General features: G+C 46.2%; 1 long non-coding RNA gene across 1 annotated transcript; it reads right to left on the reverse strand.

Annotated features, from left to right (window-relative positions):
* Positions 1–1,051: 1,051 nt before the first annotated feature.
* LOC120966163 (uncharacterized) lies at positions 1,052–3,991 on the reverse strand. Its single transcript, XR_005759321.3, has 3 exons — positions 3,705–3,991; positions 1,757–3,550; positions 1,052–1,375 (listed from the first exon to the last, which is right to left on the reverse strand). It is a non-coding gene; the product is annotated as an uncharacterized lncRNA (long non-coding RNA).
* Positions 3,992–72,089: the final 68,098 nt, after the last annotated feature.

Raw genomic sequence — 72,089 nt, forward strand, 5'->3', positions numbered from 1 at the left:
AACTGTCTCCGTTCTACAAAACAAAAGGGACAGACGTAATATTACATTTTGCGTGCTAATAAGTTACATCAGGCATTTGAGAAATCCGTACGGCACAACAAAGTAATAACACTATAAAAAACAAAATGATGTTGCTGTAATTTTAGGATGAGTAGGAGACGTGCCTGACTTCTTTTGTAGGATGTGACTGTGTTCCTATAAATTGTTCTTCAGTGTAGTTCTTGTTTGCAATTTTTTCTCCAATGTTTTGCACGACAGTTGTCAAATGGATCATCTTTTTTCTGGGCGAGGTACTATATTATCTTGTTGACTTAGACCAGAAACACAAAAAGATTGCGGAGCGTTGTTAACTTTACTTTGAGATGTGCAGATCAAACGAAAATTTTCTTATAGTACAAAATAACCTTGAAAATGCCATATCCAGAATCCTAGAACTGCATTCCAAAAGTTTGATTTGTCTCGGGTATTTCCACAGTAATCAGCTAGAAACTTTTTTTGTAATACAGGGACAAGTCCGTAAAAAAATTTGGAGGCGAAAGCTTTGCTTTGCCTCAATCTAAACCATCCCATAAGAGGTATCTCTGCCTACCACATTATATTTCTTCTTGGGAGGTACATCAGCACTACAGTGATGATAACAATCCAAAAGCCCATAAACGATGCTCAGCACTGATTGAGATGACAACATTAATATCTGAAGAACCAAACATAAAAGGGACAGATGTATCATCACGAACACAGTAAAATCACGAGCCCATGGAATGGATGGTAGCCCGATGGCCCTAAAATAATGCTATATAACAAATGGAAGAACGATCAACATGGCCCTAGGAATACCAAAACCGTCTAATAAATAGATTCAGTGTACAAAACTAACTAATGGTTCTGGGAAATGTCTCACGTAATTAAAACTATCCCTATGAGTATAGAAAAAATCATTTGGAGATAATTGAATGCCATTTGGCGACCAGCAGCAGGAAAATTTCTGAAAGCACTATTTCAAAACAGATCTACTACACTGGCATGCCCAACTGCACTGCCCTCACACATATTTGAACTTGGTCTTCAAGCAACTTAACTTGAGGGTGCCCAAAGACTTCCATCAATTTCATATGTTCAACAATCTCTCAAGTAACTGAACAATTCTTATACATGGCCTGGAAGCAACATATAGTGTCCTAAGAATAGTACTGAAGCCTTTAGCTTCACCTCTCTTCTCAACAATCCTAAATTTTGCTACTAATTATTGGTAAAAAGGTCTAAATTTTGAACCAAACAATACATGTACCCACCATACACTAAAATACGAAGACGTGTTCCAGAAAACTCGTTCCTCTCTACCCTCATACAGTTTTCGTCATCCACTTGAATAGACCTGAAAAAACAGAATATTTTTATTTCTAAGGAGCATACCAACAAACAGGTAGAGACCACCGACAAACAAGAACACATCACACTTGAAGATAGACTGAGGCTTTACTATCTTAAACTGGAAAAAACACAAGGGAAGTTTGGATGTACCAGATTTATGAGAATCACATGAACACACTAGCTACAGGTATGAATCGAAAGTAAACAGAGAAACAAGACAGAGAGGCCAAGTTCTGTAACTACAATTGCAATGCAACCTAAATCATGTCTTGTACCAAACTGTGCGAGATACAGTTGGATAAGATGAAACAGAAGAGATAAAGATTACAAGTTATCCACGCACAATCTCATGAATATGAATTACGTAGCATCAAAACTTAAATACCTTTAAAAGCAGGCTAGCACATAATGTGAACATGCTGACGGAGTACCTAACATTAATTCATGGAAATAGTGAATTGGAGCACAACCAGGATGACAACAGAAAGTATTGCTACAGCAGAAAAATTGATCGACTAAAATAAATGCACGTCTCTATTCTAGTGGTACAGTAAATACAGGGTAGAAGATATTAACCATATTTGAATGGATGGCTCTGCAAGATAGGAAAATAGGTCAAATGTGAACGAAATCAAAGTCTTACAGTATATAGAATTTCAAACAAAAATAATGGTGCTGATTTTCTTTACGTATCCATGGCTACGGAAAAAAAATTGATGGAGCACAGTTAGAATCGCATTTACTCATCAAAAATAGCACATTCCCATCTGGTGTATGCTACAAAAAACAAACAAGCAATAACCTGAAGGAAAAATCGCATTTCCCTGTTATACATGATTACTCTTGCATTGAGAGCAGGTTAAACCAAAATATTAGTGAAGATTGACAGGCTGGATGAGAATCAGTGTCCACCTCTTGGCAATAGAAATAAATCAAACTTAGCTTCCGTGAATATTGACAGGCTGGGAGAAGGTAAGTGTCCGCCAACATAAGGTGTCCAACCAACCACATATAAAAATCTAGCAGTTCGGAGTTAGCCCACATTCGCCAGCCGATGTAAGAAATTTGAGAGTTACGAGATGTGGGGCCAACATAAAATAGGAGCATGTACAAATAATACATTTCCAAACTTGCATCCAATATAGATTGCATTGCTTCTTTACATAGACATAAAATAGGAGCACGCCCAGCTATATCGTTCTGTTCATTTCACCATGTATCAACAGATCAAAACTAGAAATAAATAGGTGCTTAGCCATCCAGCGTTAGCCTAAGCTCAGTGTGAAAATATGAGAACCAACCCTGAGAAAGTTTACTATACTGCAGGTGTATGCAGTGCTTTCAAAGAGGTGACAAAGACCAACAAATGTACCATGAACTGGAAGAATAAAAGCTGATCCTGCATCTTGCACTTTTCGCTAGTTGATACCATGTCTCACTATTATTCAGGCCTGCGCCTACAATGTCTCACTATTGTTCAATTCTACGCCTAGAGAAATTCAGAAGCCTTCGACATATAGACAGCCACAGGTCAAGTGAAAATCCGTACTTTTACCAGGACGATTCAAGTTTTAGAAAAGGCACATTTGTGTTCTTTAGTAAGATTAGCTAATCGATAGGTGTAAATCTCGATATGTTCAGAATATGATTGCCCCAGATGGCAGTGGCTCAACTAACTCAAAAACTAACTAGACATTACACTCCCTATCAACAAGCCGGTGACATTGTGCATTAAGATTACAGTTACTTGGGCACGAATGTTTTGTGCTTCTTTTTGGGGCATGATTTTTCGCTGCGAGGCTTGTTTTTTCACATTTACTTGTACTTTACCCTTTCCTAGTTCTTTATGTTCCTTCTGCAATAGAGCATATTTACAATGATGGGATGACCATTGTCATACAGTAGCAGCATCCCAACTCCATTCTAAGTAAATGGCTGAACATGGTATTTCTCAATACTATGTGACAGTCTAGTTATTTCAAAACGGTGGAGCTCCAATGAAGAAAAAAAGGGACAGTTTATCTATAACAGAGTAGAAACAGGGCCATCGCCTTTGGCTGGATCTAAGAAGATACTGTATTGTTGTTCCTTCTCCGCAGCCTTCTTCTCCTCCTACAGCATGACATCCACCTCCTCCTTGAATTGATCCCACCTCCGAGCACCAGTCTCCACCATCAACCTACATCAGTACATCACCTCTTCATTATGCAAGATCCTCTCTTCTGTTTCTTTTCCTTTCTTTCTCTTCTTCTTCCTCGCTCCCAAAAACCAAGAACCCTAACCCTATAAATTAAGAAATTTGTGGAGGAGGAGGAAGAGGAGGGAGATCTTACCGGCGAGAAGAAAGCCGACGATGGAGGGCGACGCCGGAGAAGGCCATTGTCGCCGCCCAGCTCGCGTCGGATCGTTGCACTGCCTATGTCGCCTCGGTTCGCTACCGATCAGAGGCGCAAAGTGGACTACTTCACGCGCGAGAGATGGGAGTAGGCCTCGCCTCCGGTTGGTCCCTCCGGTGCCGCCGCTGTCGTCGCCTCCCCATTGCCAGAGAGGGGAGGGTCGGGATAGAGGAACACCTGCCCGAGCCCGTGAAAACCGCTCGCACCTGTTCATGTACGGGGTGAGTGGGCTAGCTCCTAGCGACCAGCCAAAGCCCAACCGTTTCCATCGACATAATTTTACAGTGGGCAAACATAATTTTACAGCCGGACCATCTCTCTCAGTCGATCGACTCGGGTGAGGAATTAGTTATTCCTCACCCAGGGTTATTAATAGACTTTATATATATATATATATATATATATATATATATATATATATATATATATATATATATATATGACAACACTATTCTAATCCTGGGATTAGAATAGTTATTTGGATCACGTCAGGCTCTATAAGGGCCCGACATAGATGTTTCTAGATCCAATCGATTTGGTGCGTTAATGAAACAACCAAAGCCCATCCCCAACCACCTGGACTTCTTATCCCTTCCCCACGCGTCGCCCTACATCCCGTCGCCGCACGTCGCTCCATCCTCCCGCCCCGCAACCCGCCGCCCTGCGCCGCCCCCATCCCCGCCCACGCTCCTGCAACCGCGGCCCGAGGTCGCCATGCTCCGCTGCCGCGCGCTACCCCCCGCGCCCGCTCCTGCCGCCGCCACCTGAGGCCGCCGTGCCCCGCCGCCGAGCGCCACCCCGCTCCTGCCGGTGCCGCCCGAGGCCGCCATGCCCCGCAGCTGGCCTCCGTTCCCCGCCGCCGACCGCCCTCCACCCACCCACCCACTAAAGCTCGCCTTCATCCCATGCTCCAGCCCGCCCCCGTGCGCCTGCACGTCTCACCCGCCGGAGAGGCCAGCTGAGATCCGCCGGACTCCCCTCTCCCCACACGTCGGCGCCACCAGAAGCCACCACGCGGCACACCTCGCGCCGCTGGCCCCCCCATCCCCGCGTGTCCTTGTCGCCGAAGGCAACCGCGCGCCTCTGCCAGGCCTCTTCAGCTCCGCCACCTCCCTGCTATCTCGGAGGAGCTCACCTGCCAACACGCCTCCTCCTCCCAATGAGGATCTGCCGCCACAGCGTCCAGTCCATTCTTGGCGAAGTTCAGGATCTCTAGTAAGAGACGTCCGACCTTCAATTACATGTAAAAAACAGGCAAAAAACGACGTTCTTTTTGCCATTTTTAAAACTACTCTCAAACGACAAAAAATTGTAACGTCTGTCCACGTGAAAAAGATGCTCCTATTCATAAGCTTTCCAACGGTATATTATATGATATATTTCGATGAATGGCTTAAAAGTTTTATGTATACTGTTAAAAACACATTTTTTCGCATTTCAAAAAATTCTTGTGAAATGTTGTGAGCATAAAAAAACTAATCAACACAGGAATGTTGCTTGTTTTCAACATCTTTCCATCGTTATTCCATTTGCTCAATTCCGATAAGTGGTATGGGAGCTACGGGCAAATAACAACAAGTCAAAAATCGAGTGAAGTTCAAACAGACATGCTCGAGAAGTTCAACCGGAGTGCATTTCCATTCGCAATGAAGGCAGAAATAATGATCTCGTCAAAAACAAAGTGAAGTTCAAACAGACATGCCCCAGAAGTTCAACTACTTCACGTAGTGCAAAAAATATCACGTCAAGAAACAACACGTCAAAAACATAGTGAAGTTCAAACAGACATGCCCGAGAAGTTCAACTACTTCACGCAGTGCATTCCATTCGCGATGAAGTCAAAAATCATGGTCTCGTCATTTCCTAATTTATTTCAAAACGGTAGGAATATAATTTGTGTAAGTTCAAGTCCTCGGTCGGAGAAAATTTAAAAAAATTGTAAGAGAGGTTTGTACAAAGGAATATCATTCGTGTAACACGTTACGAATGGATAAGAAAATAACAAACGAAAAATACGTCACAGAAGTTCAATGTGAAAAATGCAGAAGTTCAACTACTGCACTGAATGAATTTCGGATGAAAAACTTTTAAAACCGTCATGAGTATTAAAAAATGATCAACACGGGAAAGTTGCATGTTTACAGCAGCTTTCCATCGGTATATCACTTGCTCAATTCCGGTGAGATGATGGAGAGCTATGACCAAAAAAAGTCCGTGAAAAACAGAGTGAAGTTTAGGTAGATATGCCGAGAAGTTCAAGGTCTTCACGCGGTGCATTTTCGAAGAATCTGTTTCGCGATAAAGGCATAATGAATGATCTCTCCGTTTTCGAAATTACTTGAAAACGGCTAGGAATCAGAGAAACGCCATACCAAAATTGCCCCATTCGGAGAAAGTTTGTAAAAATTAGGGCAAAAATAAGTTTTTAGCCATTTTAAAAATTGACTTTAAACCATAAGGAATTGGGAGAAACAATATATACCAGAAAGTTTCACATTTTCTCAAGCTTTCCAACGCCATATCATTTGCTGCATTCGGACCTACGGTTAAAAAATTAGCTCGAAAATACAAACTCGGTTGAACTTGTACCGTTTTCTAAATTACTCTTAAACCGTTCAAAATTAGAAAAATTTCAACATGAAAAAGTAGCGCATTTTCATAAGCTTTCCCATGCCATATCATTTGCCTCAATTGGATTAGCCGTTTATAAATGACATCAAAAATACTAACTCGGCTGTTCGGTTTACGAAATTTTACGATTTTCCAAATTACTCTTTAACCATAGGGAATTAGAGAAAACTTTCAACATGTGGAAGGAGCGGTTTTGCAGCAGCTTTCCAACGCCATATTATTTTCCTCACTCCTATAAATGGTTTACAAATGCGATCGAAAATACGATTCATGGTTTTTGTATGAAGAAAAAACGGTTTTCAAAACTGCTCTTAAACCGCTTACATTTTGCCAAAAATTTAACTTGGGTCATGATACTCGTGTCCATAGCTTTCCAACGGTATATAGCAAGCCCCATTTGGGCAATGTTGGCGGAAGTTCAACCTAGCACAGGGGGAAGTTCAGGTCGAACAACTCAGGCAGTAAAATTGCAAAAAACGCGAGTTCATCACGACCCGAGTGCAAAATCCGCCTATGAGCGAGATTTCTATTTAAAACAAGCATTAGTTTGCTAAAAACCGTTTCTAGATTACACTTACATCATATAGAACACGACTAACCAGAATAATTCACGCGAGGAGACACGGTTGCGAAGATAGACCGAAGGTCGGGTTCCTACAGAGCAAGTTCAGGCGTGTAACTCAGGAAGTTTTTGTTGTGATCAGAATATTATTCTGATCCCGTGATCAGAATAGTGTTTATATATATATCAGTGGTCGGCATCAACATCTACCCGCTACTTGGTAACATCTGCCCAGATTAGCCGTGGGCCAAGAATATCAAGGGTGGATCCAAAGTCACCTCCTCCTTTGATGCTTGAGTTCCAACGACGAGCAGCAATATGCACTCGTCACTAGTATTTTTGGCCCGTGACTAATCTGGGACCAAATATCGGTGGCGGTCCTATATTGTTGCCCGTTTAGGATTATAGTAGTAATTTATTTCTATATTAAAAGTATATATCGGTGGCGAATCTCCAGCTATGATTGAAACGTGGAGGGCTACAGAGCTTCTTCAGACAGCACTGGTACAGTAGGAGGCTTATTCTTACAGTCGTGAGAGGATTAACTCAACCGCTCGCCCGAGCCGGAGTTATAGCAGGCACATTGACTCTCCGGCGGTTTCGAGTACTGAGCAGCGCCGTAACGAGCCTCGTGGACATGACCCGGTGCGTGATGGTGCTCAGGATTTGGTGGATCAGGGCAGAGCACATCGGGAGGCTAAGGCGGCGGCTCAGCAAGCGGCTCATCAGCACTCTTCGGTTTACCCGACCGCTTCCATGGAGGCAGGCGTGATCTCCAGAACCTTGGGTGTGCCATGTTTAGTGCCGGCTCTGCGTAATGAGCTCTTGCCCAAGGATTTCAAGGGTCCTCGTAAGGTCCCTAACTACACAGCTGACTTGCCCCCTGAAGCGTGGGTTGAGAGTTATGAGATGACCATGGAGCTGCTGGATGTTAGCGACGCTGCGTGTGCTAAATATTTCACTATGATGTTAGATGGGACGGCCCGTACTTGGTTGAAAGGGCTGCCTGCTAACTCCATTGGATCATGGGCCGAGTTAAAAGCCCGATTTATCTGGAATTTTAAAGATACATGCAAGCAGCCTATGTCAATTGTGGATTTGGACGCCTTTGTCCAAGAAAAGGGCGAGTCAACAACCCATTGGGTGCGCCGGGTCTCAGCTATCGTGCACTCATCGGATCGCATCAATGCCGGCTCAGCAGTCTTAATGTTAGAGAAGAATTGTCGTTTTATGCCCCTTAAACAGAAGCTAGGGCGGCTCAAGCGGCACTGCAACGACATGGGGGAGCTGATGGCGGCTCTGGTTAAGTATGCCGACTCTGATAGTACCAAGGACCCCGAGTGTGATGATGAAAAGCCGGGAAAGGGAAAGAAGAGTAGTAACACGAAGGGGCGACATCATAACCCGATGAGTCAGGGGGGCAGTGGTAAGCGCAAGGCTGATAATAATTCAAATTTTGTGGCTAATACCAACACGCAGAATAATGGTCAGCGTCGTAAGGGAAGGCCGCCTCCTCAGACTGGAGGGTTAAGTTTCAATCTTGAGCAGATGCTGAATCAGCCCTACCCGAAGCATGGTACACGGGAAAGGTCGTCCACTCACCTCTGGAAAGATTGTTTCATCATGAAAGAGTACAAAAACTCCAATCTTTTACAGGATCATGGGCCGGGTGGTGGCTCAGGTTCCGGCTCTCATGGTCCGGGTTACGGTGGTGGCGGTTCTAATTCCGGTTTCCAGGGCCAAGGCAATCAAGGCAGTCAAGGTGGTTATAATCAACAGTGTGGTCAGGGGAATCAGCAGCAGCAATCTGGTTATCAAAGTAATCAAAAGCAACTGAATAGTGGGCAGTACCATGTCTTCACCATGAGTTTATGCAAGCGGGATCAGAAGCCCCGTAAAAGGGCGGTGAACGCCGTTGAGCTGGTGGTTCCCCGTTACCTGCGATGGTCTGAGCAACCCATTGTGTGGAGTCGTGAGGATCACCCGCCCCGGGTTGATAATCCGGGTCTGTTGGCTTTGGTGGTGGCGCCTCAGGTTGGAGGATACAAACTCACAAAGGTACTCTTGGATGGAGGTAGCAGCATTAATATCCTCTATTATGATACTTTCCATCGTATGGGGTTAACTGAAGAAAATCTTAAACCGTCGAACACTGTTTTCCACGGTGTGGTGCCTGGTAAGTCGGCGTATCCTGTAGGCAAGATTGCTTTGGAAGTGGCCTTTGGGGATGAGCATGACTCCAGGGCCGAGACGCTAACCTTTGAAGTGGTCAAGATTCAAGGCCCGTATCATGCTCTGTTTGGACGGCCGGCTTATGCCAAGTTCATGGCACAACCTTGTTATGTTTACCTACAACTCAAGATGCCGGGTTACAAGGGGACCATCACAGTGCATGGAAGCCAAAAAGTAGCTTTGGAATGTGAAGAAGGGGACGCTGCTTATGCTAAGTCTGTCTGTGCAACCGAGGAATTGAAATTCTACAAAGATAATGTTGACCCGGCAGATATGACATCTATGAAAAAGCCAACTACGGAGCATCATCCGGCATTGAAGTTTAAGTCCGCAGATGACACTAAGCTAGTTGACTTCGTTCCTGGCAATTCATCCAAGCAGTTCAGCATCAGTGCTAATCTGGATCCAAATAGGAAAGCGCGCTCATCGAGTTCATCCATGAGAACCGGGACATCTTTGCATGGAAACCTTCTGATATGCCAGGTGTATCGAGGGAACTCGCTGAGGACACTCTTAATATTGATCCGAAGTTTAAGTCGGTCAAGCAATTCCTTCGTCGTTTCAATAAAGAGAGGTGTAAGGCCATTTGTGAAGAAGTGGCCCGGCTCTCGGCGGCTGGGTTCATTGTTGAAGTCTTCCATCCTGAGTGGTTGGCTAACCCGGTGCTGGTACTTAAGAAGAACGACACTTGGCGTATGTGTGTGGACTACACGGACTTAAACAAGGCTTGTCCGGCCAATCCTTTTGCTCTCCCTCATATTGATCAAATTATTGATGCTACGGCGGGTTGTGAGTGTTTGAGCTTTTTGGATGCTTATTCTGGTTATCATCAGATCAAGATGGCAGTTAAGGACCAGGATAAGATAGCTTTCATCACTCGTTTTGGAGCCTTCTGCTATGTGTCTATGCCTTTTGGGCTCAAGAGTGCCCAGGCGACTTACCAGCGCTGTGTGCAGAATTGTCTTCATGATCAGATTGGGCGCAATGTTCATGCTTATGTGGATGATATCGTAGTGAAGTCCAGAAAGAAGGAAACATTGATAGATGATTTGAAAGAGACATTTGATAATCTCTGGGTCTACAAGATGATGCTTAACCCTACCAAGTGTGTCTTTGGTGTGCCAGCTGGTAAGCTTTTCGGTTTTCTGGTTTCAGAATGGGGTATTGAGGCTAACCCGGAGAAGATAAAGGCTATCACCTCTCTGGCTAAGCCGACGTGTATCAATGATGTGCAGCGTTTGGCGGGTTGTATTGCGGCCTTAAGCAGGTTCATAAGCCGGTTGGGTGAGAAAGCTATCCCTCTGTACCTGATGATGAAGAAAACAGATCACTTTGTCTGGAGTGATGCTGCTGATCAGGCATTTGAGGCCTTAAAAAAAAGGCTGAGCCGCCCGTTCTTGCTTCTCCCATTGATAAGGAGCCTTTGTTGTTATATGTGGCTGCCAATAGCAGAGCTGTCAGTGTAGCCATTGTGGTGGAAAGGAAGGAGTCAGGGAAGGAGCATCCGGTTCAATGTCCGGTTTAGTACATCAGGGAGGTGCTTACTGAGTCCAAGCAGAGGTATCAACATTGGCAGAAGCTGGTATATGGGGTTTTCATGGCAAGTCGAAAGCTCAAGCAATATTTTTTGGGTCATCCCATCACTGTGTTAGTTCTGCTCCTTTAGGGGATATTATTCAAAACAGAGAAGCCACAGGTCGGGTAGCCAAGTGGGCCATTGAGCTTGGACTTCATGGTTTGAAATATATGCCTCGAACAACCATTATGTCTCAAGCATTTGTGGATTTCATAAACAATTCGACAGAGCTGCAGATACCTAAGGAGAAGCTAGATAACACTTACTGGACTATTCATTTTGATGGATCTAGGAAGTTGGAGGGCTCGGGGGCTGGAGTTGTCTTCACTTCCCCACGAGGTGATAAGTTTTCTTATGTTCTCCGGTTCATGTTCCCTTGTACTAACAATGCAGCTGAGTATGAGGCCTTGCTCCACGGTCTTCGGATGGCTAAGGAGATGAACTTAAGCCGGGTGAGGTGTTTCAGCGACTCAGACTGGGTAGCTCAGCATGTTCTGGCACATGGGACTCTAAGGATCCACTCATGGCGGCTTATCGTCGAGAGGTTGATGCCATCGCAGGTCCCTTCAAGGGTTAAAAGTGGAACATGTTGATTGCAGAAAAAATGAGGCGGCTAATGCTTTAAGCCGGTTAGGGTGTTAGCGTAAGCCGGTGCCACCTAACACTTTCCTAGATATTCTGCATAACCCTTCTTTCAAATTGCCTACAGAAGATGATCTTGCTATTCCTGACCCGGAAGCACAATTGGTAGCGGCTCTTCATGCTATTCCCGACTGGACGGTTCCATATTTGGCTTATATGACCCAGGGCGAGTTTCCTGATGATGAAACTATGGCCAGGCAGATAACCTGGCGGTCTAAGTCAATGACTATTGTCAATGGAGAGTTGCATCATCGCAATGTCACAGGGGCGTTTCAACGTTGTGTTTCTCCTGAAGAAGGATGTGAGATTCTACGAGAGATTCGTGAAGGAGATTGTGGTCATCATGCCGATTCTATGTCTCTCGTAGCCAAGGCTTTCCTTCATGGGTTTTATTGGCTGACGGCTCACGCTGACGCTGAGGATCTGGTCAGTAAATGTTATGGTTGTCAGAAGTTTTCACGACGAGCTCATGTGCCGGCTCAAGAATTGAGGATGATTCCGATTGCTTGGCCGCAGTCTGGGGGCTTGATATGGTTGGGCCTTTCAAGAGGTCCAAAGATACAAAGACTCACCTTTTGGTGGCGGTTGACAAGTTTACAAAATGGGTTGAAGCAGAGCCAGTTAGCAAGTGTGACGCGACAACGGCGGTTCAGTTCATCAAAATGGTGATTTTCCGTTTTGGCTTTCCCCATAGTATTATAACTGATAATGGCACTAATTTATCCAAGCGTGCTATGAAAGAATTTTTTCAACGTGAGCGTATCCGGCTTGATGTATCATCAGTGGCTCACCCCCAGTCTAATGGTCAAGCTGAGAGACCCAATCAAGAGATCCTGAGAGGCATCAAGTCCCGGCTTATGGTTCCTTTGCAGAGGATGCCGAGTTGTTGGGTGGAGGAGTTACCCTCAATGTTATGGAGTATCAATATTACCCCCAACAGATCTACGGGTTACACGCCTTTCTTCATGGTTTACCGAGCAGAGGCGGTTCTCCCTAGTGACATCCGTCATGACTCGCCCCGTGTGGCGGCCTATGTTGAAGCTGACAATGAAAAAGCACGTCAGGATGCAGTTGACCTGTTAGATCAGGAGCGTGACATTGCGGCGGCTGATAACACACAAGTATAGGGGATCAATTGTAGCCTCTTTCGATAAGTAAGAGTGTCGAACCCAACGAGTAGCTAAAGGTAGAACAAATATTCCCTCTAGTTTTATCGACCACCGATAGAACTCTACGCACGCTTGACGTTCGCTTTACCTAGAACAATTATAAAACTAGAAGTACTTTGTAGGTGTTGTTGGATAGGTTTGTAAGAATATAAAGAGCACGTAAATAAAACTAGGGGCTGTTTTCGATAAAGAAGCAATAAAATTATTATAGCGAGTGTGGAAAAGTGGCGGTAGGAGTTGCGAAATTGTCCCCAAGCAATTGACTAATTTACTAGACCAATAGCAAGTTTTATGTGGGAGAGGCCACTGCTAGCATGTCATCCCTGACTTGGAATTATATGCACTTATGATTGGAACTATTAGCAAGCATCCGCAACTACAAACATTCATTAAGGTAAAACCCAACCATCGCATTAAGATATATTGGTCCCCCTTCAATCTCGTATGCATCAATTTCTATGCTAGGTTGAAGCTTCTGTCACTCTTGCCCTCCAATACATAGTCCTATCAACATACAAACAACCCTATGGTGTGATCCACGCGCGCGCTCATATGATGAGCACCAAAGGACAGCAACATAACCTAACCACAAGAAATTGAATCAATCATAGCAATTCACCAATTACCGATAGGACAACGAAAATCTACTCAGACATCATAGGATGGCAACACATCATTGGATAATAATATGAGGCATAAAGCACCATGTTCAAGTAGAGAGTACATCGGGTTGCGGGAGAGTGGACCGCTGTAGATAGATGGGGGAAGGTGATGGAGATGTTGGTGAAGATGGCGAAGGTGTTGGTGTAAATTGCGGTGATGGTGATGGAGATGTTGGTGAAGATGGCGAAGGAACGTAGTAATTTCAAAATTTTCCTACGCACACTCAGGATCATGGTGATGCATAGCAACGAGAGGGGAGAGTGTGTCCACGTACCCACGTAGACCGAAAGCTGAAGCGTTAGCACAACGCGGTTGATGTAGTCATACATCTTCGCGATCCGACTGATCAAGTACCGAACGCACGGCACCTCCGAGTTCTGCACATGTTCAACTCGATGACGTCCCTCGAACTCCGATCCAGCCGAGCTTTGAGGGAGAGTTCTGTCAGCACGACGGAATGGTGACGATGATGATGTTCTACCGATGCAGGGCTTCGCCTAAGCACCGCTACGATATAATCGAGGTGGATTATGGTGGAGGGGGGCACCGCACACGGCTAAGAGATCAAGAGATCAATTGTTCTTTCTTTGGGGTGCCCTCTGGCCACGTATATAAAGGAGTAGAGGAGGGGGAGAGGGCCGGCCCCTATGGCGCGCCCTGGAGGAGTCCTACTCCCACCGGGCGTAGGATCCCCCCCCCTTCCAAGTAGTAGGAGTAGGAGTCAAGGAAAAGGAAGGAGGGGCGCAGCCCCTCCCCCTAGTCCAATTCGGACTAGGCCTTGGGGGGGGGGGGCGCAGCCTCTCCTCCCTCTTTCCCCTAAAGCCCAATAAGGCCCATATACTCCCAGGCAAATTCCTGTAACTCTCCGGTACTCCGAAAAATACTCGAATCACTCGAAACCTTTCCGATGTCCGAATATAGTCGTCCAATATATCGATCTTTACGTCTCGACCATTTTGAGACTCCTCGTCATGTCCCCGATCTCATCTGGGACTCCGAACTATCTTCAGTACATCAAAACACATAAACTCATAATATAACCGTCATCGAACTTTAAGCGTGCGGACCCTACGGGTTCGAGAACAATGTAGACATGACCGAGACACGTCTCCGGTCAATAACCAATAGCGGAACCTGAATGCTCACATTGGCTCCCACATATTCTACGAAGATCTTGATCGGTCAAACCGCATAACAACATACGTTGTTCCCTTTGTCATCGGTATGTTACTTGCTCGAGATTCGATCGTCGGTATCTCAGTACCTAGTTCAATCTCGTTACCGGCAAGTCTCTTTACTCGTTCTATAATACATCATCCCGCAACTAACTCATTAGTTACAATGCTTGCAAGGCTTATAGTGATGTGCATTATTGAGTGGGCCCAGAGATACCTCTCCGACAATCGAAGTGACAAATACTAATCTCGAAATACGCCAACCCAACAAGTACCTTCGGAGACACCTGTAGAGCACCTTTATAATCACCCAGTTACATTGTGACGTTTGGTAGCACTACACAAAGTGTTCCTCTGGTAAACGAGAGTTGCATAATCTCATAGTAATAGGAGCATGTATAAGTCATGAAGAAAGCAATAGCAACATACTAAACGATCAAGTGCTAAGCTAACAGAATGGATCAAGTCAATCACATCATTCTCCTATGATGTGATCCCGTTGATCAAATGACAACTCATGTCTATGGCTAGGAAACATAACCATCTTTGATCAGTGAGCTAGTCAAGTAGAGGCATACTTGTGACACTCTGTTTGTCTATGTATTCACACATGTACTAAGTTTCCGGTTAATACAATTCTAGCATGAATAATAAACATTTATCATGAAATAAGGAAATAAATAATAACTTTATTATTGCCTCTAGGGAATATTTCCTTCAGTCTCCCACTTGCACTAGAGTCAATAATCTAGTTGACATCGCCATGTGATTTAACACCAATAGTTCACATCACCATGTGATTAATACCTATAGTTCACATCGTCATGTGACCAACACCCAAAGGGTTTACTAGAGTCAATAATCTAGTTCACATCGCTATGTGATTAACACTCAAAGAGTACTAAGGTGTGATCATGTTTTGCTTGTGAGAGAAGTTTAGTCAACGGGTCTGCCAAATTCAGATCCGTATGTATTTTGCAAATATTCTATGTCTTCAATACTCTCCACGGAGCTATTCTAGCTAATAGCTCCCACTTTTAATTTGTATCTAGATCGAGACTTAGAGTCATCTAGATCGGTGTCAAAGCTTGCATTGACGTAACTCTTTACGATGAACCTTTTGTCACCTCCATAATCGAGAAACATATCCGTATTCCGATAAGGATAATTTTGACCGCTGTCCAGTGATCTACTCCTAGATCACTATTGTACTCCCTCGCCAAACTTATGGTGAGGTACACAATAGATCTGGTACACAGCATGGCATACTTTATAGAACCTATGGCTGAGGCATAGGGAATGACTTCCATTCTCTTTCTATCTTCTGCCGTTGTCGGGCTTTGAGTCTTACTCAATTTCACACCTTGTAACACAGGCAAGAACTCTTTCTTTGACTGTTCCATTTTGAACCACTTCAAAATCTTGTCAAGGTGTGTACTCATTGAAAAAACTTATCAAGTGTATTGATCTATCTCTATAGATCTTGATGCTCAATATGTAAGCAGCTTCATCGAGGTTTTTCTTTGAAAAACTCCTTTCAAACACTCCTTTATGGTTTGCAGAATAATTCTACATTATTTCCGATCAACAATATGTCATTCACATATACTTATCAGAAATGTTGTAGTGCTCCCACTCACTTTCTTGTAAATACAGGATTCACCGCAAGTCTGTATAAAACTATATGCTTTGATCAATTCAGCAAAGCGTATATTCCAACTCCGAGATGCTTGCACCAGTCCATAGATGGATCGCTGGAGCTTGCACATTTTGTTAGCACCTTTAGGATCGGAAAAAACCTTCTGGTTGCATCATATACAACTCTTCTTTAAGAAATCCATTAAGGAATGGAGGTTTGACATCCACTTGCCAAATTTCATAAAATGCGGCAATTGCTAACATGATTCGGATAGACTTAAGCATAGATACGAGTGAGAAACTCTCATCGTAGTCAACACTTTTTGAACTTTTCGAAAACCATCTTGCAACAATTCTAGCTTTGTAGATAGTAACACTATTATCAGCGTCCGTCTTCCTCTTGAAGATCCATTTAATCTCAATGACTCGCCGATCATCGGGCAAGTCAATCAAAGTCTATACTTTGTTCTCATACATGGATCCCATCTCAGATTTCATGGCCTCAAGCCATTTTTGCGGAATCTAGGCTCATCATTGCTCCTCATAGTTCGTAGGTTCGTCATGGTCAAGTAACATGACTTCCAGAACAGGATTACCGTGCCACTCTAGTTCAGATTTCATTCTGGTTTACCTACGAGGTTCAATAGTAACGCAATCTGAAGTAACATGATCATCATCATTAGCTTCCTCACTAATTGGTGTAGGAGTCACAGGAACAGATTTCTGTCATAAAGTACTTTCCAATAAGGGAGCAGGTACAGTTACCTCTGTTGGAAATATGCCCTAGAGGCAATAATAAATGGTTATTATTATATTTCTTTGTTCATGATAATTGTCTATTGTTCATGCTATAATTGTGTTATCCGGAAATCGTAATACATGTGTGAATATATAGACCACAATGTGTCCCTAGTAAGCCTCTAGTTGACTAGCTCGTTGATCAACCGATAGTCATGGTTTCCTGACTATGGACATTGGATGTCGTTGATAACGGGATCACATCATTAGGAGAATGATATGATGGACAAGACCCAATCCTAAGCATAGCATAAAAGATCGTGTAGTTTCGTTTGCTAGAGCTTTTCCAATGTCAAGTATCTTTTCCTTAGACCATGAGATCGTGCAACTCCCGGATACCGTAGGAGTGCTTTGGGTGTGCCAAACGTCACAACGTAACTGGGTGACTATAAAGGTGCACTACGGGTATCTCCGAAAGTGTCTGTTGGGTTGGCACGGATCGAGACTGGGATTTGTCACTCCGTGTGACGGAGAGGTATCTCTGGGCCCACTCGGTAATGCATCATCCTAATGAGCTCAATGTGACTAAGGCATTGGTCACGGGATCATGCATTGCGGTACGAGTAAAGAGACTTGCCGGTAACGAGATTGAACAAGGTATTGGGATACCGACGATCGAATCTCGGGCAAGTAACATACCGATTGACAAAGGGAATTGTATACGGGATTGATTGAATCCTCGACATCGTGGTTCATCTGATGAGATCATCGTGGAACATGTGGGAGCCAACATGGGTATCCAGATCCCGCTGTTGGTTATTGACCGGAGAGGCGTCTCGGTCATGTCTGCATGTCTCCCGAACCCGTAGGGTCTACACACTTAAGGTTCGGTGACGCTAGGGTTGTAGAGATATGTGTATGCGGAAACCCGAAAGTTGTTCGGAGTCCCGGATGAGATCCCGGACGTCATGAGGAGTTCCGGAATGGTCCGGAGGTGAAGAATTATATATAGGAAGTCAAGTTTCGGCCACCGGGAAAGTTTCGGGGGTTAGCGGTATTGTACCGGGACCACCGGAATGGTCCCGGGGGTCCACCGGGTGGGGCCACCTATCCCGGAGGGCCCCGTGGGCTGAAGTGGGAAGGGAACCAGCCCCTAGTGGGCTGGGCGCCCCCCCATGGGCCTCCCCCCTGAGCCTAGGATTGGAAACCCTAGGGTGGGGGGGGGGGGCGCCCCACTTGCCTTGGGGGGCAAGGCACCCCCTTGGCCGCCGCCCCCCTTCTAGATGGGTTGTGGCCGGCGCCCCCCTCCCAGGGGGCCTATATAAAGGGGGGGAGGGAGGGCAGCAATGTCACAGCCTTGGGCGCCTCCCTCCTCCCCTGCTACACCTCTCCCTCTCGCAGAAGCTCGGCGAAGCCCTGCCGAGACCCGCTACATCCACCACCACGCCGTCGTGCTGCTGGATCTCCATCAACCTCTCCTTCCCCCTTGCTGGATCAAGACGGAGGAGACGTCGCTGCACCGTACGTGTGTTGAACGCGGAGGTGCCGTCCGTTCGGCACTCGGTCATCGGTGATTTGAATCACGGCGAGTACGACTCCGTCATCCACGTTCATTGGAACGCTTCCGCTCGCGATTTACAAGGGTATGTAGATGCACTCCTTTCCCCTCGTTGCTAGTATACTCCATAGATGCATCTTGGTGAGCGTAGGAAAATTTTAAAATTATGCTACGATTCCCAACAACCTCATCAAGTTCTACTTTCCTCCCACTCACTTCTTTCGAGAGAAACTCCTTCTCTAGAAAGAATCCATTCTTAGCAACAAATATCTTGCCTTCGGATCTGTGATAGAAGGTGTACCCAACAGTCTCCTTTGGGTATCCTATGAAGAAACAATTCTCCGATTTAGGTTTGAGCTTATCAGGATGAAACTTTTTCATATAAGCATCACAACCCCAAACTTTAAGAAACAACAACTTTGGTTTCTTGCCAAACCACAGTTCATACGGTGTCGTCTCAACGGATTTAGATGGTGCCCTTTTTTAACGTGAATGCAGCTATATCTAATGCATAACCCCAAAATGATACTGGTAAATCGGTAAGAGACATCATAGATCGCACCATATCAAATAGAGTACGGTTACGATGTTCGGACACACCATTACGCTCTGGTGTTCCAGGTGGCATGAGTTTGTGAAACTATTCCACTTTGTTTTAATTGAAGGCCAAACTCGTAACTTAAATATTCGTCTCCGCAATCAAATCGCAGAAAAACTTTATTTTCTTGTTACAATGATTCTCCACTTCACTCTGAAATTCTTTGAACTTTTCAACTGTTTCAGTTTCATTAAGTGGATATACCCATATCTGCTCAAATCATCTGTGAAGGTCAGGAAATAACGATACCACTACTGGAATCAGCTAATTTGCCATCTGCCAGCTCTTTGCCGTCTGCTAGCTGACGGCAAAGAAGCTCTTTGCCATCAGCTACACAAAAGCAGACGGCAAAGAAAGGGCAGAGGGCAAAGAAGCTCTTTGCCCTCTCCCTCGCCGTTTCTCTCCTCCCACGCCGCCGCCCGCCGCCGCCGCCCGCCGCGCGCCGCCGCCCCGTCGCCCCCGCCGCCCCGTCGCCCCGTCGCCCCACCGCCCCGTCGCCCCCCCGCCCCGGCCCCCCGCCGCCCCGCGCCCCACCGCCGCCCCGCGCCCCACCACCGACACGGCCCCCCGCCGTCCCGGCCCCCCGCCGCCCCGCGCCCCCCCGCCGCCTCCTCCACTGCCCCGCCCCGGCCCCCCGCCCCCATCCCCCCCGCCGCGCCGGCCCCCCGCCGGCCGGGCCCCCGCCGCCCCGCCTCCTCCACCGCCCCGCCCCGGCCCTCCGTCGCCGGCCCCTCCCCGACCCATCGCCGCCCCCCACAGTGAGCCCCTCCTCCCTTTTTTTTTCTGTTTTTTTGTTTTTTTTTCTGTTTTTTTGTTTTTTTTTCTGTTTAAGTTTAGGTTTAATTAGTTTAAATAGTTTAGTTTTAATTAGTTTAGGTTTTTAGTTTAGGTTAGTTTAGGTTTAGGTTATGTAGAAGGGAGAAGAAGAAGAAGAAGAAGAAGAAGAAGAAGAAGAAGAAGAAGAAGAGGAGGAGGAGGAGGAGGAGGAGGAGAAGAAGAAGAAGAAGAAGAAGAAGAAGAAGAGGAGGAGGAGGAGGAGGAGAAAGAAGAAGAAGAAGAAGAAGAAGAAGAAGAAGAAGAAGAGGAGGAGGAGGAGGAGGAGGAGGAGGAGGAGGAGGAGGAGGAGACACCCCGAAGCCCCGACCCCGAAACAGCACCCCGACCCCGACACGGCACCCCGAGACCGACACGACACCCCGACCCCGACACGGCACCCCGAGACCGACACGACACCCCGACCCCCGACACGACACCCCCGACACCCCGACACCCCGACCCCGAGACCCCGACCCCGACACGGCACCCCGAGACCGACACGACACCCCGACCCCGACACGGCACCCCGAGACCGACACGACACCCCGACCCCCGACACGACACCCCCGACACCCCGACACCCCGACCCCGAGACCCCGACCCCGACCCCGACCCCGACCCCGACCCCGACACCCCGACCCCGAGCCTGACCCGACACCCCGACCCCGACACCGACACGGCACCCCGACCCCGACCGGGCACCCCGACCCGACACCCCGACCCCGAGACCCCGACCCCAAAAAGGTGTTCTTTGGCCTTCCAGAAGCCGACGGGGTCATATATTTGTGAATTATTAGTTAGGTCATATATCTTTCGATTTTGTTATGAAAAACATCATATATAATTGTGTTGATCGGGTAGTTTTAAATGTGCAGTTGTTTCATCGCTGCGAGGTTTGGTGTTCGACGACCTCGCCGTGCGTTTGACGAGCTCTGCCCCTTCGTTCGTGGGTGAGCACAAATGACATGTCCTCCTCCCCCATTAATTATTTGATCTATTCCGATGAAACTTGATAGCTAGATATATATGTGTCTTGAATCATCAGTATGCGTAACCAATATGTGTCTCCCGTTCGAAAGCGTCATAGTTATAAATATGCATGCATTTGCATATTTATAACCATGATTCTTTCAAATTGTCCAACGCTATCCATGGACAGCCCGAGTATGTTTAGATTGGGTTCGTTTTCCCATATGCTTTGCTCCGGATCCGACGCATAAATTTCGTCAGTGCCTCCCCTGTTGTTCTCCGGGTACACATCCTCTCTGTTTATTGCAGAGACGTGTATCAGGAGAACAGCGGGGAGGTGCTGCCGAAATTTTGCGTAGGATCCGGGGCATGGCATGGGAAAATGAACCCAATCTAAACATACTCGGGTGGGATTAGGACCTATCATTACCTATTAGAGTGTAGGTTGCATGGACGTAATAAAATTGACAAAGTAGATCAACTGATGAATACATACATGGTGAATTATATATATATATTTGTTGTGTGTCTAGTAGCTCTGAAAGTCAAGATGAGTGATCGTGCGTGGATGTACACCGGTCACACTGGTCAGAACAAATGGAGCACTGAATGGTTCACAAAAACCAAGGGGTTTGTGCGAGCCGCATTTGCAAATGGCCAGAGGAAAACCTGGTGCCCCTGTTTACGGTGCGGCAATTGGGAAAAGAGGACAGTGGCTGAAATGGGCAAACACCTGCAGAAGAGTGGTTTTACGCCCGATTATACGGTGTGGACATTTCATGGTGAGTCTGCCCAACGTGACCGAGCTGAGGTGGATCGTCGTCGCACCGACGAGCATGGTACCGGTATGGAAAACATGGTGCAAGACTTTGATGATGCTCGGGATTCGGACGAGGAGATGGAGGAATCTGCAAAGGCCTTCAATGAAATGTTGGAGTCTTCAAAACGTCCGCTCCATGAGCACACTGAGCTTTGTCAGTTGGATGCCATCTCACAAGTAATGGCTCTGAAGGCTCAGTTCAACTTGGGCAGAGAATGCTACGATGCAATGATGACAGTATTTGGACGCTTTCTACCCAAATGCCATGTAATGCCTGCAAACCTGTACCAGTCGGACAAAATCCTCCGTGCACTGAAGATGCCCTATGATAAGATACATGCCTGTGAGAAAGGATGCGTCTTGTTTAGGCTTGACTATGCGGACTTGAACTGTTGTCCCATTTGCAAGTCTTCCAGGTATGTTGTGGTAGACAACGGTATGGGTGAGAAGACACAGACCAAAATCCCCGTTAGTGTTCTTCGGTATATGCCAATCGTACCAAGACTTCAACGACTTTTCATGGTCGAAGAGACGGCCAGACAGATGACATGGCACAAAACGGGCAAAAGAACCGAACTAGATGCAGATGGGAATCTGATGATTGTACACACATCGGATGGTGTTGCGTGGAAAAAGTTTGATGAATTACATGGTGACAAAGCGGCAGATCCGAGGCATCCTCGAGTCGGCATCAGCACGGATGGGTTCAGTGTGTTTGGTATGACGGCAGCCCAATACAGTTGTTGGCCCGTATTTGTCTTTCCACTCAATCTCCCCCCGGGACAGATTATGCAAAGAAAGAACATTTTCCTGACGTTGATAATTCCAGGGCCCAACTATCTGGGGAAAAATATGAATGTGTACATGCAACCGCTTAAGGACGAATTGCAAGAAGCCTGGGATAATGGGTTCAAGACATACGATGCCTATAGCAAACGGAACTTCATAATGCGTGTCTGGTACATGTACTCGACGCATGACTTGCCGGCGTATGCGCTATTCGTTGGCTGGTGTGTGCATGGAAGGTTCCCGTGCCCCACATGCAAGGGAGCTCTTGAGTTTCGTTGGCTTCAGGACGGTCGCAACTTTTCTTGCTTCGACATGCATAGAGAGTTCCTGAATCCTCGCCATAAGTTCAGGAAAGACAAGAAGAACTTCATCAGAGGTAGAGTTGTCAAAAACTCTGCACCACATGCATTGACAGGCCAACAGACCCTGGATCAGTTAAACGCTCTCGAGCCAGATCCCGAGCGTCCAGGGTACTTCAAGGGGTATAATTCTAAGCACGCCTGGACTCACAAAACATGCTTATGGGATCTGCCTTACTTCAAAGACCTCCTTTGCCCACACAACATCGACGTGATGCACACTGAGAAGAATATCACCGAGGCACTTTTTGGTACATTGTTCGGCATAGATGGGAAGTCAAAGGATAATACTAAGGCTAGAGTCGATCTGGAGGCGCTATGTGATAGGCCGTTACAAAACATGAAAGAACCGAAAGGAAAGCAGAACTGGACGAAGGCAAAGGCATGGTTCAATCTTGGAAGGCCGGCTATGAGGGAAATTATCTTGTGGGTGAAAATGCAGTTGATGTTCCCCGATGGGTATGCAGCGAATCTACATAGGGGAGCCAGTCTTGATAAATTGAAGATATTTGGTCTCAAGAGTCATGATTGGCACATATGGATTGAGCGGGTAATGCCGGTGATGTTGCGTGGCTTCATCCCTGAGGATGAATGGCTAGTACTGGCAGAACTCAGCTATTTCTTCCGTGTTCTTTGTGCGAAAGAACTATCGCCTGGCGTGCTAGAAGAAATGGAAGAGTTGGCGCCGGAGTTGATCTGCAAGTTAGAGAAGATCTTTCCACCGAGCTTCTTTAATCCAATGCAACATTTGATTTTGCATCTCCCGACCGAGGCAAGATTGGGGGGGCCCGTGCAAAATCGTTGGTGCTACCCAACTGAGAGGATGCAGAAGACGCTTCGACAAAAATGTAAAAATAAACGTAGAATTGAAGCATCGATGGTTGAGGCATTCATCACTGAGGAGGCGGCAAACTTCGTGACAGCACACTACGAAGCCAAAAATCGTCATTTGCATAATCCGAAGCCTCGGTACAATGCTGACGACCCTAAAAAGGGTGGATCCAACCTCAGCCTATTCAAAGGGAATCTCGCACCAGCCAGTGTTTCAAATCCAGTATCTTTGGATAACGAACAATGGCGGACCATTTTGTTGTATATCTTCAACAACTTGATAGAAGTGCGGCCGTACATCGAGTAAGTTCTCGGTACATAGTTTCGCAACTTCTATTTCCTTTGAACTGCTCTTATTCCTGGATATTTCATACAGTCGATACGTCGCCTTATTCTCGTATGGAGCGGTGATCCAAAAGGATTCTGTCGAAGAGTATGAGCTTCTCGCAAAGCAAGGTGGCGGCTATCCCGGTTTCATCTCTTGGTTCAAACAAACGGTAATTTCTATTAGACTTGTAGGCTAATTTGTAGGCGTCTATCCCGGTTTCATTCGCTAATTTGTGCGTAATGCAACAATCCTTTCATATTAAACTTGTAGGCTAATTCAGAGTCTATGGACGCCGAATTGAGACAAGTCGCTAATGGTTTTGACTATAAGGTCCGTTCATTTGACAAATACGACATCAACGGGTATCGCTTTCGTACCTATGGCAAAGAGCTATCTATGGCCGACCGAAAGTCTACAAATTGTTGTGTATCTGCTATCGGCGAAGGAGGTACCGAGTATTATGGGAGAGTTGAAGCAATTTATGAACTTCTATTCTATGGTGAAAACCCACCGAATGTCGTAGTCTTCAAATGTTATTGGTTTCAGCCGAAGGAGACTAGAAGAACTCATGAACATATAGGGCTAGTTGAAATCAACCAAGGCACCCATTTAGATGTTCCTGATGTCTATATTACGGCTCAACAGGCGACCCAAGTATTCTATCTACCGTGGGCCTGCCAAACTAATCCAAATCTGAAAGGTTGGGATGTCGTTTATGAAGTGCCGCCACGTGCTAGACTATCTCCCCCAAAGGAAGAGGATTATGAACCTCACATTAACCCAGACACATATGAAGGAGAATTCTTCCAAGAGACACGTCTTTCCAAAAAGCGTTTCAAGAACCGCTATACTTCACCCCAAAACATTGAAGTAGATAGTGACAGTGAATCTGACATCACCCCAGAGGAGGAACAAGAAGAGCCGGAACAAGAAGAGGTTACTGCTGCGGATGACCTGTCATTGCTTGACCGATTACGTCAAGGTGGCCTTGCACATGTTGATGCCACTGAACCCTATGAGCCCGTCATTGATTATAGTGATGATGATGATTATGCATTTATTGATGATACTGATCGAGATTATTAGTAGTGTCAGGTATTAAATTTTTTAATGTTGTACTTGATGATGATACACTTAAGTGATACACATATTATTATTCATGTCGGTCTTTTTTTTATGTTGTACTAATTTTGTTTACTGTTTGTCATGGCAGGTGTTGAAAGATGGTGGGCGCTGGTCGGGAGCGCGCCAAGGCCCCTTCTTCGTCGTCGCGTGGTCTGAGGTCTTCGATTCCAGACGTACCTCTTCGCCGAGCGTTGCTGGACAGTATGTCCACACCGCCGGGCCCTTCTTCGTCGACCGCGGTGCCCAGCAGGGGACGAGGTAGGAAGAGAGGAGGTGGGGCACGTGGTCGCGGGAGAGGAGGTAGGGTGACTGCTAGGGCGCCTTCCTCGCCGCCACCCCCAGCTGTTTCACCCGAGCACGTGACTGCTAGGGTGGACTCGTCCGAGGAGGAGGCTACACGGACTCCGGTCCACGAGCCTCCGGTCCACGGGTCTTGGGCCCACGAGCCTCGGGTCGACTGGCCTTCGGCCCACGAGAGTTCGGCCCACGAGACCCTGGAGGAGCACACGTCCGGATGGGGTACCTGGCCGGATCAGCCCGAGGAGCCGAGTGGCCATGCTGATGATGGCGGGGAGCCGACTGATCTTGAGGAGGAGGGTGGCACCGTCTACCAGCGTGGTGCGACACGGCTCCCATCCGTGCCGGCGACCCGCGAGCAGAGGTGGTTGATCTTCCCTGATGGGGAGAGGTACGTAAGTGCATTTAATATTTTTGTACCTTCTGCATTCACGTTTCTTCAAATAACTAATGCGTTGGCCTTGTCATGCTGCAGGGGTTGGGACCACCATCATAGTGTCCGCCGGCCCAACTCCGTCCTTGGAGTTCTTTGCCGGCAAAACTTCCCGGGGTTTGTCACGTTGCCTGGTGAGGGTCGGCTTCCAGAGCTTGGGTTGAGCTGGGAGCACTACGTGGCTGCCCCGGCCCCGCCGGATGTCATTATCGACGGTGTCGTGTGCGACACGAGGGCAGACATGGTGATCAGGACGTTCTGGGTAATTTCTCCTTTACACATTTCAAAATCTTCAACTAGCTAGTTATTAATTGTACTAATCAATATTGTCTCATTTGATTGCAGACATTCTACAGGTGTGAGGAGGGATACGAGGAGGACTGCGCAAATGTTATCCAGAACGTCTGCAAGCGCCTACTCCAGAACTTACGGCACGAGGCTCGGGTGCAGGCTGTTCGAGACTACTACGCCTTGCGTGGTATCAAGAAGACCAAGCCGGCGTGCCGCGATAAGTTCCTGAGTAAGGAGCAGTACATGAAGGTAATTCTTAAGGCCTTCTACTTAAGTTCCTTCATTTAGTAATTCTTAGCCGTAGCGCTCAAGTTTCTATTTGCTAACTTAGGCGCCTCCGAGATGGTGTGCGGATCGGATGGATTGTTGGGAGGTGTTGGTCGATGAGTGGTGCTCACAAGAATGGCTAGCCCTCCACAACCAGGCCAAGGACAAACGTGCCCAAATGGAAGGTGTGCCACACCATCAAGGCAGCTCCAACTTATATCAGTTCGGGCGCAACTGGGTATGTGGTTTGCTTCATGATTCATGCAATTCATTCATCATGCTAGCTTGAGCCCTTTAATTACTAATTTTCATTGTTTCTCTCTTTCAGGCACGCCACAATAAGGCGGATAAGGTGCCAGAGGTGTACGACATGTATGCCATGGCCCACACTGGCTCTTACAAGAAAGTCAAGGCTTTCTCTCAGTCTGACCTCGATGATGCAAACAACTTCACCAACATCTCCTCCCACAACAAGCTCGTGAGATATAGAGATGAGGGGAAGGCGAGGAAAGGGGAGGACTTTAACCCGAGCCAGGGTCCCATTGATCCAGAGCTGGTGATGATATCTGGTGGCGGGAGGTCCCATGGCTCCATAGCCATTGGAGATGGACTTATCCGTTGTCCTAGCACTCTCCCGGAGATCAAGGCGCGCCAGTCGAGCTCCGCTCCTGAGATAAGGCCTCGTGAACGGCCAGTGCAACTCGCCATCAAGGTTAGTGATACGTACTCAGTTATCTTTCTCCATTACATTGTGTGCGCTTCCATCAGTGATTACAAATGGTCATGTGAGTGGTGTTGCAGGCTGCTATACAGACTGAGAGAGATAGAACGGAGAAACTTCTGGCGGAGGCGGCGGAGAGGCAGCGGGAGATGGAGGAGAGGACGAGAAAGATGATGGAGGAGGAGAGGGCACGGAATGACATGCAGGCAAGGGCCATGTACGAGCTCCTTGTGGTAAGTTTCTTCTGCAGATTACTTGTTGTCTTAACATTTGAGTCTCATTACTAACTAGTATGACTCTGTTCTGAAAACCAAATGTGCAGTCTGTGTGCGAGAAGTCCGGTCAGCCCGCTCCGCCGATGCCAGTGATTGCTCCTGGGAGCACGGTGAGTTTAGTTTGAATGGACATTACTTGGTAGTCTTAACATTTGAGTGTCGTAATGCTAACGAGACATTGGAAATGATCTTTGGTGCAGCTTAACTCCAGAAACGCATCGCACGATCCTTCTCCAGGTAGCGGCACTAGCCACCCCGCTCCTACACCTCCCTGATCACGGTAAGTTTCTCTAGTGTTTTGCTTAACAAATGCATAAAGACCTAGACTTAGCTTTATTTCCTCCAATATGCTTACCATAATGACCTAGAGTTAGCTTATTTTCCTTCAAAATGACCCATTTTACCTAGGTTAGCTTATAAATGATGCAGTTCATCCAAGTTAGCTCAAAAATGACCCATTCTACCTACATTAGCTCCTAAATGATCCATTTTACCTACGTTAGCTTTAAAATGGCCCATTTCACCTAGGTTAACTCCAAAATGACCCATCTTACCTAGGTTATCTCATAAACGATCCATTTCAACTAATTTAGCTCATAAACGATCCATTTGACCTAAGTGAGCTAAAAAACGATCCATTTCACCTAAATTAGCTCTTAAATGATCCATTTCACCTAAGTTAGCTCAAAAAGATCCATTTCAACTAAATTAGCTCATAAATGATCCATTTCACCTAAGTTAGCTAAAAAACGATCCATTTCAACTAAATTAGCTCAAAAATGATCCATTTCAACAAAGTTAGCTCAAAAACGATCCATTTCAACTAAGTTAGCTCAAAAACGATCCATTTGACCTAAGTGAGCTAAAAAACGATCCATTTCACCTTAGTTACCTCAAAAACGATCCATTTCAACTAAGTTAGCTCAAAAACGATCCATTTCAACTAGGTTAGCTCCAAAATGACCCATTTCACCTTACTTAGCTCAAAAACGATGCCCTTCACCTTAGTTAGCTCATAAACGACCCATTTCAACTAAGTTAGCTCATAAATGATCCATTTCAACTAAGTTAGCTCATAAACAACCCATTTCAACTTAGTTAGCTCATATATGATCCATTTCACCTAAGTTAGCTCATAAATGACATATACTTCTTGTTCTAGTCTTCTTCTTGTTCTAGTCACCTATTTCTAACTTTCTTATTTACCATTTTGCAGATTTCATTCACTTGATGGAAGCTAGCTTGCTATGATGGAGTGCTTGCTTTTTCTTTGATGAAACTTTGCATTGTATCTAGCTTGCTATCTTCATGACACTTTTCCTTGTAATATATATATGGATGGAACAATGTGTATGGATGGAACTTCCTTATGTATGAACAATGTGTATGGATGAAACTGATGTGATATGTGATATGAAACTTATGTGCTAGGTATGTGTTGGATATGTGCTGGATATGAAACTTATATATGTGATATGTGCTGCAAATTGTGGGATTTAATAAAAAAGAGAAAAACAGACAATATGCAGGCTCTTTGCCGTCTGCCACCGACGGCAAAGAGCCTTTGCCGTCTGCCGCGGACGGCAAAGAAGCCACGTGGCAGCCAACTGTGCTTCCTGGGAGCTGACCCATTTGGTCAGTTTGCCTACAGTGGCAGACGGCAAAGACTTTGCCATCCGTGGCAGACGGCAAAGAACCTGCACTTTGCCATCAGTGGCAGACGGCAAAGAACCTGCCATCTAGTGACGTGTAGATGACATCATAAGGCGGACGGCAAAGACCAAAGGCTCTTAGCCGTCTGCGGCCGACGGCAAAGGTCTGCCGTTAGCCACTTAACGGACTGACAGCGCAAATATTGTCGTCCGCCCTCTTTGCCGTCTGCCGCGGACGGCAAAGAGCCTTTGCCGTCCGCCGCCAGGAAGCAGACGGCAAAGCAGCTGTTTACCGTAGCCTTCTTTGCCGGAGCCTTTTGCCGTCCGCGGCTGACGGCAAAGGTCTTTGCCGTCCGCCTTTCGAGCCTTTGCCGTCCGCCATGGCAGACGGCAAAGTAGCTGTTTCCTGTAGTGTACCCGCCGCGAGCCTCAACACTCATCGGACCGCATACATTTGTATGTATTATTTCCAATAAGTCAGTTGCTCGCTCCATTGTTCCAGAGAACGGAGTCTTAGTCATCTTGCCCATGAGGCATGGTTCGCAAGCATCAAGTGATTCATAATCAAGTGATTCCAAAAACCCATCAGCATGGAGTTTCTTCATGCGCTTTACACCAATATGACCAAAACGGCAGTGCCACAAATAAGTTGCACTATCATTATTAACTTTGCATCTTTTAGCTTCAGTATTATGAATATGTGTATCACTACAATCGAGATCCAACAAACCATTTTCATTGGGTGTATGACCGTAGAAGGTTTTATTCATGTAAACAGAACAACAATTATTCTCCAACTTACATGAATAACCGTATTGCAATAAACATGATCCAATCATATTCATGCTCATTGCAAACACTAAATAACATTTATTTTAGGTTCAACACTAATCCCGAAAGTATAGGGAGTGTACGATGATGATCATATCAATCTTGGAACCACTTCCAATACACATCGTCACTTCAACCTTAACTAATCTTTGTTCATTCTGCAACTCCCGTTCTGAGTTACTACTTTTAGCAACTGAACCAGTATCAAATACCGAGGGGTTGCTATAAACACTAGTGAAGTACACATCAATAACATGTATATCAAATATAGCTTTGTTCACTTTGCCATCCTTCTTATCCACCAAATACTTGGGGCAGTTCCGCTTCCAGTGACTAGTCCCTTTGCCGTAGAAGCACTCAGTTTCAGGCTTAGGTCCATACTTGGGTTTTTTTTCACTTGAGCAGCAACTTGCTTGCCGTTCTTCTTGAAGTTCCCTTTTCTTCGCTTTGTCCCTTTACTTGAAACTAGTGGTCTTGTTAACCATCAACACTTGATGCTCTTCCTTGATTTCTACCTTCGTCGATTTCAGCATCGCGAAGAGCTCGGGAATTACTTTCGTCATCCCTTGCATATTATAGTTCATCACGAAGTTCTAGTAACTTGGTGATAGTGACTAGAGAATTCTGTCAATTACTATCTTATCTGGAAGATTAACTCCCACTTGATTCAAGCAATTGTAGTACCTAGACAATCTGAGCACATGCTCACTGGTTGAGCTATTCTCCTCCATCTTGTTGGCAAAGTACTGTCAGAGGTCTCATACCTCTCGACACGGTCATGAGTATGAAATACCAATTTCAACTCTTGGAACATCTTATATGCTCCGTGGCGTTCAAAACATTTTTGAAGTCCTGGTTCTAAGCCGTAAAGTATGATGCACTAAACTATCAAGTAGTCATCATACCGAGCTTTTGTCAAAACGTTCATCACGTCTGCATCTGCTCTTGCAATTGGTCTGTCACCTAGCGGTGCATCAAGGACATAATTATTCTTTGCAGCAATGAGGATAAACCTCAGATCACGGATCCAATCCGCATCATTGCTACTAACATTTTTCAACTTAGTTTTCTCTAGGAACATATATAAAAAAAATAGGGAAGCAACAACGCGAGCTATTGATCTACAACATTATTTGCAAAATACTATCAGGTACTAAGTTCATGATAAATTTAAGTTCAATTAATCATATTACTTAAGAACTCCCACTTAGATAGACATCCCTCTAATCCTCTAAGTGATCACGTGATCCAAATCAACTAAACCATGTCTGATCAACACGTGAGATGGAGTAGTTTCAATGGTGAACATCACTATGTTGATCATATCTACTATATGATTCACGCTCGACCTTTCGGTCTCAGAGTTCCGAGGCCATATCTGTTATATGCTAGGCTCGTGAACTTTAACCTGAGTATTCCGCGCGTGCAACTGTTTTGCACCCGTTGTATTTGAACGTAGAGCCTATCACAACCGATCATCATGTGGTGTCTCAGCATGAAGAACTTTCGCAACGGTGCATACTCAGGGAGAACACTTATACCTTGATAATTTAGTGAGAGATCATCTTATAATGCTACCGTCAATCAAAGCAAGATAAGATGCATAAAAGATAAACATCACATGCAATCAATATAAGTGATATGATATGGCCATCATCTTCTTGTGCTTGTGATCTCCATCTTCGAAGCACCGTCATGATCACCATCGTCACCGGCGCGACACCTTGATCTCCATCGTAGTATCGTTGTCGTCTCGCCAACTTATGCTTCTACGACTATCGCTACCGCTTAGTGATAAAGTAAAGCATTACAGGGCGTTTGCATTGCATACAATAAAGCGACAACCATATGGCTCCTGCCAGTTGCCGATAACTCGGTTACAAAAACATCATCATCTCATACAATAAAATTTAGCATCATGTCTTGACCATATCACATCACAACATGCCCTACAAAAACAAGTTAGACGTCCTCTACTTTGTTGTTGCAAGTTTTACGTGGCTGCTATGGGCTGAGCAAGAATCGTTCTTACCTACGCATCAAAACCACAACGATAGTTCGTCAAGTTAGTGCTGTTTTAACCTTCTCAAGGACCGGGCGTAGCCACACTCGGTTCAACTAAAGGTGGAGAAACTGACACCCGCTAGTCATCTGTGTGCAAAGCACGGCGGTAAAACCAGTCTCGCGTAAGCGTACGCGTAATGTCGGTCCAGGCCGCTTCATCCAACAATACCGTCGAACCAAAGTATGACATGCTGGTAAGCAGTATGACTTGTATCGCCCACAACTCACTTGTGTTCTACTCATGCATCTAACATCTACGCAGAAACCTAGGCTCGGATGCCACTGTTGGGGAACGTAGTAAATTCAAAATTTTCCTACGCACACTCAGGATCATGGTGATGCATAGCAATGAGAGGGGAGAGTGTGTCCACGTACCCTCGTAGACCGAAAGCGGAAGCGTTAGCACAACGCGGTTGATGTAGTCGTACATCTACACGATCCGACCGATCAAGAACTGCTTTGAGGGAGAGTTCCGTCAGCAAGACGACGTGGTGACGATGATGATGTTCTACCGACGCAGGGCTTCGCCTAAGCACCGCTACGATATAATCGAGGTGGATTATAGTGGAGGGGGGCACCGCACACAACTAGGAGATCAAGAGATCAATTTCTCTTTCTTTGGGGTGCCCCCTGGCCATGTATATAAAGGAGTAGAGGAGGGGGGAGAGGGCCGGCCCCTATGGCGCCCCGATGGAGGAGTCCTACTCCTACCGGGAGTAGGATTCCCCCCCTTCCAAGTAGTAGGAGTAGGAGTCAAGGAAAGGGGAGAGAGAAGAGAAGGAAGGAGGGGGCGCAGCCCCTCCCCCTAGTCCAATTCGGACTAGGCTTGGGGGCACGCAGCCTCTCCTCTTTCTTTCCCCTAAAGCCCAATAAGGCCCATATACTCCCCGGCCAATTCCCGTAATTCTCCGGTACTCCAAAAAATACTCGAATCACTCGGAACCATTCCGATGTCCGAATATAGTCGTCCAATATATCGATCTTTACGTCTCGACCATTTCGAGACTCCTCGTCATGTCTCCGATCTCATCCGGGACTCCGAACTACCTTCGGTACATCAAAACACATAAAATCATAATATAACCGTCATCGAACTTTAAGCGTGCGGACCCTACGGGTTCGATAACAATGTAGACATGACCGAGACACGTCTCCGGTCAATAACCAATAACGGAACCTCGATGCTCATATTGGCTCCCACATATTCTACGAAGATCTTTATCGGTCAAAACCGCATAACAACATACGTTGTTCCCTTTGTCATCGGTATGTTACTTGCCCGAGATTCGATCGTCGGTATCTCAATACCTAGTTCAATCTCGTTACCGGCAAGTCTCTTTACTCGTTCCGTAATACATCATCCCGCAACTAACTCATTAGTTACAATGCTTGCAAGGCTTATAGTGATGTGCATTACTGAGTGGGCCCAGAGATACCTCTCCGACAATCGGAGTGACAAATCCTAATCTCGAAATACGCCAACCCAACAAGTACCTTCGGAGTCACCTGTAGAGCACCTTTATAATCACCCAGTTATGTTGTGACTTTGGTAGCACACAAAGTGTTCCTCTGGTAAACGGGAGTTGCAAACTCTCATAGTCATAGGAACATGTATAAGTCATGAAGAAAGCAATAGCAACATACTAAACGATCAAGTGCTAAGCTAACGGAATGGGTCAAGTCAATCACATCATTCTCCTAATGATGTGATCTCGTTAATTAAATGACAACTCATGTCTATGGCTAGGAAACATAACCATCTTTGATCAACGAGCTAGTCAAGTAGAGGCATACTAGTGACACTCTGTTTGTCTATGTATTCACACATGTACTAAGTTTTCGGTTAATACAATTCTAGCATGAATAATAAACATTTATCATGAAATAAGGAAATAAATAATAACTTTATTATTGCCTCTAGGGCATATTTCCTTCAGGGAGAAGGGTTTCCCCTCTGGTTCATGGCCTCCATGACATGGGAGGGGCGAGAGCCCCTCCGAGAATGGATCTGTCTCTCTGTCTCTCTTTGTTTATGCGCTCCCCAGATTCTGCCCTTTCACCGTTTCTTAAATTGCCGGAGATCCGTAACTTCGATTGGGCTGAAATTTGGACACGATTTTTATCCGGAGATTGGCTTTCTTGCGGCGAAAGAAGGACACCAACCACCTTACGGGGTGGCCACAAGGGCCCAGGGCGCGCCTGACCCCCTGTTGCGCGCGCCCTGCCTCGTGGCCCCCTCGGGCATCGTCTCGCGTTGATTCTTCTTCCCAAAAATCACATATATTCCGAAAAAATCTCCGTCAGTTTTTATCCCGTTTGGACTCCGTATGATATGGATTTTCTGCGAAACAAAAAACATGCAACAAACAGGAACTGGCACTGGGCACTGGATCAATATGTTAATCCCAAAAAATAGTATAAAAAGCTGCCAAAAGTATGTAAAAGTTGTAGAATATTGGCATGGAACAATAAAAAATTATAGATACGGTGGAGACGTATCAGCATCCCCAAGCTTAATTCCTGCTCGTCCTCGAGTAGGTAAATGATAAAAAAGATAATTTTTGATGTGGAATGCTACCTAGCATAATCTTGATCATGTAATCTAATCATGGCATGAATATTAAGACACGAGTGATTCAAAGCAATGGTCTATTATTTGACATTCAGACAATAATACTTCAAGCATACTAATAAAGCAATCGTGTCTTTTGAAAATAACATGGCCAAAGAAAGTTATCCCTACAAAATCATATAGTCTGGCTATGCTCCATCTTCACCACACAAAATATTCAAATCATGCACAACCCCGATGACAAGCCAAGCAATTGTTTCATACTTTTGATGTTCTCACACTACTAGGGAAAACCTTATACACAACATCTTAGCAGTAGCGCTGGACAAAATCATGCGCTACTGCTACCTAGTAGCAGCGCGTATAAATAAACCGCGCTACTGCTATAACTTTAGCAGTAGCGCGTACTAGCAAAAAGCGCCACTGCTATAACTTTAGCAGTAGCGCGTACTAGCAAAAAGCGATGCTGCTATGTTTGAACTGGGCGCACATGGCTAGCCCAACTTAGCAGTAGCGCGTATCCTGGCCCAGCGCTACTACTATTCTCCTTAGCTATAGTCCCTTTCTCGAACCCGCGCTACTACTAACCCTACCTTATCCTCCCCACGCGGCTGACCCTCTCTCAATCACTCTCCCTCTCAGTCACTCTCACCAGCGCCGATACCCGCCGTCCGCCGCCGCCGCCGCCGTCGTCCGTCCTCCACCGAGGTATTCCCTCCTTCCCTCCCTCCTCCTCCCACCGCGCCCTCCTCCCTCCTCCTTCCTCTGCCTCCGGCCGCCCCTCCTCCCTCCTCCCTCCTCCACCGGCACCCCTCCTCCCACCGCCCCTCCCTCCTCCTCATCCGGCCGGCCCCTCCCCCTCCTCCTCCGGTCGCCCCTCCCCCTCCTCTCTCCTCCCTCCCTCCCTTGTCTCTGTTCTTGCAAATTGTAGGTAATTTAAATGTAGATTTTAGAATGTAGACATTGTAGAATGTAGGTTTTCAAATAGAATAATTTTTTTGACTATTTTAGGTGTTTTGAATAAAATAGAAGTAAGAAAATTTAGGGTAGAACTAGGGTAGTAGAATTTTTAGCCAGTGTTTAATAGAAATAGTTTATTTAGTAAGTGATTAATATAACTAGTTTATTTATATGAAGTTCTTAATAGAACTAGTTTATTTAGTAAGTGCTTAATAGAACTAGTTTATTTACAGTAAGTGCTTAATAGAACTAGTTTATTTAGTAAGTAGTTAATAAAACTAGTTAATTTAGTATGTAGTTATTAAAACTAGTTTATTTAGTGTTAGGATTATATATATAAGATATTTTGAAATTTTTTTGTTCATATTTTACACCATTGAAATGCAATGACCATTGATAAGTGGCCTATGTTTTGCCGGAGTGTTGATTAATTTCCGTTCCGCCAAAATTTCAGGCGCTCGATATGTCCTTTTTTAGCAAAGGTCATGCCGGATTTTTTGGGTTTTGCCGTCGAGTTATAATCTTTGAATTTTGAACACAGGAGATGTCTGATGACGATGGGATCCCGGAGTGCAGGTACTGCTATGATGACCGGGGTTTGTGCGATAGGTTTCCTCACCTGCAAAATGATAGGTTTTTCGCCGTTAAGCTGGAAAAGACCTTTGATGTTTGTACGGTACACAACGACAAGCATTTCATCGTAATTAATATCATCACTTGTGCTTCTTTTGCTCAATGTGTAATTTATGGATTTTTTAAATTTGATTAGTACATCCCGTGCCATGCTAGATTATATGTATTCGAGAAGCTTGGTTTTGGTTTAGATGACTTTGAGAATGTGGAGATGAGGAGGGCTCACTTAAGAACTAAACATGGTTATGAGTTTTTGGTTAAGCTGTACAATGCGGTCGATCGCTCCCATTTTGGTTGCTCTAATTGGGAAGCTCTCTGCAAGGCATATGGATTTGAGGAGGGAATGCGAATAAGATTTGATATTCGTCCCGAATATTATGATGATGATGATAATATCGACATCTGGGTGGAAGTGGATATGCCTCCAGTTTTGCCTAGATGTGAGTTTGTCAAACTAATTTGTTAAGTTTAGTAATTTATGTTGTTAATTTAAAAATATTTGGTGTTCGTCGGTACTAAACTTATTTATTTATAATTGTCAGCTTATTTCTTATCTTCAAGAAATACTCGGAAGGTAATAGACAACACATACTACAACTATGACTCCAAGCTTAATTGTGAGGAGAAAGGTTATCTTGTCTCATTCATAGAAGATGTTGAGGCCTTCAAAACCAGTCACTCTATCAGCCCAAATTATACTAGATACGTGCCACTAATCCATAAATTGCTTGATGGTAACTTCATAGCCAAAAACTTGGTAAGATTTTGTTAATGATGGTAACTTCATTGCATACATTATTCTTAAGTAAACTACATTGCTAACTATATATGTTACTATTATGTTTTTGAACAGAGGCTCCCGAAGCAGGTTGCGCCTGACATGCTATTTACCGAAGGTGATATGCATATGGTTAGCTTACGGCCAACTCCTTCGAAGGCTTACCATACTGTATAATCAATTTCTTCAAATGATGGAAGGCTCAAAATCAAAGAATGGAGCAAAGTGATGAATGCGCACACGCAAATAATTTGAGACAAAATGAATGTGCGCAAGCCACAACTTGGAGATAGGTTTATGTCCATTCTCCATTATGGAGAAGGACCGGTTTATCTGTTTTATGGTATTTTGGCTAGGAGAGAGGAGTAGGTCCTAAGTATTAAGAACAATTAGTTAGTGTTGATTATATATGACTATGATGATGATGAGAAGCTTTTATTATGTGCTACAATGTCTTAGACTTGATGGTGATGCTGAGTAGGAGTAGTGAATATGAGTACTATGATGATGAGGAGGAGTTGTTATTATAACTAGTGACCAAGTTGTTCGATGATGTCATGGACGAAAATGATGATGATGAGGAGTTATATGACAATGATATATTATGATGATAAGTTGTTAATGATATGATGATGATGATGATGATGATGATGATAAGCTATTATGTCATTGGGTGAAAGAACCGCGGATTAGTTTCAAATGCATGGATCCAAAGTAACCAATGGTCACTTTGGAGCCATCCATTTGAAACTAATCCAAGGTTCTTTCACCTAGTGATTTAATAACTCATTATAATGTAAAAACAATCTCTAAATTGCTACTGTATGAAAAATTGTATAAAGGTGTATGAATACGACCTAAAATTTAAAAGAAATAGAATACGGAATAATAGTAGTAGCGGTTGTTTTGGAAAGCGCTACTAGTAATTACCAGTAGCGGTTGTTTTGGAAAGCACTACTACTAAGTAGATATAACAGTAGCGCGGGCCAGTAGGCGCTACTGCTAAGCTTTAGCTGTAGCGCCGTATCAGTAGCGTGCTTACCCGTGCTACTGATACGCCAAAAACCAGCGCTACTGCTAGGCTTTTCCCTAGTAGTGTCAAACCTTTTCAACTTTCACGCAATACATGAGCGTGAGCCATGGATATAGCACTATAGGTGGAATAGAATATGATGATGGAGGTTGTGTGGAGAAGACAAAAAGGAAGAAAGTCTCACATCGATGCGGCTAATCAATGGGCTATGGAGATGCCCATCAATTGATGTCAATGCGAGGAGTAGGGATTGCCATGCAACGGATGCACTAAGAGCTATAAGTGTATGAAAGCTCAAATTGAAAACTAAGTGGGTGTGCATCCAACTTGCTTGCTCATGAAGACCTAGGGCATTTGAGGAAGCCGATCATTGGAATATACAAGCCAAGTTCTATAATGAAAATTCCCACTAGTATATGAAAGTGATAACTCAAGAGACTCTCTATATGAAGAATATGGTGCTACTCTGAAGCAGAAGTGTGGTAAAAGGATAGTAACATTGTACCTTCTCTCTTTTCTCTCATTTTTTTTTATTTTTCTCTCTTTTTTTGGTGGGCTTCTTTGGTCTCTTTTTTTATTTGGGCTTCTTTGGCCTCTTTTATTTTGATAACCTCACCTGGGACAATGTTCTAATAATGATGATCATAACACTTTTATTTACTTACAACTCAACATTACAGCAGAGATATGACTCTATATGAATGCCTCCGGTGGTGTACCGGGATGTGCAATGATCTAGCCTAGCAAAGATATCAAAAAACGGACGAGCCATGAAAATATCATGCTAGCTATCTTACGATCATGCAAAGCAATATGACAATAAATACTCAAGTCATGTATATGATGATGATGGAAGTTGCATGGCAATATATTTCGGAATGGATATGGAAATGCCATGATAGGTGGGTGTGGTGGCTGTTTTCAGGAAGATATAAGGAGGCTTATGTGTGATAGAGCGTATCGTATCACGGGGTTTGGATGCACCGGCGAAGTTTGCACCAACTCTCGAGGTGAGAAAGGGCAATGCACGGTACTGAAGTGTAGCGACCAGACTTCAAATACTCTGATCTACCGTGCACCAGTGTTATCCCTGGATCAGTAATGCTGACACGCACAGTACTTGGAGGATTTATAATAGAGTAGCAATCACACACTTATTACATCGAGTATCTCAAGAGAGAAATAAGTATGACAAATATGGCTTAAGGCCATCTAAAACTATAACAGCGGAAGACTTGGAAGATAAATGAGTCCATCAAATCCAACGGCATCACTGAGTATAAGACCACGACCTAAGGCACCTTACTCGTCGTCTGAAAAGTCTGCAACATGAAACGTTGCAGCCCAAAAACGGGTCAGCACATGGAATATGCTGGCAATGTAACACATAGAGAGTAATGAACATAATAATGCTATACTACATGCATATATGGCTGGTAGAAGGCTCTATGGTTACAGTTTTGCGAAAAGCCAATTTTTCCCTCCTGCAAAGGAATAAATTTTATTTAACTATCATGGTGGTTGTTAAACATTGAGAATGGTTGACAGCATTCTCAATCCCAATTAAGAATCATCATCAAACCTAACAAAATTAATTAAAGTAACATGATGAGATTCACATGATAATCCAGATACTAGATACTCAAGATTTCCATAACCGGGGACACGGCTAACCAAGATTAGTTTATACACTCTGTAGAGGTTTGCGCACTTTTCCCCACAAGACTCGATCTCCTCCGTTGGGATTCTCGCACTTCAGGGTGTTTGAGAAACGGATGACCGAGACACAGTCTTTCAGAAGTGTTAACTCTCTACTCCGGGTAGACAGTACCACCTACAACCCCTACATCTGCTAGTCTACCTCTTCAAGAGCTCACACAACTTAATCAACTATGCTAGATCCCATAATAGCTTGTGGCAGCACACGGAAGTTTCTAGCATGAATAATCTCATGATCCCTTTGAACCTGGGTGGCGGTCCAAAAGAAAAACAGGCAATCCTGGAATACCCAGGTACCTCAATCCACCCAGATGTGAGTTTTTAGTTGCCACCTTAAGGTTAACCATTAATTAACAATCTCACATCTGTCATGGTAACACTCAAACCCAATCCACGTCTACTAGCATAGCATAGTAATATGAGCAACGTAGAAGTAACTCCCAAGGGTTTGATAATAAACAGGTGATAGGTACTACCTCAACTACTTCCCAATACCCACAATTTAATTAGATCCTAATCATGCAATGTCTGAGGGTTGATCTAATGCAATAAAACCGGGTAGTAAAAGAGGTATGATCAAAGTGTTACTTGCCTTGCTGATGATCCGTGAAACCTAGAGATTCGAAGTAGCAAGCGGCGCACTCCGGGTACTCTATCGCAAACAAACAAGCATACAATAAGCTCTCATCAAATGCACAGGTAAAACTCAAATAAAGATCTAACCAGAAAGTTCAACTTAAGAACTCTGGTTTGCAAAAAGAATCAAATTAAACGAAGCAACGAAAGTCAAACGGCGAAAGAAACAAGCTTCGTTTACTAATCCGGATCTAAGTCAAATTTTACAGTAGCAAAAACTTGTTTGAGTAGGTTTGACGGAAAGAGAATTTCGAGACGAAACTCTAGGCGCTTGAATCGCCTGATTCCAATAAACGAGCTAAAAGATATACCAGAACGAAAACCAGATCAGAAATCGCGATCTGGAATAATCGCGGAAAAACCGACGAAAAAGAAAACTAACGAATAGTTAAACAAACGGACGTTCGTGAACTGCGACTAACCGGCGAACACGTTCATTAAAATGAACGAACCGGCGAACGTTCACTAACTAACTAAACCGACAGAAAAATAAACCGATCTATAAAAAATAAACCTAGGGTTTCGGAAAAAAATAAACCGAACGGTTTTTTTGAAAAAAAACCGAATGGCGGAGGCGGCGGCGGCTAACCTCCAGCGAGGCTCGGGACGGGCTCCGGCGGGGTTGGAGGGGTGCGGCGAGGGGCGGCGGGGCTCAGGGAGGGGATGGGCGACGTCGAGGGGCGTCGGGCGGCGGCGCTCGGGGCTTCGGGCGGCGGCTCCTCTCGGCGGCGGGGTCGGGCGGCTGTGCTCCGGCGGCTTCGGGTCTGGGGGAGGTGGCGGCGGGGCGGGGTACTTATAGGTGGGGGGTGCTGCCGTGGGGGAGGGGGCAAGGCGGCGGAAGTCGGCCTCGAGCCGGACTCGCGCGGCGTCGTAGTCTCCAGGAGGGAGACGGCGGCGGGGTGGGCTGGGCTTCTTCCCAGTGGGCGCTCGCGGGAATTTTTTTTAAATAATATCACCGAACCTAAAAAAACGTATAAAAATAAATAAAAATCCAAAAAATGCCAAAACAAATTTTCACCGTCTAATTAAAATAATTAGAATGAGATGAACATTTTCTTGGCCCAAAAATGCAGTTTTGAAAACGTGCAATTTTTTCTAATGCAAGTAAAATTGCAAATAAAATCCAAATAAAATCAAATATTTGATTTTAATATTTTTCCTCCAATATTTCAATTATTTTGGAGAAGTCATATTTTCTCCTCTCGTATATTTTAATATGAAATATTTTTCGGAGAGAAAAATAAATTAAAACCAAAAAAATCCTCATTTCATTATTTGATAAAAATCAAAGATGAAAACCGCGAAAATTCCCAACTCTCTCCGAGGGTCCTTGAGTTGCTTAGGATTTTCGAGGATTTTTCCAAAATGCAATAAAATATGCTATGCAATGATGATCTAATGTAAAACATTCCAAATTGAAAATTTGGGATGTTACAAACCTACCCCCTTCAGATGAATCTCGCCCCCGAGATTCGTGTTGGCTAGGAAATAGGTGAGAGTGGTCCTTCCGTAGATCTTCCTCTCGCTCCCAGGTGGCTTCGTCCTTGGTATGGTGACTCCACTGAACTTTGCAAAACTTGATAACCTTGCTGCGGGTGACTCGGCTGGCATACTCAAGAATCGTAACTGGTTTCTCCTCATAGGTCAAGTCACTATCCAACTGAATCGCCTCCAGTGGCACTGTATCTCTCAGTGGTATCTCGGCCATCTCTGCGTGGCACTTCTTCAACTGGGAAACGTGAAATACATCATGAACTCCTGACAATCCTTCAGGCAATTCCAGCTTGTAAGCAACTTCTCCCATATGCTCCAAAACTTTGTATGGTCCTACAAAGCATGGCGCTAACTTTCCTTTAACTCCAAAGCGCTTCACTCCTCTAAGTGGTGATACACGAAGATAAACTCTGTCTCCGACTTCGTGAACTATCTGCTTGCGTTTAGAATTTGCATAACTCTTCTTCCTGGATTGGGCTACCTTGAGCCTATCGCGAATCAACTTCACTTTCCGTTCAGACACTTTAATCAAATCTGGTCCAAACAACTGGCAGTCTCCAACTTCGTGCCATAACAATGGTGTTCTACACCTCCTTCCGTATAAAGCTTCGAAAGGGGCCATCTTCAAACTGGTTTGATAACTGTTGTTGTAAGAAAACTTTGCATACGGCAAATTTTTGTCCCAACTAGATCCATAATCTAGCGCACAAGCTCTCAGCATATCTTCCAAAATCTGATTGACTCTCTCGGTTTGTCCGTCTGTCTGTGGATGAAAGGCTGTACTGAACTCTAGCCTGGTACCCAAAGTTTCATGTAACCGATTCCAAAACTTTGAAGTAAACTGGGTTCCTCTATCTGATACAATGGTCCTCGGAACTCCATGCAGACATACGATCCTAGTCATGTATATCTTTGCCAACTTAGCACTAGTGTAAGTGGTCTTCACTGGGATGAAATGAGCTACTTTCGTCAAACGATCGACTACAACCCATATTGAGTCATAGCCTGAATGAGTCCTGGGCAATCCCGTGATAAAATCCATGCCTAGTTTATCCCATTTCCATTCGGGTATCGGCAATGGCTGTAGCAATCCTGCTGGCTTCTGATGCTCTGCCTTCACTCTCTGACATACATCACAAACTGCTACATAATCTGCAATATCCTTCTTCATTCCGGTCCACCAGAAAGTATCCTTCAAATCCAAATACATCTTGGTATTTCCTGGGTGAATCGAATACGGTGAATCATGGGCCACTTGCAAGATCAACTTCCTGATCTCCGGATCATTGGGCACATAAACGCGGTCCTCAAACCATAAGGTATCGTGCTCATCCTCACGAAATCCCTTGGCTTTTCCTTTACTCATCCTTTTCTTTATCTCGTCAATTTCCTTGTCTGTCTTCTGAGCTTCCCTGATCTTTTCCATCAAGGTAGACTGAATCTCCAACGTTGCTAAATAGCCTCTTGGAACTATCTCCAAACATAGCTCGCGAAGATCCTCGGCTAATAATTTCGGTAACTCTCCGGTAATGAGTGTGTTGACATGGCTCTTGCGGCTCAACGCATCTGCTACTACGTTAGCCTTTCCGGGGTGATAATGCAATCTCATATCATAATCCTTTATGAGTTCCAACCATATCCTTTGCCTGAGATTCAACTCCTTTTGTGTGAAAATGTACTTCAAACTCTTGTGATCCGTGTACACCTCACAGTGATTTCCGATGAGAAAATGTCTCCATGTCTTCAACGCATGTACTATGGCTGCTAACTCCAAATCATGGGTGGCATAATTCTTCTCATGGGGTTTAAGTTGTCGTGAAGCATATGAAACAACTCTTCCCTCCTGCATTAGCACTGCTCTAAGTCCTCGACGTGAAGCGTCGCAATATACTTCATAATCCTTGCGTTGATCTGGCAGAATCAACACTGGTGATGTAACCAAACGTTTCTTCAACTCTTGGAAACTAGCTTCACATTCCTCAGTCCAATTGAACTTGGTGTCCTTCTTTAACAGCTCTGTCATGGGCTTAGCAATCCTCGAGAAATTCTCAATGAACCTCCGGTAGTATCCTGCAAGTCCAAGAAAACTCCGGATCTCTCCAACTGATGCGGGTGATTCCCAGTTTGTCACAGTGTCGACTATGGTGGGGTCTACTGCTCTTCCTTCTCCGGATATAACATGTCCGAGGAATCCAACTTCAATTCCTTCAACCAAAACTCACATTTGCTGAACTTGGCGTATAACTGATGTTCTCTGAGCTTCTCAAGTACCAAACGCAAATGTTCCTTGTGCTCCTCTTCATTCTTGGAGTAGACTAAAATATCATCAATGAACACTACGACGAACTTATCCAAAAACTCCATAAACACTTTGTTCATCAGGTTCATGAAATAGGCAGGTGCGTTAGTCAGACCAAATGACATAACGGTATACTCATATAGCCCATACCTGGTGGTAAAAGTTGTCTTAGGTATATCCTGCTCTCGAATCTTTAACTGATGGTATCCTGATCGTAGATCGATCTTGGAAAATACCTTAGCTCCTTGTTATCGGTCAAACAAATCATTGATCATCGGCAGTGGGTACTTATTTTTGATGGTCACTTCATTCAATTCACGGTAATCAACAACCATCCTCAACGATCCATCTTTCTTCTCCACTAGAAATACGGGTGATCCCCAAGGTGAAGAACTTGGGCGAATATAGCCTTTATCCAGTAACTCCTTAATCTGCTTCTTAATTTCTTCCAAATCCTTAGCGGGCATCCTGTACGGTCTCTTAGATATCGGCCCTGTGCCTGGCAAAAGTTCAATCAAAAACTCTATGTCTCTATCTGGTGGCATGCCTGGCAACTCTTCTGGAAATACATCCGGTTAATCCTTCACCACTGGTACTTCCTCCTGTACAACTCCTGATAAGGAATTCACCTGAGTCCTCTTCGGCATATGCCGGGATACATACTTAATCCTTCTTCCTTCTGGGGTGGTAAGCAAAATTGACCTACTGGCGCAATCAATGTTCCCTCCATACTTCGATAACCAATCCATGCCTAATATCACATCCAATCCTTGCGATTCCAATACTATTAGGTCCGAGGGAAACACGTAGTTACCAATCCTTAATGGTAACTGATCACACCATAAACTAGCCATATACTCTGCTCCCGGCGAGGTTACTAACATGGGCGACCTAAGGGCTTGGGTTGGCAGTTTATACGTATCCACAAATCCATTTATACATATCAAAGGGATTCAACCTCAAGAAATGGGCTAAGTGATCAACAGGTGGTGGTGGTGGGTTGTTGTTGTTGTTGCTGCCTTGGTTCTGTACTAACACTTGCATCAGGGCATTCTGCTGCTGAATCAACTGAGTGATCTCCGGTGGGAAAACAAATCCGGTGTCGCGTCTCGGAGGCATCTGATAGGTTTAGAAAAGATGAGAATTTAGAATACAATGAGGTCTAGAGGGAAAACACTACCCATATGCACATGAGACAAACACAAACAATATCACTCAATCAAACAAGGCATACAATCGATCTAACTATCGTTACAAAGTGCTCGGGCTATACTATATACATGGGGGAATACTACTACTGATTATGGGGGTCTACTAGAAATTTTGATCGGTCGAAGACTCCATGATATCTGCTCCAGCTTTAGCAACAAAATCATCTTCACTGGGTCCAAGTCGGTGTCGTCGATGATGATGTAGTTATCCGGGCAAGTAGAATCGTCTTCTCCTCCTGGTGCTGGGTCTCCCATGAATACTCCGATCTTCTTTTCCAGGTCGTCATTCTTCTCCACCAGTGCGACGATTTCCTCCATATAATCCTCGCGTGTAGCCTTGAGTTCTTCCTCCAACTCCGTGATCTTGGTCAATGCCTTATTCAGATCTATCATGCCTGTGCACATTTGGTTCTCCTGGCGACAAATGTGCTGGTTTAACTCCTGCATGAAAGCTGCAATTGATCTATCCTTCTTGGTGCTGATCATCTCCCATTGCTCATCTCGGCGTCCATAAATCTGATAAATAGTAACCTTAAGCTCCTTGTGGTAAACTTCTCCAATGCGTCCCATAGTGATGTGGGCTGCCATGCTCTTTCCTAAACTCCAGGTTGGTGCATCAAAGGAAAACTCTATAGGCTCAGTGACAGGCGTAAACGTCCTTCCTGGAACTTGAACTTGAATCTTCCAGCACTCCTCTTCGGGTAGTGTGGCTTTGTAAGTCCCGGTGAAGCTTGGTATTCCGATGTTCATGTACTTAGTGACTTCCTTCAAGTGTCGTCCAAAAGGTGTATCTTCATCCGGTTGCATGAACTTGTTCCTTGCATCCGCCATTCCTAAAAGAGTAGAAAGTGGGGAGGAGTCAGAAATGAGAAGAGAGTAGTGTTCTAGGGTTTAAGCTTAGTGGTCGTGTCCTGCTGTGAACCTGGCTCTGATACCACCTTTGTAGCGACCAGACCTCAAATAGTCTGATCTACCGTGCACCAGTGTCATCCCTGGATCAGTAATCCTGACACGGACATTACTTGGAGGATTTATAACAGAGTAGCAATCACACACTTATTACATCGAGTATCTCAAGAGAGAAATAAGTATGACAAATATGGCTTAAGGCCATCTAAAACGATAACAGCGGAAGACTTGGAAGATAAGTGAGTCCATCAACTCCAACGGCATCACTGAGTATAAGACCACGACCTAAGGCACCTTACTCGTCGTTTGAAAAGTCTGCAACATGAAACGTTGCAGCCCGAAAACGGGTCAACACATGGAATATGCTGGCAATGTAACACATAGAGAGTAATGAACATAATAATGCTATACTACATGCATATATGGCTGGTAGAAGGCTCTATGGTTACAGTTTTGCGAAAAGCCATTTTTCCCTATTGCACAGGAATAAATTTTATTTACTATCATGGTGGTTGTTAACATTGAGAATGGTTGACAGCATTCTCAGTCCGAATTAAGTATCATCACCAAACCCAACAAAATTAATTAAAGTAACATGATGAGATTCACATGATAATCCAGATACTAGATACTCAAGATGTCCATAACCGGGGACACGGCTAACCATGATTAGTTTATACACTCTGCAGAGGTTTGCGCACTTTTCCCCACAAGACTCGATCTCCTCCGTTGGGATTCTCGCACTTCAGGGTGTTTGAGAAACGGATGACCGAGACACAGTCTTTCAGAAGTGTTAACTCTCTACTCCGGGTAGACAGTACCACCTACAACCCCTACATCTGCTAGTCTACCTCTTCAAGAGCTCACACAACTTAATCAACTATGCTAGAGCCCATAATTGATTGTGGCTGCACACGGAAGTTTCTAGCATGAATAATCTCATGATCCCTTTGAACCTGGGTGGCGGCCCAAAAGAAAAACAGGCAATCCTGGAATACCCAGGTACCTCAATCCACCCAGATGTGAGTTTTTAGTTGCCACCTTAAGGTTAACCATTAATTAACAATCTCACATCTGTCATGGTAACACTCAAACCCAATCCACGTCTACTAGCATAGCATAGTAATATGAGCAACGTAGAAGTAACTCCCAAGGGTTTGATAATAAACAGGTGATAGGTACTACCTCAACTACTTCCCAATACCCACAATTTAATTAGATCCTAATCATGCAATGTCTGAGGGTTGATCTAATGCAATAAAACTGGGTAGTAAAAGAGGTATGATCAAAGTGTCACTTGCCTTGCTGATGATCCGTGAAACCTAGAAATTCGAAGTAGCAAGCGGCGCACTCCGGGTACTCTATTGCAAACAAACAAGCATACAATAAGCACTCATCAAATGCACAGGTAAAACTCAAATAAAGATCTAACCAGAAAGTTCAACTTAAGAACTCCGGTTTGCAAAAAGAATCAAATCAAACGAAGCAACGAAAAGTCAAACGGCGAAAGAAACAAGCTTCGTTTACTAATCTGGATCTAAGTCAAATTTACAGTAGCAAAAGCTTGTTTGAGTAGGTTAGACGGAAAGCGAATTTCGAGACAAAACTCTAGGCGCTTGAATCGCCTGATTCCGATAAACGAGCTAAAAGATATACCAGAACGAAAATCAGATCAGAAATCGCGATCTGGAATAATCGCGGAAAAACCGTCGATAAAGAAAACTGACGAAATGTTAAATGAACGGATGTTCGTTAACTGCGACTAACCGACGAACACGTTCATTAAAATGAATGAACCGGCGAACGTTCACTAACTAACTAAACCGAAAAAAAACCGATCTATAAAAAAAATAAACCTAGGGTTTCAGAAAAATAATAAACCGAACGGTTTTTTTTAAACCGACGGCGGACGGCGGCGGCGGCTAACCTCCGGCGAGGCTCGGGACGGGCACCGGCGGGGTCGTAGGGGTGCGGCGAACCTAAAAAAAGTCATAGAAAAATAAATAAAAATCCAAAAAATGCCAAAACAAATTTTCACCGTCAAATTAAAATAATTAGAACGAGATGTACATTTTCTTTGCCCAAAAATGCAGTTTTGAAAACGTGCAATTTTTTTCTAAAGCAAGTAAATTTGCAAATAAAATCAAATATTTGATTTTAATATTTTTCCTCCAGTATTTCAATTATTTTGGACAAGTCATATTTTCTCCTCTCGTATATTTTAATATGAAATATTTTTCGGAGAGAAAAATAAATTAAAACCAAAAAAAAATCCTCGTTTCATTATTTGATAAAAATCAAATATGAAAACCGCGAAAATCCCCAACTCTCTCCGTGGGTCCTTCAGTTGCTTAGGATTTTCGAGGATTTTGCCAAAATGCAATAAAATATGCTATGCAATGATGATCTAATGTATAACATTCCAAATTGAAAATTTGGGATGTTACATGAAGAGGCTAGCAATGATGGAAGGGTGAGAGTGCGTATAATCCATGGACTCAAATTAGTCATAAAGAACTCACATACTTATTGCAAAAATCTATTAGTCATCGAAACAAAGTACTATGCGCATGCTCCTAGGGGGATAGATTGGTAGGAAAAGACTCGCTCGTCCCCGACCGCCACTCATAAGGAAGACAATCAACAAATACCTCATGCTCCAACTTAGTTACATAACGGTTCACCATACGTGCATGCTACGGGAATCACAAACTTCAACACAAGTATTTCTACAATCCAAAACTACCCACTAGCATGACTCTAATATCACCATCTTTATATCGCAAAACTATTGCAAGGAATCAAACATATCATATTCAGTGATCTATAAATTATATGTAGGATTTTATGACTAACCATGTGAATGACCAGTTCCTGTCAACTCTCTAAATAGATATAAGTGAAGCAAGAGAGTTTAATTCTTTCTACAAAAGATATGCACATGCTCTAACAAATATAAGTGAAGCAAAAGAGCATTCTACAAATGGCGGTTTTTTATGTGTAAGGAAACAGGCAATCCAAACTTCAAATGATATAAGTGAAGCACATGAAGCATTCTATAAAGCCATACTCAAAAAATATAAGTGAAGTGCAATGAGCATTCTATAAATCAAGCATGGACTATCTCATACCAGCATGGTGCATCAAAGAAAAGTGAAAACTAAATGCAAAAGACGCTCCAAGATTTGCACATATCACATGAACGAAACGAATCCGAAAACATACCGATACTTGTTGAAGAAAGATGGGATGCCTTCCGGGGCATCCCCAAGCATAGACGCTTGAGTGTCCTTGAATATTTACTTGGGGTGCCTTGGGAATCCCCAAGCTTGAGCTCTTGCCTCTCCTCCTTTTCCTCATATCGAGACCTCCTCGATCCTCGAACACTTCATCCACACAAAACTCAACAGGAAGCTCGGTAAGATCCGTTCGTATAATAAAGAAAATCACTACTCTAAGTACTGTTGAAAACCAATTCATATTTTGTTTTCGCATTGTAGCTACTGTAATATAACTTTTCCATGGCTTAATCCACTGATAGAAATCGATAGTTTCATCAAAACAAGCAAACAATGCATCAAAAAACAGAATCTGTCTTAAACAGGACAGTCTGTAGTAATCTGAACAATCACGACACTTCTGGTACTCCAAAAATTCAGAAATAATTAGGAAAAATAAACAATTTGCATAGAAAGACAGTGCAAAAAGTTTCAGAACCGTTCGACGTTCCTGTAAAATATGTAAAATCGCGCACTACAGCCAAAGTTCCTGTTTTGCACCGCACAAACCAACAAGCAATGTAAACATCCTAAAGGCAAATCTTGGCACATTATTTTTATAATACAATGGAATTATACAAGGGGATAATTATTTTTGTTGAAAAGATTGTGTAATCAAGATTCAGAAAGCTTCCGTGAGCATGAACAAAGTTCAAGGAGCTCCCCCACTTCAACAATGCTTGTCTCTCTCACTTTCACTTTCCTTTTTGAAAAATTTGGGTTCCCCTCTTTATTTTTTGTTTTAAAACTATAAAAAAGCACTCAACAGAAGCAAATGACTCTCTAATTCTTTCGGGTTGTCTCCCTAGCAGCGCTTTCTTTAAAGTCATTAAGCTAGGCATATAGTGCTCAAGTAATGGATCCACCCGGATCCCAAGGTATATCAAAGCCAATTTTAATTAACAATGATTTGTGATTTAGTAGTGAGCACAAAGTAACATATATCATGCAACAACAAAGTCTAACTCTCTTTCTATGCATCGGCATGTCATAAAAGAACAATTCATGCACACATAAGAAAGGCCAATGCATAGTATAAACAGTTTCTTGCAATTTTATCATATTGAAAACATGGATAGGTGGAGATATAGTTCCTCTCTCATAATAATTGCAAGTAGGAGAAACAAGCACATGCATATTATATCTATCAAAATCATGATGTGTAGTAGTGAAACGCAACCCATCAATATAATCCTTAATAAGGGCAAACTTCTCTGATATAGTGTAGTCGGGAGAATTCAAAAGCATAATAGGACTATCATGCGTGGGTGCAATAGCAACAATTTCATGTTTAACATAAGGAACAATAGCAAGTTCATCTCCATAAGCATAATTCATATTGGCATCTTGGCCACAAGCATGGCAAGCATCAAGTTCATCAAAAAGGGATATTTCAAACGAACACTACTAGAAAAAAGGCAGTTAGTGGCACACCTATTTTGGCTATTAATGCGCACTATAGGTGCGCCACTATTATCACGCCACTACTAATAAATAGTAATGGCACACGCCTGGTGCGCCACTGTTAATCTACATAACAGTGGCGCACCACCTGGTGCGCCATTACTATCCCAGACACTAATGGCGCAGCCAAAGTGCGCCATTACTAGGCCCAGAAGTGCGCCACTGCTGTTACTCCAAGGGGCCATGTGTACCTTGTGCTCTGGGTTACTAATGGCGCACTTTTAGATAATGTGCCACTGGTGTGTTTATTTTTGTGCGCCACTAAAGTGCAATATGGTGCGCCACTACTATGAATATTAGGAATTATTATTTTTTGCTTTTCTGATATTTCACAGGTTACAAAATACATTACAACACAGAATATAAACAGCACAACATATAAACAGCAGATTTATCGAATACAATAGAAGATTAGTCTCCGGATACAAGTCATCATATTAGTCTCCGAATTCAAAATACCGAACAAAGTTAGAACATTACAAGTCTCGAGACCGCGAGTAGGGAGTTTGTCTTCACATTACAAGTCGATAGCTAAACTACCATCACATAGAAGAGGGTTGCGGTCACGATGAGCATCATTGCGATGAAACTGATCTTCATCCGGTTCCTCCTCCGCTCCCTCCTCTCTACCGCTAGATAGCGCGCGTATCTAGCTTCCGCCTCCGCCCTAGTGGTGTACCCTTTGTGTTGAGGATATAGACCTTAGAGTCACCCGCCAGGAGGGGCCGGGTTACTCATATGGTCATTACCAGAAGCCCGGCGCCAAGCTTGAAGACGGTGGGCCAAAGATGGGCTTAGGACCCAGATATGGCTTAAGGCCCGTAGTTACAATCATTATCATGGTAGAACTTGTAGTGTAAGGCAAGAATAGTTGAGAGTCCGAGCCGGACACTCTTATGAGCCGGCCGGGACTCTGAGAGCTGCTGGGCGTCAGCCTCCCTATATAAAGGGACGACCCGGCAGCGGTTTAGGGACAAAAAAAGATCTCATCGAGAGCCAGGCATAGCAGTTAAGCTCCCTGGTCATCGAAACCCTAATCAATACCACCTCAAACTGGATGTAGGCTTTTACCTTCACCGTAAGGGGCCGAACCAGTATAACCCTCGTGTTCCTTGTCCCACTTAACCCCTTCAAGCTTCCTAGTTGCGATGGCTCCGCGACTAAGTCCTAGTTCGAGGACATCTGCCGTGACAATTCCACGACAGTTGGCGCCCACCGTGGGGCTGGCGCACGGTGGATTTGAGTTCTTGAAGGGCAGCTTCGAAGGGCTCAAGGGATACGCTGTGGGCCGGATGACCAAGAGTCGTCGCGGCAAGCTCTACATCGATGATGCAAACTGGGGCCCCGACGCCGGCTCAATTGAGTACGGGTACCGGGTCCCCTTCGGCGGAATTCATGTTTTCATTGGCAAGATTGGTGAGCCGGGCCCTGAGCCGGATCTCTGCGCCGATCTCATCGAGACGGCTCAGCGTGCACGACCCGCCTGGGCCCGGCCTGCCTTAAGGCATGCTTTTGTGGGATGTATCCATGGAGGGCCCTCTGATCGATCTGGCGCTGGTGATGAGACGGCCGCCGGCTCTGACGGCGAGTCGTCCACCGATGAGTCAAACTCGTTGTATCAACTTCAAGATGGCAGGCTCATGGGTTGTATCGATCGTGACAGTATTCCGGACCCGTTTGAGCCGCCAAGTCAGGTTGGAGTCTTTATGGCCGGTGCACAGCCTGTTCAGAACCCTGCTGCTGGAGCAGGAAACCCGGTGCCCTCGCCGGCTCAGGTGCTAATGGATCTCACGGACAAGATGACGGCCCTGTTAACCGCCACGGTTGACCCGGCGGATCAAGCTCAGCATGATGCGGAGGTGGCGCAGTTAAAGTTGGATCTAGTGAAAGCTAAGGAGGATTGGCAGCAGAAGGGATCAGGATGGCTGCGGAAAGGGCGGCTCTCGACGCCCAAACCCAGTTGATTCAAGCGCAGTCCTTCCGGCTCACGATGGATCAAAACGCGTCCAATGAGGTCCTGAGAAGGAGGCATCAAAAGGCCCAATCTCGACTCCCTCCGGTTTACGATCCACGAAACCTCTTCAACACGCTAGGTGCAGGGTCTATTAACCCGCCGGGGGTCATAGTGCCCGGGTCTGGGACCCCTATTCAGCCACAAGTGATGGGGCCTCCGCAGATGCCCCCTGCCGCGCCTCAGTATGTGCCAATACCACCGGGTCATTATGCCAACCCGCTGGAGAACATGGTCGCCGCGGCAACACGGCGGGCGGCTCTCCCAATTGACGGCGACTCTCCGACGGCTATTGAAACCTGCCGGGTCAGGGAACTCCTTCAGACGGCACTGGCACAACAAGAGGCGTACTCCTACAGCCGGGACATGATCCACTCGACCCCTCGTCCAGGCCGGAGCCTGAGTTACAGCAGACACATGGTCTCAGCGACCGGCTCAAGTAACGTCCGACGCCATGACCCGCCCCCTGGCCATGGCCCGGACCATAACGGAGCTTTTCACGCAGCAGGCCAAGACAGAGCGCGGCAAGAGGCAGAACAGTTGCCTCAGTTGACGGCTTACCAGACTCCCCCGGCTTATCCGACGACTTCCGTCGACGTGGGTATCCCTACCAGGACTGGGGGTGTCCCTTGTTTAGTGCCAGCTATCCGCAATGAACGTCTACCCAAGGACTTCAAAGGCCCTAGGAAGGTGCCTAATTACACGGCAGACTTACAACCCGCAGCCTGGATCGAGAGTTATGAGATGGCTATGGAACTGCTGGAGGTTAGTGAAGCGGCCATGGCTAAGTACTTCACCATGATGTTAGATGGGACTGCCCGCACTTGGTTGAAAGGGCTACCACTGAATTCCATTGGGTCATGGGCTGAGCTGAAGGCCCGGTTCATCCAAAACTTCAAGGATACCTGTAGGCAGTTTATGTCAATTGTGGATTTGACTAACTGCAAGCAGCAGGAGAGTGAGTCTACGACACATTGGGTTCGCCGGGTTAAGGAGATAATACATTCCTCGGATAAGATGGATGCCGGCTCTGCAGTCTTAATGTGGGAGCAGAATTGTTGTTTTGTGCCCCTGAAGATGAAACTCGGGCGGCCTAAGCGCGACTGCAATGATATGGGTACACTGATGGCGGCTCTTGTCAAGTACGCCGATTCTGATGGTACCAAGGACCCCGCTTCGGATGATGAAAGGACAGGTAAGGGAAAGAAGAACGGCAACGGCAAGGGTCCTCAGCATAACCCGGGATACCAAGGAGGAGGCAAGCGCAAGGCCGATGGCAGCCTAGAGTTTGTAGCCAACGCCAGCTCACAAGGTAGTAACCAGCGACGCAAGGGGAGGCCCCCTCCCCGAGGCGGCGGGTCAGGCCCGACTCTGGAGCAACTGTTGAATGAGCCTTGTCCAAGGCATGGATCTAGAGAGAAGCCTGCAACTCATCTATGGAAGTATTGTGCAATCATGAAGGCCTTTAAGAATTACAATGGCCCGGGCGGCGGCTTAGGCGCCGGCGGCTTTCATGGCCCGGGTGGCGGCTCAAATTCTAACCCTCAGAACAGTCAAGGGGGCTTTAATCAGCAGTCTGGCCAGGGTCATCAACAGCAGCAGGGAGGTTATCAGACCAATCCAAAGCAGCTCAGCGGTGGACAGTATCATGTGTTTACCACCAGTCTGTGTAAGCGAGATCAGAAGCTTCATAAGAGGGCTATGAATGCTGTTGGGCCGGCGGTTCCACGCTACTTGCGGTGGTCTGAGCAGCCTATAGTGTGGAGTAGAGAGGATCACCCCCCCGGGTGGATAATCCGGGTCACTTGGCCTTGGTGGTGGCTCCTCAGGTGGGAGGATATAAGTTCACTAAGGTGCTCATGGATGGAGACAGCAGCATCAACATCCTCTATTATGAGACTTTCCGTCGTATGGGGTTGATTGATAAGAACCTCAGCCAGTCAAACACTATCTTCCATGGTGTGGTACCTGGTAAGTGGGCTTATCCAGTCGGCAAGATCGAGTTGGAAGTGGCCTTTGGAGATGAGAACAACTACAGGGTGGAAAATTGACCTTTGAGGTGGTCAAGATAAGAAGTCCGTACCATGCCATATTCGGGCGGCCGGCTTACGCGAGGTTCATGGCACGGCCGTGTTATGTATATTTACAGCTCAAGATGCCAGGTCATAATGGGACCATTATGGTTCACGGCAGCCGGAAGGTGGCCCTGGAATGTGAGGAAGGCGATGCAGCTTACGCAGAATCTGTTTGTGCAACAGAGGAATTGAAGTTTTACAAAGACAACGTTGACCCAACAGATATGACCTCTCTGAAAAAGCCGACTACGGAGCATGAGCCGACAATGAAATTTAAGTCGGCTGATGAGACTAAAATTGTTGATTTCGTTCCAGGAGATTCATCTCAGCAGTTTAGCATCAGTGCCAATCTGGATCCAAAATAGGAAAGTGCGCTCATCGAGTTCATCCGTGAGAATAGGGACATCTTCGCATGGAAACCTTCTGACATGCCAGGTGTACCTAGAGAACTCGCTGAGCACACTCTCAATGTTGATCCGAAATTTAAGCCGGTCAGGCAGTTCCTTCGGCGGTTCAATGAGGAGAGGCGGAAAGCTATTGGTGAAGAGGTGGCCCGGCTCTTGGCGGCCGGGTTTATTGTTGAAGTCTTTCACCCAGAGTGGTTAGCTAACCCGGTGCTCGTGCTCAAGAAGAACGGCACTTGGTGGATGTGTGTGGACTACACGGACTTAAACAAGGCGTGTCCGGCTGATCCTTTTGCCCCTTCCCCGTATTGATCAAATTATTGATGCTACGGCGGGTTGTGCGCGCTTAAGTTTCTTGGATGCTTATTCCGGATATCATCAGATTAAAATGGCAGTTAAGGACCAGGAGAAGACGGCGTTCATCATTCCCTTTGGAGCCTTCTGCTATGTATCTATGCCCTTTGGACTCAAGTGTGCACAGGCGACTTATCAGCGTTGCGTGCAGAACTGTCTTCATAACCAGATTGGGCGCAATGTTCATGCTTATGTGGATGATATTGTGGTTAAATCTATAAAGGAGGAAACCCTGATAGATGATTTGAGGGAAACCTTTGATAATCTCCGGGTTTACAAGATGATGCTTAACCCGGCCAAGTGCGTTTTTTGTGTTCCTGCAGGCAAACTCTTGGGTTTCTTGGTTTCTGACAGAGGCATTGAAGCTAACCCGGAGAAGATCAAGGCCATCACCTCCCTGGCTAAGCCGGCGTGTATAAATGATGTTCAGCGCTTGGCGGGTCGCATTGCCGCGTTAAGCCGGTTTATAAGCCGTTTGGGTGAGAAAGCCATGCCATTATATCAGTTAATGAAGAAAACTGATAACTTTGTCTGGAATGATGCAGCTAATACTGCCTTTGAGGATTTGAAGAAGCAGCTGGCAGAGCCCCCAGTCCTTGCTGCTCTGGTTGATAAAGAGCCCTTATTACTATATGTGGCGGCGAACACACGAGCTGTCAGCGTGGTTGTGGTGGTGGAGCGCAAGGAAGAGGGTAAGGAGCATCCGGTTCAGCGGCCGGTTTATTATGTCAACGAAGTGCTCATTGAGTCCAAGCAGCGGTATCCGCATTGGCAGAAGCTTGTTTATGGTGTGTTCATGGCGAGCCGGAAGCTTAAGCATTATTTCCAGGGTCATCCCATCACTGTGGTCAGTTCTGCCCCTCTTGGTGATATCATTCAAAACAGAGAAGCCACAGGGAGGGTGGCTAAGTGGGCTATAGAGCTCGGAACCCATGGTCTTGGTGGATTTCATCAATGATTGGACAGAGTCACAAGTGCCCGAGCAAAAGCCGGATAACACGTACTGGACTATTCACTTTGATGGGTCCAGGCAGTTGGAGGGCTCGGGGGCTGGAGTCGTGTTGGCTTCCCCTAAAGGTGACAAGTTCCATTATGTGCTACAGTTGATGTTTCCTTGCACTAACAACGCGGCTGAGTACGAGGCCTTGCTCCATGGTCTTCGGATGGCTAAAGAGATGAGCTTGAGCCGGGTAAGGTGCTTCGGCGACTCAGACTTGGTGGCTCAACAAGTATCAGGAAAGTGGGATTCCAATGACCCTCTCATGGCGGCTTATCGCCGCGAAGTTGATGCCATTGCTGGGCACTTTCAGGGTTACCAAGTGGAACACATCGATCGCAGGAAGAACGAGGCGGCTGATGCTTTAAGCCGGCTGGGCTCTCAGCGAAAACCGGTGCCGCCTAATACTTTCCTGGACGTCCTATATAGCCCTTCTGTTAAGTTGCCTACAGAGGAAGACTTGGTTGTCCCTGACTCGGAGGCACGACTGGTGGCGGCTCTCCACATCATACCGGATTGGACAGCACCTTATTTGGCTTACATGACCCGGGGAGAGTTGCCTGAGGATGAAACTTTGGCCAGACAAGTAACCCGGCGGGCTAAGTCAATGATTGTTATCAATGGCGAGTTGCATCACCATAGTGTTACAAGAGCGTTTCAGCATTGTGTCTCCCCTGAGGAAGGTCAAGAGATCTTGCGTGAGATTCATGAAGGGGATTGTGGCCATCACGCCGGCTCAAAGTCTCTTGTGGCCAAGGCTTTTCGCCATGGTTTTTATTGGCTGACGGCTCATGCTGATGCGGAAGACTTGGTCAGTAAATGTGATGGTTGCCAAAGGTTCTCGCGACGGGCTCATGTGCCGGCTCAGGAGCTGAGGATGATCCCAATTACTTGGCCCTTTGCAGTCTGGGGGCTTGATATGGTTGGGCCTTTTAAAAGGTCCAAAGATAAGAAGACCCACCTCTTGGTGGCAGTTGACAAATTTACCAAGTGGGTAGAAGCAGAGCCAGTTAGCAAGTGCGATGCAGCCACGGCAGTTTAGTTTATGAAAAATGTGATCTTTCGCTTTGGCTTTCCGCACAGCATTATAACTGACAATGGCACCAATCTATCCAAAGGCGCTATGGAAGAGTTTTGTCAACGAGAGCATATCCGACTTGATGTTTCCTCAGTGGCTCATCCTCAATCCAATGGTCAAGCTGAGAGAGCTAATCAGGAGATTCTGAAGGGCATCAAGCCCCGGCTTTTGGTCCCTTTGCAACGGACGCCGGGTTGTTGGGTGGAGGAGTTGCCCTCCGTGTTATGGAGCATCAACACTACTCCTAACAGGTCTACAGGTTTCACGCCTTTTTTCATGGTTTATGGGGCAGAGGCAGTCCTCCCCAGTGACATCCGTCATGACTCACCTCGAGTGGCGGCTTACGTTGAGGCGGATAATGAACAAGCGCGCCAAGATGCTCTTGACTTGTTGGACGAACAGCGTGATGTGGCAGCAGCTCGCTCAGCGATTTACCAACAAGACCTGCGCCGTTATCATAGTCGCCGGGTTAAATCCCGGGTCTTCCAGGAAGGCGATCTGGTGCTCCGACTCATCCAAGATCAAACAAACGCGCACAAGTTATCCCCGCCTTGGGAAGGGCCCTTTGTGGTCAGCAAGAATTTGCACAACGGGTCATATTACCTCATTGACATTCGGGAGCACAAAGATTCACGTAAGTCGGAGGAAGAGACCCATCGGCCGTGGAACATAGCTCAGCTTCGGCCTTACTACACTTGAGCCACCGGCTTCCTAATGTACATATTTCTCTAAGCCATATACATATTATGATAAGCAATAAAGCAGGACCTCTGTCCTTTTTTCTCCTCCACATGTGCACGTGTTGTTTTCATTGCAAGATTACATGATAACTTGAAGGAGGATCTGGCTTATGATCGTATTCGAATCTAGCCGTAAGCAATAAGGTCACTTGGGGGCTTCCTGTTCAAACATAGGTCGTATTCGAACCAAAGAGAACATAGCTGTCGATACCCATTTGATTGGCAAAGTGCCGAGCTCATTGGGGAGTTTTCTTTGATCATATTTGAATCATATATAGTTTAACCCCTTGGAGAACCGACGTGGACCGTATTCGAATCAGCGTCGTTAAACAATTCTTAAAGTCATTTGGGGGCTTCCTGTTCAAACATGGGTCGTATTCGAACCAAAGAGAACATAGCTGTCGGTACCCTCTTGATTGGCATCGCCACACCCACTGGGGGCTATATGATCGCATTCGAATCTTAGCATAACCCCTTTGGGCCGGGTCTCTGGTCGTATTCGAACCGGAAGCCCCTAAGTTCTTCTGCTTTATCGTAAGTTTCTTCTGATTATTTCAAAATGTGTACGGCCGGGTCTCACTTTGACGGCTTAACTTTGGTTTAAATTATGAGTTGAACACAATGGGTCTTATTAAGACAGGTAAACCGGAATTGAGGTACCAACCTTATTACCCGGGTTATCTAAATCGGAAGTATGCTTGCAGGCCGCTAAGTGTGTTATTACGGCTGCATTAAGGATATAATTGAGGACCAGTCTTTTTTGATTCATATTCCGGGTTATATATCTAACACCTATGATTCTCAGGGCGGTAAGCCGCCTCGAGGCTTGTGATTTGTTCTTCCATGCAGGATAGTTAAAAGCAACTATTTTAAGCTTAAGGAAAACAAATGATCAATTATGACCCGGAGAAATATAAAGGAGACAACTTCAATAGACTTCAGCATTCAAGGCGTGCACGATGGCACGGCAAAGATAAAGTGTTGGTCCTACTCTATTAAAAGACTCATTGAGTCCAAAAGGGTGAGGCATTGTTTGATAAGCCGCCAGCAGAGTTACGATGCTTGCTGGGTTGACGTCTCCGACTCATCCCTTTCTTCTCCTCCGGCTGTTCCCAAAACCTGGAAAGTCGACGACTTCCAGTCGATGCCGCTTAGAGCTTCGAATTGAGCCTCCTCGTCAATTAACCCCGCCGGGTCAATCTCTGTGGCGAAGCTGTGCTGACGAGCCGGCGGGATTAAGCTGAGGGCTTCATAGCGCGGGGTCGGGATCCTCTGATTTTAGCATTGTAACCCGGCTGGTACTTGGTCAGATCTGTGTCGTTTCCAATGAGAGTGGCCACCGGGCGCACGACCTTCACGCAGGCGGCAAAGTCCCTTTGGTCGAAGGCTGTGCCGTCTTCCTTCAAACTTGGATAGCCGAAGGCGATGTCCGCCGGGTCTAACTCTGGAAGGAACGCCTTGGCCCGGCTCAGCGCGGCGATCGCTCCGGCTCTTGCAGAGGCCCGTCACAGCTCTTGGATACGTTGAGGCAGAACGGCGAGCCGGCGAAGAACTTCCGCCAGGTGAGTCGGCACCTCGTTGGATAGGGCCACCACAGCCAAGGCACGCTGTGACCCGGTGTAGAGTTGCTCCATCAGGGTGTACACGGCCTTCAGCTTGGTTACCACACTCTGGTTGAGGTTGGCACTTCTGGGACCTGTTTAACAGAATAAGATAAGCCGTCGACAAGGATGAGTTATGAGATATAAAGATTCTAAACTTGATGAAAGCTGGTGAGATGACTTACCGAAGATTGCGGCAGCCATCTGGGACACTTGGCGCTTTAAGCCGGAGAGTTCGGCGGTCTTCTCGGAGAGAGCCTTCTCCGCCTGTTCAACCCGGTTTACCAGCGCGGCCTTTTCTTCAGCCCAAGCCTTCCGTTCAGCGTGAAACTCCGTCTTCAGCTTTTCTTGCGCAGCAATGCTGGACACAAATTTTGCATTTGCCTTCCGGGTCTCCATTTCTTGCATCTTCAGCCGGTTCTTGAGATCAGAGATGTCAGCCTCAAACTTCTTGCCAGCAGCCTGCATAAATTTCCGGGTTATAGCATGAGCAGTTATTATGCAAATTTAAAGTCCCAAGCGTTTTCCAAGCAAAGACACTTGGCACTTGGGGGCTAATGCATATTGAATGTTTCTATCTACAAATTGCCGGTTCAATTGGATAAGCCGGAACTTAAGTCTACAACATATTCAGTCATAAGTCGTCGACTTGGGGGCTAGCATGGTAAAGGTAACTATGCATTAAGTAAGAAGACAGAAGAATAATACCTCAGACTTCTGCTGAATCTGGTTCACCATCGCGATCTCTGCATCCCGGCTCTTGTGCACTTGGCTGACGTAGCCGGAGACAAGCTCTCCGATGCTCAGGTTGGCGTAGTCAGTGAGGTCCAGATTAACCCGGCGGGGCTGTAGCAGCTCCCCCTTGGCGGAACACTTGGCCAGCGCAGTAGGTCTCCCCGGCTCAACATATTCCATCCGGGTGATTACCACATCCGGGTCATCTGCTGGTTGAGCGGAGCTGGAGGCCTCCGGGTTAACAGAAGCTTCGGCTATGGGCTTGTTGGTTGGAGCAGCGGCCTCAGGAGCAGAGACAGCTGGCGGTTCTTGACCTACTACCTCTGGCTCAGGCAAATCCAGCTCTTCGACCGGCTTGGTCTTCTTCGCCCTCTTGGTGAGCTTGGCCTGGGCACTGAAAAGACAGAAAGGTTAAACACAATAGTGTGAGTAAGGACAAAGTACAACATGAGATGGTTATCATTACCCGGGCACGGTCTTGAAAGCCGGCAGGCTTGACTACATAGAGTCGCCAGAAGAGGGGGAAGTTTCCTGATAATTTGAGTCAGAAGAGTTGACCAGTTGACATATAACACCTGCCAAAGGATGGAAAGGGTACAATTTTGAGATCACCTCGGTCCGGCGTTTCCTCGATGCGTCAGGTAACCCGGAGGAGAGGTCGGTGTTTTTGTCGGTCCGGGTGTGCCGCCGGCTTTCATGAACCTGTCGCTTCAAAATAAATTGAGGGTCTTGATAAGCTAAAGGATGTGAAAAGCTTACTTTCCGGGTTACCCTTCGGACTTTCAGCCTTGGCAAGGGCTCCGAGTCGGAGGAAAGTGACATTACCTCTTCAACCACCGGGTTACTTGCGCCGGTGTCATCCTGGTAATGAATAGTATGGATAAGGCGGACAGAAATAAATAGCAGATATAGCAAGAGCTTACAGGTTCAGGGGTTACCTCTGACTCGGAGCTGTCGCTTAATTGCATCAGCTCTGAAGCAGTTGGCCTACTTCCCTTCTTACGGGGAGCGGCTTTCTTGGCGGCTTTCTTCGCCTTTCTGGCCTTCTTGGCCGCTTCATGGTCATATTTGACCCGCCAGAACTTGTCATCAGCCTGACAAATACAACGATGACTTCTTAAAACGATTCAGATGAAAGTTATATACAGAAGAAGATAAGATGTTCACATCAGCGGCTTACCGCTGGGGCTGGGTTGGTCTTGCAGAAGGGGGCTAACCCAGTCCTCCCGCAGTCTGCCAGGATCTCGTTCAAGAGAGCCTTGGTCATATCCTCTGCAACGTCTTCAGGAAGATCGTTGCGGCTGTGTCTCTGGGGTCGTCCTTTCGGCCCGTGTACTCGCACATTAAGCCGGGGCGGCGGCTCAATGGGATCACCCGCCAGGAGATCCAGACCCGGAGCAGATCGATTCCGTTGAGACCATTGCCCAATAGAGCCTTGATCTTGTTGACGGTGGGGAGCAGAGGTTGGCGTTCCGCCTGAGTTAACTTGTCAGACAGAGGGTGAGTCGGTTCCAGACGTGAAGGGCGAAAGCCGGGTAGCAGGCTCTCGTCAGCCGGCGACGTGTCTAGGCAATAGAACCACGTCAGATTCCAGTCTTTGGGGTGGCTTGGCGGCTCTGCGTAAGGGAAAAGGCAGTCCCTCCTCCGCTGAATGGAGATGCCACCAAGCTCCAGACTTGGCCCGTTGGCGCACTCGTTCTGGCGGTTCAAGTAGAAGAGCTCTCTGAAGAGCAGCAGGCTGGGCTCCTCTCCAAGTTAGACCTTGCAGAACACTTGGAAGTTGCAGATGTTGGACACCGAGTTGGGTCCTATATCTTGTGGCCGCAGGTCAAAGAAGTTCAGCACGTCTCTAAAAAACTTTGAGCCGGGCGGTGCGAAGCCCCGGCTCATGTGATCCGCAAAAATGACCACCTCCCCGTCCCTTGGCTGTGGTCTCTCCTCTGATGGGTCGGGGGCACGGTAGGACATCACGTCCTTCTTGGGCAGATAGCCTGACTTGACAAAATCTGCTAAGGTCTCGTTGGTGACATTGGACCTCATCCAATTGCAAGTGATGGAGGCTTTAGGAGCTTTGGGAGGCATGATGAAAGTCGGCAGCCTATGATAAAAGGAAACGTCCGGTTTAATTGTAAACCGGAGGAAATTTACAGTTCAATGTTAAAGTGGCGGCTTATGGAGGGGACTAATGACATATATCTAGGTGCAGCGGGTGATTTAAGCTGCCCTAGGTATTGAGAGTAATTCGATTGTCTACGACCTTATCACAGATGAGCCGGAAATTTCTATGGTGCATGGTCTCCTTTGAGTCGGAAGATTCTACGGCGCGTGGTTTCCTTAAGCCGGAAATGTAAACTGCCATGACTCAATGAGTGCAGTTTTTTTTACTAAGTGTGGTGAAAACAGGTTTCACACATTGCGGTAAATATTTTGGATCAAAATGGTCGGGCAAAAGGAAAATTTCTAGACCTAAAAAACAGGCGCAGGGGAGTTCTTGAGATCGAACGAGGCCTTTATGCAGTAAAAAAAAGGTCTACTCGCGTGTGAAATGGGTGCTAAAACATCTACCGCAGTGGTTCTATACAGAGCTAAGATCAAAAAAGGGCAGTAAAAATGAAAACTACCGGAGCTCGTGGGCAACACCGAAGAACACGAAGAGCACAGACGAACCCTACAGCAGATCTGTTCTATAGGGCAAGCAGGACTTACAGGGGCTGGAGAGTCGCGGAGGTCGTCGCGTGTCTCTGGTCAAATCAGGGTGATGCAGCGGCCTGAGTTGGTGACGGCGAGAAGACCCGCGGCGGCGGCAGTAGCAGAGCTCGAGCAGGGGAGCAGTGGCGCGAGGAAGAAGACGAAGAAGAGAGGAGTGGCTGAAGGCCCGTCGGGCCGGCCTATTTATAAGGGCGAGCTCATAAGTGGGCGCGAGAAACGAGGAGACCACGGCGTGGTTATCTCCCCATGAAACGCCTTGATTTTCGGGATGGCAGTAAAGATAAGATCCGTTGCGGATCTGGTGGAGTAAAAAACGGGCTTAATGGAAGATGACGTCACGGCGGATTACTCGGAGTCCAGAGAATGACGTCACGCCGGGTTATGGCCTTCACACAAATGGTAAGCCGGAGATTTTTTCTGTCGAAAGAATTGAAGATTGACATGAGCCGGCTCAAATCAATCTGGGGCCTAATGCTGAGGATATAGACCTTAGAGTCACCCTCCAGGAGGGTCCGGGTTACTCATATGGTCATTACCAGAAGCCCGGCGCCAAGCATGAAGACGGTGGGCCAAAGATGGGCTTAGGACCCGGATATGGCTTAAGGCCCGTAGTTACAATCATTATCATGGTAGAACTTGTAGTGTAAGGCAAGAATAGTTGAGAGTCCGAGCCGGACATTCTTATGAGCTGGCCGGGACTCTGAGAGCTGCTGGGCGTCAGCCTCCCTATATAAAGGGACGACCCGGCAGCGGTTTAGGGACAAAAAAAGATCCCATCGAGAGCCAGGCATAGCAGTTAAGCTCCCTGGTCATCGAAACCCTAATCAATACCACCTCAAACTGGACGTAGGCTTTTACCTTCACCGTAAGGGGCCGAACCAGTATAACCCTCGTGTTCCTTGTCCCACTTAACCCCTTCAAGCTTCCTAGTTGCGGTGGCTCCACGACTAAGTCCTAGTTCGAGGACATCTGCCGTGACAATTCCACGACACTTTGTAAATGTTACCGCTGAAACGGTGAACCTGTCTCTGACACTCCTCCCAGTGGTCGTAGACTCCGGGAACCTCACCCTTGTACACGAGATACGGCAGCATCTCTATGCACTAGACAAACAAAATGTTAGTAGCAATTCACAGATAATATATAAGCAATATATAAGTATGCAAAAAAAGGATCGGAAGAGAAAAGTAACATATTAATAGCACGATTCATGGTCCTACTAATAAATAGCATCGGTTACATATAAGTTGAACGACTGTCCAAACTAAAGAGACATACAAGTTCATTAAAGTTTAATTACAACATGAGCTAATCGATATTTCAGAACTACATAGCATCGATACTTTCGACTCGACTCAGGGACCGGAGCGTGGATGAAGCCGCCGTCTTTCGTGATGGTCATGAATGTGTGGTCGTTGTCAGCCGGCATTTGTAGCGTTGTTTCTGTTTCACTGTTGGACGGTTGATATTTGAGGTAGAACTGCCCCGAGGTACGAAGGACATCTTGATAGATGATTTCCGCAAACTCCGAATGGATGCGAAAGAATTCTTGTCTGATGTCCTCGTCCTGGATTATCGACAAGCGTGCGGCCCATTCTTTGAGATTATTTGGTAGCAAAAGGTGATTATGGTCCCGTACGATCGCCCGCATGTGATGGAGGGCGTAGTAGGCATCCTTCTGACTGCCAGACGGCTGCTTGATGCAGGGGAACGTCGTTACGTGGGTGAACACGTGCTTGCCGTACCTACAAATTGGCCTCATGAAGGTTCCTCCAGATTTGGCGTAGCCGGGGAGAGCATCATCAAGAACTTTCTTGATATTTGTGTAGTCTTTCTTCGACTGACGGTCCGAGTCGAAATACGTGGCCATGGAATATTTCGGGCTTAAGAGGATGAGTGTGCAATGTGTGTCACTGCACAAAACACGGAATGTTAGAAAAAAAGAACGATCGAAATCTAAGAAATCATATGTTACGGGGCGGTGAGGGGATGACTTACTCGGAAAAGTAAGGCACGAGGAAGTTATCCTTATCTGGGTTCGCCAGAATGACGCCTTCGAGGTATGAACTCGCGACTTGCCGGTCCCCAGCGCTGCCCAAGATCTTGGCACGCATGTCGAAGGGGTCGACTATCACGATGTCCGGGGTCTTGTCTCTAATGATCCACATCTCCATACTGAGCAAAAATAGCCGAATGAAGGTGTAGTGCAGCGGATAAAGGTTAAACATAGTGAAGATGTCATCAAACCGCGGGACGATCATACGCCCGATGGTGCTATCGACAAAGCCCTAGCCCTCTGGCACCTTGGCCACGAAAACCGGGTATGCCACATCATTCTCGGAGAGACGCCACTTCTCCATAGAAAGAACACTGTCATGCAGACTCCGCATAGCACCGGTCGCAGCATTGAGCAGATTAGTCGGTAGCATCGGCCTACCCACCACACGCACCCTCCTTGAGATATCCTTAGGTATTGGTGGCCCGTCCTGAGCACGGATCATACTTAGTGCCGGCTGGCTCGCACCCTTGTTATTTTTTCTTTTCCATCCCTTCTGCTTCTTCTGCTCTAATGGGATCGAGTTCTGCTCAGAGACCACCTTCTTGAGTGTGTTGGGGCTGATATTATTTCGCACCTCGGCTATTTGAGTCTCGGTGAAGGCGGCAGCTGGAGGCGTCTCCTGAGAACTGAACGCCACACGATGCATGTTGCAATTGGGTTTCACCGCGTTCCAGCTAGATCGCGATTGTCTTTTGCAGGGTTGGGTTCTTGAGAAGGAGGCCCCAAGAATTCATCACTGTACCAATGTTCGTTGATATACTTATCAACGTTGGAAAATGTACCGTCGTCGTCCAGATCCTGAGCCATATGCATGTCCGGATCAGCTGACGGCGGTAGCGTTGCTGCGGTCTGGCCATGGCTTGGCGCCGGCACGACTGGCGGTGTTGTCTGTGGGGTGGTGTCCCCCGCCCCCAAACGAATCTGTCTCTTCGGCCAAAGCATGGACCAGTTTAAGTAGGCGCTGAGGGTCATCACATCATCTTCGTCGGCCCCAGGGGGTCAATACGGAGGTAACAAGTCATCGCAGCCCTGCAGCACCCGAACCAGTTGAACCCTATACACGGTGGGTGGCATCGGATTACCGTGGAACATGCGGTTGCCCGGTTCAACGATTTTGGCCTTGGCGACATCGATCAACTCGCCGTCCACGAAGTGCAGGAGAGTGCATGGAACGTTGGCGGCGCACTGCGAAAACATGTAGGGCGTCAGGGATGCCCACTCAAAGGCAAGGAGATGAAGTTATCGGCCGAGGCTTAGTTTCCGTGATGGCGTCGAGCTCAGCTAATGTCGAGGCACCGCCACCGGCGGGCGTGCAAGTACTGGAGGGGCCGCCTGCTGCCGAGGTGCCGGCCGGCGTATTCTTCCCACACCCAGGTACATTAAGCTCCAATGCCGGCGCCGACGCCGGAGACACCAATGCCGCCTCCGCCGGATACACCAATACCGGCGCGTTGTGCGAGTTGCTGCCCGTGAAGCTGGGAATCGGGGGTGGCCCTTGTTGGGCGCCTGCAATCCACCCCCGTAGCCCCTCAAGCAAGGAAGGCATAATGGCGGTGATCGTCGCTCCCACTTGTTCTCGCACTTGCTCTTCGACTATCTCCGTAATCCGCGACACTTGTGCCTTGAGTTCTTTAACCTCGCGCTCCTGGCTTTCCGAGCTGGTCTTTCTCTCCTTTCGCCCAGCCTTATAGTATTTCGACCATTACGTGGACAAGCCTTTGGCGGCCATACGACCAGCTGACGATGGCTTACTAAACTTATCCTTGTGTTTCATTACGTTCAACGCCCTATTTAAAGTGGTGTCCCAAGGGGCAGACGGGGAGCTCTGAGACCCCGTGCTACTGCTTTTAGTTTCCTGCAGAAGGAACGTGAACCATTTAGAAATTTGGCTTCATTAATTAGAATGCAACCATATGGAGCTAATAACGCGGGGGTGCATTCCTTACCAGAACAAGCTCAAGCGCCTTCACCTTCGGATCCGTGGTGAGCTCCTTTGTTACCGGGTCCACCTTGTACCGGGCCCTGACATAGTTCCTGGTCTGCTTTTCATGGTATTTATCAAAGAGGGGCGGTAGGCCTTGCTCCATTTAGGTTCCGCCACTCTGTAACCACCGGGACCGAGTTTGTGGACCCCTAAGTTCAAGTCCCGCATATCTTTCCCCCACTTACTTGATTCCGCAGATGCGTTGCTCTCGCACTTGATCTTGAACTCCAGGTAGTCATCTTTGCTGATCGTAGGATTTGTCTCCTTGATCTTCTCATAACTATTACCACTTAGAATCCTTCTCTTCCCCGCGGCTCTCCAAGTAGCCAGGGCCGTGCTCATCTTCGTGAGGGCGGCACTGTTCACTTTATTCCCTGAGAGGCGTGTGTTTGCGAAGTCACCGGGGAACTTGTATCGTTCGTGCAGCTTCATGAAGAGGAGGTTGCGCAAATTCCCTCGGTCACAATGCCTTAGGTTCTCGGTGTTGATCGAGACGGTGCTCCGGAGAATGCACCCGATTTGTCCCGCGTACCCACTGACTAATTCTTTGGGCGCCATTGGATGCCCACTGGAGAACACTTCAGTAAATTCCTCCTTGACGGTGGCGAGCACGTTCGGGCGCCGGTCCTTCCATTGCCTCTTCAGTTGGCTGCCATCCGTGCGTTCGCTGCCATCATCAGTGGTGGCATCCCCGGCGGCACCATCAGTGGTGTCATCCCCGACGCCACTAGGGGTTGTGTAGTCGTGATCGGTGTCTTCCGGGCGTCCTCATAGCGGTGAGGTTCTTCCTCCATCTCCTGGGACAACTCCCAGAATGGCTTGCCCGAACCGCCGGCCTCATCGTTGTCGGCCATGTTCGCTCTAAATAGGAAAAAAAGGCTACTAGAGTTATTGCATGAGATGAGGGTAGTATCTATTCTTCTCAGATTTATGGCCTGCCTAATCTACCTCATTCATCCATGGCCTGCTTAATCCTACTTACTTGACCCTATCTGGCATTTCTTTATTTCCTCCATAGCATTTGCTTCGTTTTTAATTCTGTATATTTTATAATCACGTCTGAGGCTACAGATTAACCATCAGCATCATCTCATTGCTTTGTAGAAATATTTGCTTTGTAGAAATAACATTGTCTATAAATGTTGATTAATTTTTGTTTCGGTTGAGAATCGGGCACCTTCTAGGTCAAGAAAATTGGGCATGAACTTTGCTAATTTTCTTGACCTAGGAGTTCCCCATTCTCAACCGAAACGGAAATTAATCAACATTTCAGGAGAAAGGGGTAACTATTTGTCCCTGCACAAAATATTGAACTGAAGGAGCCTCAGTTCAGTTGTGGCGCCCCTGAACAAGTGATCATCAAGCTCAGGCATTTTGGTCGACACTGCGCAAAAGTTCTCAAACAGTACCCAACACCAATATCAAACCTTGCAACCCCAGCATAACACTGCATTGCACACACTGATAAAGGTAAACTACATGGCCAAGGATTATCAATCCACCAGCAGAGATGTTACTTGGCTAGCATCAGGGTACCAACATAGATAATCCCATCACTAACATCTACTCACTTGAAAAGCACTACAACAGTACCTCCCCAAGCCTTTGTAGCCACTTCAATTGCAGCCAAGCAGATCGATAGCCAGAACACTAAAGGTGTGGTGATCAAGTATATAAACAGTCCTAGCAGCAACTTGTACATGCACCAATCCTAATATATGTACCTCTTGTAAAATTACTACATGATGCAGTTTAATGCTTAATTCCTCTCAACCTTTAGCTGGTATAGGGTGCAGTTTAATATTCGCAGCAGCAATGTCTGCTAACTAGAGAAAGCACTCACAACTTAGAATGAGGAGAAGGGCGGGCAGGTGGCGGAGCTCACCTCGGTGGCGCCGATGTTCTCGATGATGGCGATCTTGTTTCCTGCCGCCGCGAAGAGCAAACGAACCACCGGTTAGACAGGGGAGAAAAAAAGGCAGAGCCCTAGATCTATCTGATGGGTGTGAGGAAGGGGGAAGGGGAAAGGAACCTCGGAGGTCGAGCTCGCGCTCCTTGATGGTGTTGAAGAAGTGTGGTAGCTGGAGGGTGAGGGGTGAAGGAAATATTCCCTAGAGGCAATAATAAAGTTATTATTTATTTCCTTATATCATGATAAATGTTTACTATTCATGCTAGAATTGTATTAACCGGAAACATAATACTTGTGTGAATACATAGACAAACAGAGTGTCACTAGTATGCCTCTACTTGACTAGCTCGTTGATCAAAGATTGTTATGTTTCCTAGCCATTGACATGAGTTGTCATTTGATTAACGGGATCACATCATTAGGAGAATGATGTGATTGACTTGACCCATTCCGTTAGCTTAGCACTCGATCGTTTAGTATGTTGCTACTGCTTTCTTCATGACTTATACATGTTCCTATGACTACGAGATTATGCAACTCCCGTTTACCGGAAGAACACTTTGTGTGCTACCAAACTTCACAACGTAACTGGGTGATTATAAAGGTGCTCTACAGGTGTCTCCAAATGTACTTGTTGGGTTGGCGTATTTCGAGATTAGGATTAGTCACTCCAATTGTCGGAGAGGTATCTCTGGGCCCACTCGGTAATGCACATCACTTAAGCCTTGCAAGCATTGCAACTAATGAGTTAGTTGCGGGATGATCTATTACGAAACGAGTAAAGAGACTTGCCGGTAACGAGATTGAACTAGGTATTGAGATACCGACGATCGAATCTAGGGCAAGTAACATACCGATGACAAAGGGAACAACGTATGTTATTATGCGGTTTGACCGATAAACACCTTCGTAGAATATGTGGGAGCCAATATGAGCATCCAGGTTCTGCTATTGGTTATTGACCGGAGACGTGTCTCGGTCATGTATACATAGTTCTCGAACCCGTAGGGTCCGCGCGCTTAAAGTTTCGATGATGGTTATATTATGAGTTTATGAGTTTTGATGTAGCGAAGGTTGTTCGGAGTCCCGGATGTGATCACGGACATGACGAGGAGTCTCGAAATGGTCGAGACTTGAAGATTGATATATTGGAAGCCTATATTTGGATATCGGAAGTATTCCGGGTGAAATCGGGATTTTACCGGAGTACCGGAGGGGTTACCGGAACCCCGCGGAGGTTAATGGGCCTCATGGGCCCAATTGGTGGAAGAGGAGAGGCGGCCGAGGGGCAGCCGCGCGCCCCTCCCCCCCAAGTCCGAATTGGACAAGGAGGGGGGCGGCGCCCCCTCTTTCCTTTCCCCCTCTCTCTCCTTCCCTCTCCACTCCTAATCCAACAAGGAAAAGGGAGGGAGTCCTACTCCCGGTGGGAGTAGGACTCCTCCTGACGCGCCCCTCCTGGCCGGCCGCCTCTCCCCCCTTGCTCCTTTATATACGGGGGCAGGGGGGCACCCGAGAGACACAAGAATTGATCATTGATCTTTTAGTCGTGTGCGGTGCCCCCCTCCACCGTAGTCCACCTCGATAATACTGTAGCGGTGCTTAGGCGAAGCCCTGCGTCGGTAGAACATCATCATCGTCACCACGCCGTCGTGCTGACGAAACTCTCCCTCAACACTCGGCTGGATCGGAGTCCGAGGGACGTCATCGGGCTGAACGTGTGCTGAACTCGGAGGTGCCATGCGTTCGGTACTTGGTCGGTCGGATCGTAAAGACGTACGACTACATCAACCGCGTTGTGCTAACGCTTCCGCTTTCGGTCTACGAGGGTACGTGGACAACACTCTCCCCTCTCGTTGCTATGCATCACCATGATCTTGCGTGTGCGTAGGAATTTTTTTGAAATTACTACGTTCCCCAACAGTGGCATGCGAGCCAGGTTTTATGCGTAGATGTCATATGCACGAGTAGAACACAAGTGAGTTGTGGGCGATATAAGTCATACTGCTTACCAGCATGTCATACTTTGGTTCGGCGGTATTGTTGGATGAAGCGGCCCGGACCGACATTACGCGTACGCTTCCGCGAGACTGGTTCTACCGACGTGCTTTGCATACAGGTGGCTGGCGGGTGTCAGTTTCTCCAACTTTAGTTGAACCGTGTGTGGCTACGCCCGGTCCTTGAGAAGGTTAAAACAGCACCAACTTGACAAACTATCGTTGTGGTTTTGATGCGTAGGTAAGAATGGTTCTTGCTCAGCCCGTAGCAGCCACGTAAAATTTGCAACAACAAAGTAGAGGACGTCTAACTTGTTTTTGCAGGGCATGTGGTGATGTGATATGGTCAAGACATGATGCTAAATTTTATTGTATGAGATGATCATGTTTTGTAACCGAGTTATCGGCAACTGGCAGGAGCCTTATGGTTGTCGCTTTATTTTATGCAATGCAATCGCCCTGTAATGCTTTACTTTATCCCTAAGCGGTAGCGATAGTCGTAGAAGCATAAGATTGGCGAGATGACAACGATGCTACGATGGAGACCAAGGTGCCGTGCCGGTGACGATGATGATCATGACGGTGCTTCTGTGATGGAGATCACCAGCACAAGATGATGATGGCCATATCATA

The sequence above is a fragment of the Aegilops tauschii genome, chromosome 6 (genome assembly GCF_002575655.3).
Source record: "Aegilops tauschii subsp. strangulata cultivar AL8/78 chromosome 6, Aet v6.0, whole genome shotgun sequence".
Lineage (NCBI taxonomy): Eukaryota > Viridiplantae > Streptophyta > Magnoliopsida > Poales > Poaceae > Aegilops > Aegilops tauschii.